This window comes from Amborella trichopoda, chromosome 5 (genome assembly GCF_054954075.1).
Source record: "Amborella trichopoda isolate Santa Cruz 75 chromosome 5, AtrichopodaSantaCruz75HAP2 v2.0, whole genome shotgun sequence".
NCBI classification, from domain to species: Eukaryota; Viridiplantae; Streptophyta; class Magnoliopsida; order Amborellales; family Amborellaceae; genus Amborella; species Amborella trichopoda.
Window position 1 is genome coordinate 40,388,520 of NC_142340.1, and position 72,089 is coordinate 40,460,608.

A 72,089-nucleotide genomic window follows, 5' to 3' on the forward strand; every position below is an offset into this window, starting at 1 on the left:
ACATCCTCTTATAACTTGAACCTTTGTATTTTGAGAGGTATATATATATGGGTGTAGTTGGCATAAGGATGCATCCGTAGTTGTAGAGGTAAGGTGCAGCTTCAAATTTTATCATGATATATAATTTTGATGTAAAATATTTTTAGGATTATCTCAAAATCTATTTTTATATCTAATTATAAAATTTTAAATTTAAAAAATAGTTAAAATCAAGTACATCTATAAAGATATGAAAATCTTGAAAATGGACGGTATAGATAATATGTTGTAAGATGCACTATTTCTGGAACTCAAAATTTTTTATTTTTCATAGTCATATACATCTCTACGTCGAGATGATCAATCAAATGGTTTTTCAACATTAAAACAACATTTTTCGTTAGATTTTTGAAGAAGTGCATATGCAGCTTTACATTATAAGGTTGCAGCCTTATATATGGCAGGGCCATTTTTTTGGAATAATTTTTTTTTGAAGAGATGAGTGAGATGGTGCGAGGGAATCAAAATGTAGAAGACGTTGACTGGGGATTCCATTCCTCCTTACATGTGTTGAGAGGTTACATAGCGCCTTACAAATGTCGAGAGACAACAAACATGTGTATAGAGAGCACGGTAGAGAGAGAGAGAGAGAGGGGGGGAGTGAAAGCAAATGCATGCGCATATGAAATATATGATGGCCGTGATATTCTGGACGTAGAAGGTAGAGAATCGCATGCAGTCATAAATATGGAAGGTTCATCATCATCTTTCTGATCTTTAAATATTTGGTTTACCAAGAAAAGAACATGCAAATCAGCCACCGACCTCACACACAGTTGGCGTGGTGGCCGGAAGCATCTGTCTTAAAATCTCTCTCTAACCAGGCTCACCCCATCCATCCAAATGCTTCCTTTTCTCTCTCTCTCTCTCTCTCTCTAACTTGCTCTTTATACCCCTACGGCTTTCCTCCTCCACACATGACATGATTCTCTCTTCATTTGCCTGAGACCTCTCTCTCTCTCTCTCTCTCTATCTATCTGGTGGCCGCGGTATTTGCCTTGTACACCAGATCTGTCATCGGCCTTTGAAATAGGAACCGATTCGACAGTCCCGCATTTCTTGTGTCTCTCTTTCAGAGCGAACTTGGTGAACAAGTTCATAATTTAGCGTGAGAAACAATAAAAAGAGTGATTTTTTTGGGAGTTTTTGGGTTTTGGAGTCATGGATGGTGGAGACTATATAATCAGGAAAGCACACTTTTTTTTCTCGTGTTTTTGAGGTGATCATATGTTACAGAGAGAGAGAGAGAGAGAGAGAGAGAGAGAGAGAGAGAGAGAAGTTTTTGGTGTTTTTTTTAGTGCTGTGACAGAAGCTGGGAGCTTGAAATAACCATAAGAATCCAATTTTCCATGGATTTTAGCTGAACCCATGTCTGGGAATTCATCGTCCAAGGGCTGCAACTTGAAGAGACAGAAGTTCCGAGTGTTATCAATTAAAAAGATCGGATTTTCTGAATAAATCCCATTGCAAGATTTAGTGAGAGAGACAAGAGGAAATAGAAAATTCTAGTGAATTTGGTTGGTGGTTCTGATGGATAATGCTGATCTTTTCAGAGTAGGGAGCATAAGCTTGTTCTCAAGGTCTTCTAATGGAGAAGACGATGAAGAAGCATTAAGGTGGGCTGCACTCGAAAGATTACCTACGCATGATAGGATTCGAAAAGGGATTCTCACCTCCTCGAAGGGTGAGAGAAGAGAAATCGAGATCGAGAGCCTCGGGTTACAGGAAAAGAAGAAACTGATTGAGAGGCTGATTAGAGTTGCAGAGAAGGACAATGAGAACTTCCTTCGTAAGCTCAAGAACCGTATAGACCAGTAAGACCACCTACATTAACTCTCTCTCTATCTCTCTGTATATATATATTTGCATGCTAATAAATTTTGTGCATCAGTAAGAGCTACTGTTCTGCATAAGAAAATAGTTATGCAAAAATAGTTTTATTTTAAAATAAATAACTGTGGAAAAAACTTATATGCAGCTGAGGCTCAAACGAACAACTGCTCTAAAATTTCACTAAAAGAGGTTGCTTTGATGTCCAAATGTCTTCATCTCAACATCAAGATGTATGAACATGAGAAAAAAATGGATTTCAACATCAAGATGTATGGACATAAGAAAAAAATGGATTTCAAAATCAAGATGTATGGACATGAGAAAAAAATGGATTTCAAGTTTTGGAAATAGTCCATATGTACCGTATTGTTGTATGGACACCAGAAAAAAAATAGATTTCAAGTTTTAGAAATAGTCCATCTTGTAACGTATTTTTGGACCGTCAATTTTTAAGATTATCAAGTTTTCATAAATCTACACTATTTTTGAAGCTTTAAATTATATAAATAAAAACTAAAAATATGTTTTAAAGGTATCACATAGATTTCTAGTATTGAAACCACATTTTTTGACACTATTCAAAGGTGAGCTCTAATTTGATTGTTTAGAGCCTTGGCTCTATACAAACCATATCCACTATGACTATAGCATAATATGTACCTTGTACTAATATTTTCAAAAGTATTTTTTTATTTTTGCCTTATTTTAAGTAGTGGGCATTGTATAATTCAACCGTTTTTGCGAGGAGAGAAAGTGCATGAGTTACTTCTATTTCCCTTGAATACACAAGGGAGTGAGCATGCTTTTTGTGTGCATGACAGGGTGAAAAAGCCCTTGAGGTGCATTTCATATTATTCGAGACACATTTTATATTTTAAAAATGAGCATTTTACATTTCTTCCTTAACAGTTGGGAATTCTTAAGAGGACTCGGTCTCTATGAGTCCATGTAGAAATGAGTCACCTCTTAAAAATCTATTTTTGAGATGGATTTTTGGACTTAAATTTTAAAAATACTATGAGTCTATGTAGAATTGAGTCAACTCTTAAAAGTCTATTTTTGAGATGGATTTTTGGACTTAAATTTTAAAGATACGTCATCCCTCCCTTAGTTTCAATTATTTTTAAGTGGATCACCTATTTGCATCCATCTTTTAAGACGGATGCTTTATTTATACATTGGGGCTGCATATTGTAAAAAATGCGGTCACCCTAATTCTCTCAATCTCATGGTTTCATTTCCTCTCTCTAAACTTCGGTTAGGCATCGTTGCCTGAGCGTGCTTTAAATGTCATTCTTAGGGTTGGAGTTGTGAAATATTAATGGTGAAAAAATCTGATTGTCGACCTATCATATCTCTAAATATTAAAACTCACAATCTTCCTCTCTCTCTCTCGTATCTACATTTTCTCTCTCGATAGCTTACTTGGCCAACTCTTCAAATAAATAAAATTCTAGAAGCCAGCCAGTCTTTGGCTTGTTCCCAAGGTTGGTGTTGGGTGGGTCCAAGTGCAACACCATCCGGGTTAACCCGGACCCGACCTGGTTACCAAGAACCGGCCACTGGCTGTGGTCGGTTTTGGCCAGTTAGGGTGGTCAAGTAAGGATGGTCAAGTAAGGAATTAAAAAAAAAATTTCCAAAAAAGAAATTTATTTGTAATTAGTTTTTTTTAACATTTTTCGTTGTTTTGAAAAAAGATCGAAAAATATTTTGACCATAAATGCTTTTAAGATTTTTTCTGTTTTTTTAAGATTATTTCTAAATACTCTTGGACACAAATTGATTTTTCAAAATCCATTTTATTATTATTTTTTTAATGTCATCTGGATGTAATTTGTTTTATTATACTTCAAACATATTTTTCATATTTTTGGGGATTTTTTGAGATTTTCTTAAAAAAAAAGTAACCCTTTTTAGCCCAGCCTTAGGTCCGGGTACCCGGGTCTATTCCGAGTTACCCAGGCCTGGTCATTCCTGGGCAGTGTTTTCTTACACTGGATCTAAGTGACTTGCCTAGTTCCGAGTTGAGCTCACTGAGTTTTGAAACACTACTTCGTTTGGTGTAATATTGCCTAGAAACCATCTCTAATGTGGGCAGAGATCATCATGATGTTGCACCTGTTCTATGAAATACCCAAAAAAAATGGCATACCTTTTTCTCTACTTTGCAATTTCATCCCTCTCAAATTCTAATAAGAATCCCATATTGGTTTTCTTTTTCTGTCTCTTCCTTTCATGTCGAATTGAGCTTTTCCTGGTGAACTTCTTTTTGCAGAGTGGGAATTGATATACCAACCATTGAAGTTCGGTTCGAGCATTTGAGTATTGATGCCAAAGTTTTTGTAGGCCAAAGAGGCCTTCCTACAATACTCAATTTTACTCTCAATGTGATTGAGGTAAATTATGTAAAAATCTTAAGAGGATTAGACTGGGTAATTCATTACTCTCTGTTGAATAAGAATTCATAGATGAAAAATACACATTTTTCTGATTCTAATTATGAATATAGGGATTTCTGAACTCATTGCATATTCTTCCAACTAAAAGGAAGCCACTATCTATAGTTCATGATGTGAGTGGTATAATAAAACCGGGCAGGTGAGACATTTCGAACTTTCAAAATCTCTCTCTCTCTCGCACTCTCTCTCTCACACACACACACACACACATTTGGATTTAAGAATGAATGTTTCTATGACTTTTTTGCAGGATGACACTACTTTTAGGCCCTCCAAGTTCTGGGAAGACAACTCTACTGTTGGCTTTGGCAGGAAAACTTGAGTCAGATCTTGAGGTTTCCAATTTGATGACAACTTTGTTTTTAATTATAATCTCGTCTATTTCATTGCACTTTTGGAGCCATTATTTGAAATGGTTTTTCTGTGTATTAAAAATCAGGTCTCTGGTAGAATTACTTATAATGGTTATCAGATGAATGAGTTTGTTCCTCAAAGGACCTCAGCTTATATCAGCCAGCATGATCTCCATATAGGGGAGATGACAGTAAGAGAAACTTTAGCTTTCTCAGCAAGATGCCAGGGTATTGGAGCTAACTATGGTGAGTAAAATCCTACTATTTATTTATGGTACAAGAAGGTCACAATCACTTCTAGTTAACGTTTTTGGACTTGACCGAGGTGACTCGGACTCGACCGAGTTACTCGGCCTCGTCTTATGGGTAAAGTCGATTATCATGTCGTGATTTTGTTTATATATTCTTATTCGCAATCTTATGCATCATGCGCTTAAGTGGCTTGTTGGCTACTACATACATTGATGCTACCTCATATCTGCAGTTCAAAACCTCATCTCCTTCTTTTTATTAAAAAAAACGACGTCTTTTATTTAGTTAAAAAAAAACAATGTAATAAAAAAATCGATGTCTTAAAGCAATGGACTCAAGTAGTGCAAGGGGCAGGATTTGAGGCCTCGACCGCTTGTAAAAAGGCGCTGCTGTAATTTACCGGGAAGCTACTTGCATACTATTGTTAAGTCTAGGTATTTTATTATATATAAACCTTATATACATTTATTATTCCCATTTTTTTTTAGTATGATATGAAGTCAGCTGAGTTACTCGGACTCAACCGAGTGACTCGCCTCGGCTAGGGTCTGAGTACCTTGGGCAAGTCAATTTTTTGAACAATTGCTTCTAGTTATTGGATGTTATATTAGGGGATATTTCACAAGTCCAAGAATTAAGGTCCACCCCTAAAATCTTCCAAGAAAGGTTGTTTTGATGTTGGAAAAATATCTAATTGACCATCTCGACATTGAGATGTATAGATATGGACAAAAAGAGATTTCAGGTCCTAAAAATAATATCTTGCAATACATTATCTGGACCGAATTTTCAAGATTTTCATGTGTTTATAGGTTTGCTTGATTTGACCCATTTATGGAGTTCAAAAGTTTATAATTAGAGATAAAAATAGATTCACACACCATCCTAAAAATTTTCAACACCAAAATTGCAACTCATGACAAAGTTTGGAGATGCACCTTAATTTGATTGTTTAATGTTGCAACCTTATGCAAACTACACCCTTAAATTTTTGGAAAAGCTTAATAACAAACTTTCAACCACCCAATTTCACATCTAACGGCTAAAAGTACTTTTAACCTTCTTTTACTAAAGACAATTAGTCTTATTGCATACTTTTCTTACAAATAACAATTTTTCTAAAAATTTAACAAAGAGAAAAAAATAGATATAACAAATTGGAAAGCTTATTTCAAAATTTTGCAGATATGTTGGTAGAGTTGTCCAGAAGAGAGAAGGATGCAAACATAAAACCAGATCCTGATATCGATGTATACATGAAGGTAAACAATCGAGTGCCTCACCTTTAAGGAAAAATATAATATAGGCCGCCCTCCTTGTAGAATACTATTGGCTAGATGGCCTGGATTCAATCTGTCTTGATTTGATGCCATACATGTATTGGTGTTGCTTGATTGTTATATTTTTATAAATTTGATGGACTTGAAATTGACCTAGGTGCCTTGAGAATATAAAAAAGACGACTTACTCAAAATTTACCAAAATAACCCTACCCTTTTTGGTGATATTGACCTTACCCACATTCTTATGGGATAAAAAAACCAAGTACTTTGTGTGTGTGTGTGTGTGAGTGGGAAAAACCTGCAATAAAGTAAATAAATAAATAATTAAAAGACTGGATACAAGATTTACATGATTCGCCTTTTAGGCTATATCTACGGGAGAAAGAGATGGCTAAAAATAATGGAATAGAACCTTCTTCCAAGAGGCAAGCTTTTTATTAGGGTACAAGTCTCTCAAACTTCTTTTAGAAGCTTTTGTTGCCTTGGCTATTTCTCTCTCCAAGAGGCTTAAAGAAGAACTACTTAAAAGAAACCCTAAACCATCATATGGGCCTTTTTAAAGACCTTCAAATGACTTGCCTTGCAAGCAATTGGTAGAATCCTAAAACTGCCCATCCACAATGAGGTAATATCGTGGAGGTCCTTTTGGCATGGGACATGACTCTCCTAACAATTAACCTCCCCTGTCCCATGAGGGAGGTTATTCCTTTACAGATTAGCATGGTGCTGAAATGCACCTTATACCAGCCATGCTTCTGCACAACTTCTGCTTGTCTTGAGCCAAGGTCTTTGTCATCAATATCCTACATATTCTTATTGGTATGGATCTTCTCTAACTGCAACAACTTCTTCTCTAAGACATCTTGAATCCAATGGTAACGCATGTATTTCTCGAAAACTATGTAGGTGAAATTCATATGATCATGACTCCAATATGACAAGAAACAACTAGAGAAATATGCATCTCATAGAATAAATTTCATATAATGGAAATGCAAGAGTTATTTTATATAGGTTGGGTAGGAGCTCTAGGACTTTCAACCCTTGTTACAATTTACTTCAAATTGATATACATGTTCATATGCCTTTTATTCGAAGCCTCAAGGCATATACAAACTTAAAGAAAAAAAAAATACAAAAGAAATAGGAAAGTATCAGGACCAAGGGATGCATATGCCCTTATATCTGTCTATTTGCAGGGATGCCACTTATCCCTCTGCTCCTTCCTGAATCTAGACTTTGAGCGAGAATGGTTGTTAAGTATTTTCTTTCTCTATGTCCACACATTGCAGAGAAAGTCACTTTATTGGGAGTTTCATTCTCTAAACGTGTAGGAAAATGTTATATGTATGGGAAGTCGCTCTCTCTACCTTTTTTTTTTTGTTATATACATGCAAGCCTCTACAGGCTCATTTCCCCTCCATTGCGTGATAGATACTATTTTTATAAAGAGTTTAAATTGATAAGGGTGAATACAATAGAGATTATCCACAAGATCAAGTAGTTGGACCCTCCCCTCACATGTGATTATTACATAGTATCGGCTTGAATCCTATTTTATTTCAAATCTTTCGCAAAGTGCTCTAATATATAAACTTTAATTATTTTGAAGCTAAAGTCAAAATAAACATGTTGTTAACAGGCCTTGCTAGGACAAAATTTAGGGAGTTGGTTATTCCACCCAATTTGTAGGTTAAGACTGTTAGCCTGTTCGAACATGTTCCACTTCAACGGATGTCACTTCTTGGTAGGGAATCCTTTGACCTTGAAAATTGGTAGGTAGATATAGGACTCAAGGAGAAATCCAGTGCTTCAAATTTCATCTCAATATTGAGAGAGATATGCCTCTTCAAAGTTGAGGCTTTTCCATTGCAGGTTTGGGCAGCAAATCAGTCCATTGTGGGTCAAACCGTGTTAATCACAAAAACATGTTGAGAATGGGACTTGAATATGTGGTAGAGAATGTCATGAGAACAATCCCATCAAATTTGGTAGCAAAATTCCATTTATTTTGGGAGATATGAGGGTTTGTCATTTAAGATCTGGAACAATTTTATAACCTCTATTCCATCCCCAACTGCTTTCATATGAGGAGCCCTCAGGAGAAATCTCAATTTTAGTGACAGTAGGTCATCTTATCTGTGAGAGATCATATATGGGTCTTGACTGCCAGAGGGAGTAGAAAAGGGATCAAGTCATCTCCTATAAGGCTGAAATCTTGATAAGAAAATATAATTTTTCCAAATGTTCCAAGTTTCCCACGTATCCAGAGTGCGTCCACAGGGTAAGGCATGTCTTGACCGATGGTGGATCAAGAGATCTTATCAAATGGTGTCCAGACACGTTATGGCTATATTGCCGATGGCTGGCTCCGTCCTGGAATAACATAGGTAGCAAGAAAGCATGCAAAGTACACTTTCTCCTAATTGGGCCTTCCTTGCCCCGTGAGCTTTGCTCTCAGAGCTCGGAATAGCTCCCTATTCTAGGAGGTGAAGCAATAAATTTTGGTAGCACAAACTTGCCTGGCTCTTGTGACGTGCCCTGATTCGCCTCTTCTATACGGAACCAATTGAATCGCATTTCAATCCTTCCTTGGACAAGCTATCTTTGCCAGAGTTTAGTCTCATATTGAGATATTTCGACAGTCTTGGAGTGGGTTTGGTCATTAAGGTATAGGGTAACCAGTTGTCAAGGATTTCAAGGCATATTAGGGCCCTTGATGGTAAATCCTGATTATATTGCACCATGTGTATGATATTTGAAGTGTATATTGTAGATGCATCCTGAAATCATGTCCTTTATTGTCCCTCCACCCGTTAAGCCTATATGCGCTTGACGACCATTTGATCTTTATTTCCTTTCAATCTTAGGATTAATCGTATCCATTGGCTGCACATCCCCTCATATGTTTGCTCCCTGAATTTGTGTGAAAAAAATAACCCAACAACATGTTAATGTATTTTGTCCTTAACTGGAAGCTAGCATTCTTACTCAAGTGAATAGCGTTTTGACTATCACAGTGGACTCTATACTTATCCAGTTTCAAGTCCAGCTCTTGGAAGAACCTCTTCATCCACAACATCTCCTTGCAAGCTTCTGTGACTGCCATATACTCTAGCTTTGATCGATAGAACCATACACTTTCTACAGGTTGGACTGGCATGATACACCTCCCCGTACAAAAGTGAATTGACTTTCTGGAGTCTATATCTCCAGCCATGTTTGCATGTGTGAACGTTGTGTAGGTAGAAGTTTACCTCCCCCAAAAGCATAAAAACACTTCGAATTTTCTTTTGAGATGTCTAAAAATCCACTTTGACTGTTCCCAAATATTTCTTGTCAGATTAGTGAAGGATCTGGTTACTACACTAACTGCATGTGCAATATCTAGCCTCATGCACACCATGAACATCCTACTGCCGATGCTTAATGTACTTTCTACATTTCTTCCTTCTTATTCTAGTTTGAAGGGCTCAAATTGACAATTAACTTGAAGTGACAACAAAGTGAAGAACCCACATGTTTTGCCTTATTCATATTGAACCTTTCGAGCACTTTCTCGATGTACATTTCTGGTGACAACCATAGCTTCCTTGCCTTCCTATAGCTAGAGATCTTCATGACCAAAATCTATTGAGCAGGTCCTAAGTCCTACATGGCAAAGGCATTACTCAATTGTTCCTTCAACTTGTCAATTTGTTGATGTCCTAACCGATAATCAGCATGCCATCAACATAGAGTAAAAGGATGATAAAGTCAACATCAGAAAACTTCTTGACGAACACAATAGTTTAAGGTTGTTCTCTTGTACCCAAGACTCCCCATGAAGTAAGCAAGTTTCTTTCACCATTACCTTGGGCCTTGCTTCAACCCATAGAGGCTAATTTTCTGCTTGCAAATCATGTACTTTTTTCTTTTTACCTTGAACACTTTTGACTATTCCATACAAGAATCCTAAGAATTTGCAGATAATCTTAAGAATTTTTTACACCAAAATTACGTGTTATGATAAAATTTGGAGGTGCGCCTTAATTGGATTGTTTAAGGTTGCAACCATATATGGTGTAGTTTCTATAAGGTTGCAACCTTAAACAATCTAATTATAAAATTTTAAAATCCAAAAATGGTTAAAATCAAGTAGATCTATAAATATATCAAAAACTTGAAAATGAATGGTCTAGAGAATGTGTTGTGAAATGCACTATTTCTGGGGCTCAAACTATTTTTTTTTTTCTCATATTCCTATATCTCGATGCCGAGACAATCAATTAGAGCGTTTTTCAACATTAAAAAGATTTTTTTTCAATGGATTTTGAGGCGCATATGTAATTCTACATTTTAAGGTTGGAACCTTTTTATATATATATATATGGGAAAAGATGAGATTAGCCCACTAGCTCATATGAACATATGAGGCCAATGTCCCAGATTGATTCTGGGCCGATTTGACGATCACGGATGTCCGGTAGTGCTTGAATTTTATTTATTTATCTACTGATCCAAATCACTTGAAATTTTAGGCGTGTGTTTATAAAAGATAGTTGAATCTTCGAAAAATATCAAAAAAATATTTTACATGAAATAAAATGACCAAAATACGGTGAAAAGTTTTGAGGGGCATTTTGGTCATTTGTTTTTACAAATAATTTTTTTTATATTTTTATTAGGTGTGCTTTGATGAGAAGAAAACACACCTAAAATTTCAAGTTATTTGCATATGTACAAAAAAAAAAAATTCAAACACTATCGGATATTTGTGATCGTCAGATCGGCCCAGATTCAATTTGGGTCGTTGGGCTCATATGTTCATATGAGCTAGTGGGCTAATCCTATCTTTTCCATATATATATATATATATATGTATATATATATATATATACATACTCCTCCAAATCACCATAGGGAAAGGCAGTCTTGACATCTAGCTGTCAATCTCTAGATTCAAGCTTGCAGCTAGGCTTAACATAACACAAATTGATGATATTTTCACCATAAGAGAAAATATTTTTATCAAAATTGATGCCTTTCCTCAGGCAGCAACCTTTCACAACCAACCTGGCCTTGTACCTCGGTTGTGAGCACTTATATTGAGTCTTTAGCTTGAATATCTACTTGTTCTGCAGTACCATCTTACCTTTAGGCAACTTTATAAGGTTATAGATGTGATTCTTATATAAAAATTTCATCTCCTTTTGCTTAGCATAAACCTCTCCTCTTTGTATTTTTCAGCCTGAGCTTCCTGGTTGCTTTTGTCCACCCCCTTTAGTAGATAGAGCATACACTGATGCAAGATGTCTTTTAGAGGGTGTATATCCCTTAGAGGACATTCTTAGTTCAATTGTAGGTGGCACTTCTCGAACAAACTGCTCTCACTGCTCCATATCACCTAGACCTGGTATGTTATATTTTTGGGATCCATCCTCTTGTTGCACTTCTCCCCCATCTTCTAGCACCATGATGGGAGTAACTATGATTCTCCCCCGTGTTCATGTCGTTAACGGTCAGATCTGTTTGAAAGACCACAATCGTACTCCTTATCACCTTCTTGTTATTAGGATCCCATAGGTTGTAGTTGATCTCTTTAACTAAGTACCCTAAGAAGATGCATAGGAATGCTTTCTCATCCAATTTTGATTTTTGTTCATTAGGTACATACACAAATGCCTTGCACACGAACACCTGGGCTTGCACACGAACACTTGGGCTTGCACACGAACACCCTCAAGTGTAAATAAGAGATACCTTTTCCAGTCCAAACTCTCTTTGGGATCTCACCATCTTTAGGAAATGACAATAATTTATTTAATAGGTAGCATGTTGTGAGAACTGCGTCACTCCAATGTAGCTTTGGCAACATGGCGGCAGATAGCATGCTCTAAAGTTTATCCATAATGTAGTCATTCATTCTCTCAATTACACTATTATGTTGGGGGTGTACATGGCATTGTCTTTTCGTGCCTTATGACATGGTTGACCGAGTAGCTTTTAAAAACATTCAAGGTGTACTCAACCCCAGTTGTTTGATTAGATGCAATTCAATAGCTTGCTTGTCTCCCTTTTACCCTAATGTGGAAATTCTGAAGGATCTCAAACACCTGATCTTTCGATTTCATCAAGTACAACCACATCTTTCTTAAAGCATCATTGATGAAGGTGATGGAGTATGATGTGTCGTTAAGCGACTTCACATCCATAGGAGAACACATGTCTGAATACACGAGATCTAAGATTTTTGTATCTTTAGAGCTCTTACAAGTAAATAAGACTCTGTGTTGTTTGTCCATCAAACGATGGTCAAATGGGGTCAGAGTTATGTTCTCAACATTAAGGAGGATTTGCTTCTTCTCTAAGATCTGCAATCCCTTTTACTCAGATGGCCCAGATACCTATGCCAGAGTTGTAGTAATCTTCCATGTCGAATGTCCCTTCTCTAACAAGAGACCCCTTTGTCAGCTTCTAATGTCCCTTGTCAAACACTGAGTGGTACCCCTCGTCATCTAAATACCCTCCTAAGATGAGGTTTAGATGAATATCTGATATGTGTCTAATGTCCTTTAGCACCAGGTTCATCCCAATATCTGTTTTGAAGTGTACATGTCCCTTAACCACAATCTTTGACAAACCATTTTTCACTAACTTTTTAAAACCAAAATCTCCTACTCTATAAGAAGCAAAATAGTGTCTATGTGGGCAGTGTTCAAAAAAGCGAACCGTCAGGGCCTAGGCGGCCATCTAGGCGGTCAAGAAGGCTTGGGCACATCTCCTTGGCGTAGGCGGCCGCTTAAGTGGGCCCCCAGGGCCAGTGCCCCGCCTAGGGCTAGAAATTTTTATTTATTTATTTTTGTATTGATTTTTTTTTAAAATATAAAGGGTTTGAATAATGACTTTTAGGTTCATTTTAAACCCAAACCCCCAAGAACCCATTTTAGAGAGAAAGAAACCTCAAGAAAACTAAATTTTGTGACTTTCATTTGATCGAAGTGTTTCTCAAAGTTATGAAAAACAGATCCAAACATCACCAAAGTAGATTTGAATTAGTTTTGAAGTTTTATAATCCCAATAGAGTGTGTTTTTTATTATTTTAGCACCAAAAAAATCTCAAAGGTGGGAGTTTGGAGTTTGAGAAATCAAAGTAAGTGCAAAAATTTATTTTTTAGATTGTTTGTTTTATTTTGAGATTTCTTCTTTAGGATTCAGTCAAAGTGGAGATCCGGGTTGAAAATATGGATATAACCCAAATCCAAATGACAAAAATTGCATTAAATGTAATTTTTGTGAAAAAGATACGAAATGGGGCATAAAGTGGTTTAAGAAATAGCTTGGCGGTGTTAAGAGGGATATTGCCATTTGTAAAAATGTTCCTGAAGCTACTATCAAAGAGGAGATTAAGCAATATGTGAGTTCTGTAAAACAAAAATTAGAACAAAATCCTTGTCATTTGAATATGTCTATTTCTGCTACTTCTAGAAGAAGTGATCCATGTTGGAAGTATGGTTATAACCCAAACCAAACGATAAAAATTGTATAAGGTGTAATTTCTATGAAAAGGATACCAATGGGGGTATTAACCAATTCAAGAAACATCTTGTCGACATTAAAGCGAATGTTGCTTCTTGTAAAAAGGTTCCTGAAGCTATTCAGGATGAGATTAGACAACTTCTAAATTTAAAAGAACCAAAAAATGATGAAAATGAGCATTGTTATGTGGAAATATCTTCTTCAGGTTCTTCTAGATGTGGTGATTCAGGTTGGAAGTATGGTTATAACCCGAGTTCGAATGACAAAAATTGTATTAAATGTAATTATTATGGAAATGATACTAACGGGGGCATTTACCTGTTTAAAAAACACTTTGCTGGTATTAAGGGGGATATTCATGTAAAAATTTTCTTGAGACTACCAGGGAAAAAATTATAAAATATTTGAGTTCAAAGAAGCACAAAAAGATAGAAAAGTGTAGAACAACCAAGATTCCTAGGGCCTCATCTGCATATATTAGTAAGAGGGAGGTGAAGAAGAGGAAGAAGATGTAGATTCAAAAGAAACAGATGAGGACGAGCGTTATATTGAATAGGGAGATGACTCTGATGATGATGGCCTCGATTCTGATGCATATGATGAAGCTTTTATCCTATTTCTTCTTCTTTTTCTTGTTCTGATGATGGCTGAAGAGTGAAGGCTCTTGGTGTTGAGTGTTGACTTTTGACTGATGTGTTGACTATTGAGTGTTGACTATTGTGTCCTAGACTATATATTTTCTGAATTTCTGTATACTTTCTTTTTCTTATTTGGTTTCTAGTTTCTAATTCTACTATCTAACCTTTGTGTGTACAGTCTACAATGTATCAGACTATCAATGTATTCTTGTATGATTTTACTGTTTTAGCATTATATGAAAATATGAATTATAGTCTTCTGGATTATCAAAATTCTCTTTTCGACTTCTATCTTTTTTTTTGAATTGGGATTATGACCATACCCTCAGTCTCACCATGAGTCCCTCTACCCTGGGCCAGAACATGAGCCGCCCAGGTTCTAGGTGCCCGCCTAGGCGGCCGCCTAGCGCTTTTTGAAACACTGTAAGTAGGGTAACACGAAATGATGCTTCCATATCTACAATCCAATCAAAGTTGCATGAAGTTGATGTAATACTAATGTACCTATGACCATAGTTTCTGACCACACCAACATCTATGGTCACTGCAGTGATTCCCTGCCATCATTTTTTGCACTATCCTCATTTTGCTCTTTTTGAGCCTTCTACACTCATTCTTTATATTCACATTCTTGCGACAATGAAAACATGTGACCCATTTTTTCGTCTTCGATCTAGCTTTATCCTTGGGCCAGTTAGATAGATTTTGGTCTCTAATAGATTTTAGTCCCTATTCCTCGACCTTCATTGAATTGTGACAATGTCGGAGGTTTTTCTTCTTGTCTCCCTGTTCAACAAGCAACTAGTGACTTGATTCATTCACTTTCCCCTCAATGCTGAGTCGCTTACAGAGATCACCAAGGTCTCCGAACTGTTCGGCAATGAAATGAGCAACAAAAGAGCATATAACTCATCTTCTCAAGACATCATTATTGCGAGTTGGTTAACAAAACTGTATACCTCATTCAAGTGCTCTGCAACAAAACCCCCATCCCTAAAGTTCAAGTTCACCAACTTCTGGATCAAGAATACCTTATTCCCAGTGGCCTTTCTCTCGTACATGTCATGTTGCTTATTCCACAATGACTTGAATGTCTATCGACACATGGTGAAATACACCTTCATCCAACCATTGCGTGATGGTTCTGAGAACCTTTCGGTCTTCTACTTATCATTGGTCATACTTTCGAGCATGTGTTCTACACCTGCAACATGTGTATACAAGTCCTTGTAATATAAACGATCTTCCATCTTCAGCTTCCAAATGAACCTATTATTACCGTTGAACAGTGTTTCAGAAAGCGCTAGGCGGCACCGAGGTGGCCATGGGTGTCCAGGCTGCCCAGCGCCTAGGCGAGCGCCCAGAACCTAGGCGGCCCAGTTGAAAAAAAAAGAAAAGAAAAAAAAAAAAAGAAAGAAAAGAAGATGACTAATAATGATTAATCCATAAGAAATTTGATAATCCATAAGACCATGATCCCAGTTAAAAAAGAAGAAAATAGAAGTCGGGAAAATAATTTTGAATTTTTGATAATCCATATTTTCATACAATGCTAAAACAATAAAACCATATAAGCATACACTTATAGTTTGATACACTATAGATTATACACACATAAATTAGATAGTAGAAGTAGAACTAGAAACTAGAAAGTAAACATGAAAAATAAGAAAGAGAAAATATACAGAAAGTCAGAAAATATACAGTCTATGAGACTATGACACATTAGTCAACACTCAACACCTAGAGTCTTCAGTCATCATCATCATCGTCATCATCATCATCAGAAGGAATAGGGTAAGCTTCATCATATGCATCAGAATCGATGCCATCATCATCAGAGTCATCTCCCTCTTCAATATAACGCTCGTCTTACTCTGTTTCTTCTGAATCTACATCTTCCTCCTCTTCTTCAGCTTCTTCTTACTAGTATGTGCAGATGAGGCCCTAGGAGTCTGGGCTGCTCTACACTTTTCTATCTTTTTGTGCTTCCTTGAACTCAAATATTGTATAATTTCCTCCCTGGTAGTGTCATCAACGTTTTTACACGGGACAATATCCTCCTTAATATTGACAAGGTAGTTTTTAAACCGGTAAATGCCCCCATTAGTATCTTTTCCACAATAATTATATTTAATACGATTTTTGTCATTCGGATTTGGGCTATAACCATACTTCCAACTCGGATCACCACTTCTAAAAGAACCTGGAAAAAAAATTTCCATAGAACAAGGCTTATTTTCATCATTTTATGTTTCTTTAAAATTCAGAAGTTGTTTAATCTCATCTCGAATAGCTTCAAGAACTTTTTTACAAGAAGCAACATTCCCTTTAATACCAGCAAGGTGTTTCTTGAATTGGTTAATAGCCCCATTGGTATTTTTTTCACAAAAATTACACTTTATACAATTTTTATCATTTGGTTTTAGGTTATAACGATACTTCCAACCCGGATCACTTCTTCTAAAAGTAGCAGAAAAAGATCTATTCAAATGACAAGGATTTTGATCCTGTTTTTGTTTTACAAAATTCATATATTGCTTAATCTCCTCTCTGAAAGCATTAGGAACATTTCTACAAGGGGCAACATTCCCTTTAATACCGGCAAGATGTTTCTTAGACCGGTTTATACCCCTTTTTGTATCTTTTTCACAAAAATTGCATCTAATTTAAATTTTTGTCATTTGTGTTCGGGTTACATCCATATTTCTAACCTAGATCTCCACTTCGACTAGATCCTAAATAAGTCGTATCAAAACAAAACAAGCAATCTAAAAAATAAAGTTTTGCACTACTTTGATTGCTCAAACTCCAAACTCCCACATTTGAGATGTTTTCTGATGCTAAAATAATAAAAAACACCCTCTAATAGAATTATAAAACTCCAAAACTAAATCAAATCTACTTGGGTGATGTTTGGATCCGTTTTCCGTAACTTTAAGAAATACTTCGATCCAATGAAAGTCAGAAAAAGATGCTTTCTTGATGTTTTTTTCTCTCTAAAATGGGTTATTGTGGGTTTAGGTTTCAAATGAACCTAAAACCCATCCTTTGAAACCCTTTATATTTACAAAAAATCAATAAAAATGAAAAAAAAAAAGTTCTGCTCATAGGCAGGCGATGCGTCCAGGCCTTCTGGACTGCCTAGGAGCTGGGCGGTTCGTTTTTTTTAACACTACCGTTGAGTGATATCATCCTTCTCCTAATATTGAATCTATCTTTAATCTACACTCACAATAGTCTTTCACACCCCCTCTTCTACCTTTCTTCCTCTCACTTGCAATTAAGCCTTCATTGCTGGTTAGAGAAGGTCACCACCTATTACGGCATCACCGATAGTTAAGTTGTCACCGTTCGTCAAAGTGTCTCCAGCAGTCAAGGTCCCACCAACTATCAAGGTGTCATTGGCATTCAAGGTCCCACTGGTTATTAAGGTGTCATCAGTGGTCAAGATCCTACTAGCTATTAAGGTGTCACCATCAGTCAAGGTGGGTTGTCAGCTGTCAAAGTGGTTCACCAGTGGTCAAGATGGTGACCGATGGTCAAGACCTTTGTGTAATGGCCACTCACCAACGGTCTTCAATAGACAGTGCATCCTAAACACTCCATTTGATGTCGCTCAAAGGGATTTGGCTTACTTAGAGATTTTTTCATTGCTCATCCTATGACCACTGCGTCTCACTTCATTGACAAATGGTGATTAACGATGACGGGCGATGGATTGGATTCAAGGGAAAAACTTACACTCTGATTTCACTTTGTTATGCTTACATGTTCGAGCCCTCTTGCAAAAATGCCAATGTGTACAGCAGAATCCCTACTTTTATAGGAAAAAACAGTTAATACTCTGTATATGTGTATGAGTGGGAAAAAAATGCAACAAAGCAAATAAATAAATAAATAAATCAAGCATTGTACAGAAGAATTATATGATTCACATTAGGTTACGTCCATAAGAGAAAGAGATGGAAATCCACTAAAAATAATGGAGTACAACTTTCTTCCAAGAGACAAGCTCTCTTTTGGGCTACAAGTCTCTCAGACACCTTCTACATTCTTCTCTCCCTAGGTTTTTCTTCTCTCGGGCTCTTTCTTTCCATGAGGCTCCCTATATGTAATAGGGTATCACTTTCTTAGATACGTGTCTATCTAAGAGGCTTCTTTCATATTTTGGAGGCTTCTTCTCTCTCGTAAAAAGAAAAGGATCTCACCATACAACTCTATCTCTCTCAGTTTCCCTCTCTTCTCTCTCACCAAAGATGAACAACTTAAAAGAAAGCCTAAACCATCATGTGGGCCTTTCATAGGCCTTCCAATGATTTACCTCGCAAGTCATTGGGTAAAATCCCAAAACTACCCCTCCACAATGGAGCAATGTCATGGAGGGCCCTCCCACATGGGAAGGAATTTTCCCAATAAGTAAATGCTGGCTGTCATGATATGTCAATCTAAGCCATCCGGCTAGTACTATTCTATAGGCGGCCTGGGTCATGAATCTTTATCCAAATTTAATTATTTGTTTCTTCTTTACACTCCGGCTTTCCTTTTGCTTCGAGCGGGTGAAATCATGGGAATTCTAAGACAGTATTATTTAAGTTCTTGTTTATATATAAAATAGACACCAACCACCCTGATGGTGTATTGGAGATTAAACTACCTCTACCTCACTCTCTTCAGTTGTAAATACCTCATTCAGAATCAGCAGTAAATCTAAGGGAAAAACAACTCTCAAATTATCGTTATCTTAATAAAAAACTACGTGAATTTCCTAATGGACTGAATGCAGAGGAGCTTAATTTTCCACAGAAATTTGAAACCAGTTGTTTTTCATTTTCCAGGCTGCAGCACTTGAAGGACAGAAGACCAGTGTAGTTACAGATTACATATTGAAGGTACATACTACTACATCCCTTGCAAGCTATTCTTCTTTGAAGCCTACACAAACAGATAACTGATGCTCTCTCTGTCTCTCTCTCTCTAAGTACAGATATTAGGCTTGGATGTATGTGCGGACACCATGGTAGGGAATGCAATGCTGAGAGGAATATCAGGAGGCCAGAAGAAAAGGGTAACAACAGGTGAGAGAAATGACAATGGGAAATGCTAATTTGCTTTCGGAAATTCAGAATTCTCTTTCCAAGAGATGCCCCAATTTTCAAAATGTTGGACTAAATGGAACCATTATTTCAAGTTTTAGCAGAAAAACAATGCATCAAATTCATTTCTAAATTGAAACATCAAACTCAGCATCACTCAGTTAGCAAAAGTTGCCTGAATTTTGATTAATATGACCTCTGCTACTTCCAATTTCCAAAAGGAAAGGCCCTAAAGATATTTTCCTTCACTATTAGTTTTCTTTTCTCTAGTTGTAAAAGAGCTTTTATTCAGATTACCTCTGATAAATTGAAAGAGAAGAAATTTCGACAATTAGTTGTGACTACAGCTTTATCTTAATTTTGACAGGGGAGATGCTTGTTGGGCCTTCTAGGGCTCTCTTCATGGATGAGATATCCACTGGTCTAGACAGTGCCACTACTTACCGAATAGTGAACTCCATAAGGCAAACAGTTCATATACTCCATTCGACGACTGTCATATCCCTGTTGCAACCAGCTCCTGAGACCTACAATCTTTTCGATGATATAATTCTTCTCTCTGATGGTCAGATCGTGTATCAGGGCCCTCGTGAATATGTGTTGGAGTTTTTTGAATCAATGGGATTCAGATGCCCTCAGAGGAAAGGAGTTGCTGACTTCTTGCAAGAGGTGGGTGCGCTCAACTTGTCTCAATTATTTGAAATTGGATCACACTTTTGAACAGTTAAACTTTGAGCATATAGGTTTCCAACCGTTTCACTAATGATGACTTTGGGAAGCATAGGGATATAGAAGTCTTAAAATTTTTAAATTCAGAAAGTACTAATTTGAGCATATTGATTTTCCAGAAAATTTATTCCAAGAAATTATGAGAAGCTTAAGCATGAAAAATTCTTCAAAAGTTGAATAAAATACTTTAGATCACTCCACTTCGAGAAAACAATTCTTCTAATACCTGAACCTTAATCAGAGTCTAAATAACCAAATAGCATTCATTCTTGTAAGAACCTCACTTCATCATATAACAGCACGCCTGAAGTGGATATGCCTATGACTTACCAGGTTACATCAAGGAAAGATCAGGGACAGTATTGGTTTCGCAGTAATGAGCCTTACAGATTTGTTCCTGTCAAGGAATTTGCAGAAGCGACCCAATCATTTCATGTTGGAAGAAGAATAGGAGATGAATTGGCCACCCCATTTGACAAGAGAAAGAGTCACCCTGCTGCCCTTACAACTTCCCAATATGGTGTCAACAAGTTGGAACTTTTGAAAGCATGCTTCTCGAGGGAGCTGTTATTGATGAAGAGGAACTCGTTTGTCTATATCTTCAAATGTATGCAAGTGAGTAACTGGAATGTTTTGTTGGTCATCTCGCCAGGTCTTTTAGGCAAATGTTTTGGTCTGCCACCCAAAAGCGCATAACAAGAAATAAAAATGCCCCACTTTTCAACCACCAAGTTTACAACATCCCAGAATTTCTTTTTTTTTTAAAAAAAAGAAAATATAACTCGCTTCATATTCTGAGGTTTCCCCCCCTTTTCTGAACCTTGCCCTTCAACTCTCGAAAAGCAGGGCAATGATTAAAGGTAAGATTAAGTTTACCATTTATAAAATATGAAGAGAATAACATAATGTCACATAAATGTCACTTAAAAAGATTAAGTAAAAACTAAAGGTTTTCATTCCTTTCATTTTCCAAGGAATTTCTAGTTCGTTGCAAACTTTTATTTTTGTTAGAAATTTTGCCAATAATTTCACCATGAAAACCAAATTTTTGGGGTCTCCTGAGACATTAAAAACTGAAGTTTTCCATTCCTTCCATTTTCCTAGGCATTTGTAGTTCGTTGCAGGTTTTTATTTTCTTTAGAAATTTTTCTGATAATTTCACCATGAAAACAAAATTTTTGGGGTCTCCTGACACATTATCTCCTCTATAGTTGCAGCATAACTAGTAGTTCCAGTTTGAAGTATGATTCCTTTGTTGCTTGTAGCTTACAATAGTCGCATTCATCACGATTACTATGTTCTTCCGCACTGAAATGCACCGAAACACAGTCGGAGATGGAAGCATCTATCTGGGAGCCTTGTTTTTTGGGCTCACTACTGTCATGTTCAATGCATTTGCTGAACTCCCCTTGACCATTTCAAAGCTTCCAGTCTTCTATAAACAACGGGATCTTCTCTTCTTCCCTGCATGGACCTTTGCACTACCAACATGGATTACCAATATCCCAGTATCAGTCTTGGAAGCCAGTGTATGGGTTTTCATAACTTACTATGGTGTGGGCTATGACCCAAATGCTGGCAGGTAAGAAGTCCTCTATACTAACTTTGGAACTTTTTAATTATTCTACTTGAGTAATTTTAAAATGCAAAAAGTAGAGGATAATGCAATTATGTATGGTATGTGGCGGATATCAAACCAGGGTTGACGTCACTCTTGGTTCCATTTCACTGTCAGCCACCAAAAATGAGCAGTGGATATACCTTTGGAGAATTCTATGCCATACTTCAAAGGATAATCATATACTTTCTAATTATCAAATGCAATATAAATAGTGTTATTTATGCACAAATAGGAATATTTCAGTTATTTGATGAAGTAATCAAAAGAAATGTGCTGTAATACGAGGAAAATACAGAGAGATGCATGAATTAATTACCATAAGGAACTGCAGACACATTTCGCAACCAAACCTAGCAAATAATTATAGATATCATCAATTTGGCTAGTTAGCGGCAGAGATTCCATTCTAGTGCGCAAACTAAGGAAAAATCCTGTCATAGGCATCCTAGGAACAATTTACCACAGTACCCACAAACAGCCTAAATAGCAAACTTATACCCATGGGACCCAGAAAGCAGACTTTTGGGTCACAAAATGGTAACTTATTGAAAACCAACCAAATTATATCAAATCTTATACCATTCTCTAGGACATTTCATATCCTTTGCTATTGTCAAGAATCTTGCCAATTCAAGCTATTGCTGAAGATTATTGACCTTTTACTAGGGATGGCAATGAGTAAGGCGGCCTGGGCAGACCCCACTAGCATGGCCCAGCATAAACAAGGCTCAGACTGGCTCGGAGTCTTATTAGGGTAGACTCAGCCAGGGCATTTCATGGCCCGGCCACATGTAATATAATAGCCTGACCCCAGCATACTTTGACTGGATCCTCCCAGCAGTCTAGGCTAGACTGGGCTAGGCCAGGCCTAGCCCTACCCATTTCCAACCTAACTCTTGTTAGTAGTGAAAAGTATTAGTTAGTATTTTGAAATAATATCTCTTTTGTTCCATAGTATTTTGGAAAAGCAATGTATTGAAAAATGTGTTTAGTTTTTTGTATAGAGTGAGAAGTGATAGGTTTCTTTGTCCCACATCAAAGAATGGAGTGAAGAAAGATTGGTATTTATATGGGAACGCTCTCATACCTTATGTTCATGGAACAAAGGGGAGAAAGTGGTACTTGTGCAGAGCATGTGAAGCGCGCGATGCACAAGCACACACACAAGTACAATTCCCATTTCAGAAAACAACTTGGAACTGGTTTGCTAAAACTCTCCACCGTTTCTCTTGTCTTTGTCTCTCTAAAAAGTGTCCACTTTCTCTCTCTACTTGAGGCCACTCTGGTGCTCCGTAGGCTTGCCTGTTGTGTGCAATAACAAGCAAGTACATGCTTGACCTTCTGTTTGAAGATATCCTGAGTACTGTTTTGCTCGGTGAACTTTATGCACACTGTAATTTGACAGTACAAGGGCAAAATACAGTCTTGAGAGAGTGTTTTAAGCATGGCTGAAAACAGGAAGGTCACTTCCTTTTACTTTTGCTTTCAAATTTTTTCCTTATCGGTTACTTCAGCCCCCATTTCACCCACAAATTTTTCAAACTCTTAACTAGAAAATTGCTAGAGTGATACAGACTCGCCATCTGAAGCCCTCCATATAATGTCCAGGAAAAATAGGATAAGGAATACACGTTCCACCTTGAATGAACTTATTGGGAACATTCTAGTTATCAGTCATACAGAGCACCTTCTGCTATACCCAACCATTAAGAGGTGGTTCATTATTCAGAAGATTGGAGTGATGGCTCGAGAGTATTGTACCATGAGCCATTTTCTTTCCTCTTAATTTATTTGGGAATAGAGCCTCCACCCTTGTAGCATAAGTATTACAACATAGTACTGATCTAAGACCTTGTGAAGAAAGGGAGGAATGTAGTCCCAATTACATTAACATTTAATAAAATGCAAAAACTAGAGAGATGGGTATCACAAAACATAAACTTCTTCAGCCTAGATGTGTAACATAAATTACAAATTAGAAAGATAAACATAAAACAGAAATATACAAATTAAAGATGACAATTGAATGCTTGACATGCAGGATGTTTCGGCAATACCTGCTACTTGTTATGGTAAACCAGGCAGCTTCGGGTCTTTTCCGGTTGATAGCGTCACTAGGTCGAGACATGGTTGTAGCAAACACAATAGGGTCCTTCACTCTTCTTCTTTGCATGGTGCTTGGAGGATTTGTTATCTCACGAGGTAAATTGCCAAAATGAAATCAGTTTTGCAACCTTTGCCTCTTTTTACTTCACTCAAGAAATAGGTGATCACTAAAGAAAAAGTGTAATGCAATCAAATGGGCCATGAAACACATGGTCCATTGGTGTATACTAAATTTGATCCATGGGCCTGAGCCTCCTCTTTGTTGTCATCAACAGACCACGTGAAGAAGTGGTGGATATGGGGCTACTGGATGTCCCCCATGATGTATGGACAGAATGCAATGGCAGTGAATGAATTCCTAGGGAGAAGTTGGCAGAAAGTGAGATTCTCCCTCTAAACACTTCTATTTGCATGTGCATACCCTTTGTGAAATTGATATTTCACCTTTGAAAAAAATTTCTAGGTACCTAATGGATCATCATTATCACTGGGAATGCAAGTGTTGAAGAACCGGGGACTGTTTATGGAAGGCTACTGGTATTGGATTGGGATAGGTGCATTGGCTGGTTACACGATCCTCTTCAATGGCCTCTTCACCTTGGCTCTCACATATCTCGAACGTGAGTGAACCGATCAATTCCAAGTATGTTTTTTTTAGCTAAGGACCTCATCTCAGCACTAATTGGCTTAATCATATGCAGCAATCGGTAAATCCCAAGTAAACATAACTGAAGAAGAACTGCAAGAGAAGCATATGAATAGGACCGGTGAAAATGTCACTTTGAAATGCTCATCTGTGCCGCCTTCAAGAAGAAGGGCCTTTACTGAAAGTATGCTTTAGCCATTTTCTAAATTGTTATTGTTGCCCATCGATTCATCTAACTATAACTCATGTTAGTTGCAGGAAGGACAGATGAAATCATGTCATCTGATTCAATGCCGGCTCAGTCAGATTGCATGGCTTCAGGTCCAGAGGGGAAGAGAGGCATGGTTCTTCCATTTACTCCACTCTCACTCTCCTTTGACAATATCAGATACTCAGTGGACATGCCAAAGGTAAAGCCTCTGCTCTCAAATGCGCAGTCCTCTCTCTCTCTCTCTCTCTTCTCATCACAACAAAACAAAATGACCATCTTTATCAAAATGGAATGAATGCCAACCAAGATCTTTCGTAGCACAATCGGTTTCACTTCTTTTCTTCATCAAACTTTTTATCTTCTTTTGTAGGAAATGAAAGCTGAAGGTGTGACACAAGAGAGGCTAGAACTCCTCAAGGGTGTAAGTGGGGCGTTTAGACCAGGAGTTCTAACTGCTTTGATGGGTGTTAGTGGAGCGGGCAAAACAACATTGATGGATGTTTTAGCTGGAAGGAAAACTGGTGGTCATATTGATGGAACTATCTATATATCTGGTTTTCCCAAGAAGCAAGAGACCTTTGCTCGGGTATCTGGGTACTGTGAGCAAAATGATATCCATTCTCCCCTAGTGACTGTTTATGAGTCTCTTCTGTACTCAGCATGGCTTCGGCTTCCTACTGAGGTCAACTCCAAAAGAAGAAAGGTTAAAAACCAAAGTAGTCTACCATTCATTTTCTTTTCACAATGTCAAATGTTAATGCTTTCTCTCTCACTTTTCCACTCTCACTCTGTTTCATGTGTGTGTGTGTGAGCTACTCTCCTTAAAACACGGCAAACACAACACTGAATAAGCTTCAGAAAATGGCACATCATATATATCAGATAGATATATAGCTCATACAACCAAGATAAGCGTTATTGCAGATGTTTATTGGGGAGGTAATGGAGCTCGTAGAGATGAAATCATTAAGAAATGCTCTTGTGGGGTTGCCCGGTGTGAATGGGCTCTCGACTGAACAAAGAAAGAGACTCACCATTGCTGTGGAACTTGTGGCCAATCCCTCCATAATTTTCATGGATGAGCCAACCTCTGGTCTAGATGCTAGGGCTGCTGCCATTGTGATGAGAACAGTTAGGAATACTGTTGATACTGGAAGAACTGTAGTGTGCACTATCCACCAGCCTAGCATTGATATATTTGAGGCCTTTGATGAGGTGAGAATCAAGACTATTTGAGTGGGCTTTTCACTGATAAAAGAAATTTAAATGTCCTTTTTCCTGTTATTTCATAAGATGGATGAGATTGACATTAATACCCTGTATGCGATTGGATTCCAGCTATTCCTCATGAAGAGGGGTGGTGAGGCAATATATGTTGGCCCCCTCGGATCCCATTCTTGCCATCTCATTGAGTACTTTCAGGTTAGTCGAATAAAATAACAATTACTAAAAATAATTCATGTAATACTCACAAACATGCACAGAAACATGCTACACATATATGAATACTGGCAAACACCATTACCTCTCATTTGAGCAATTTGTGGTGAAGGGAATCAATGGAGTCAGCACAATAGAAGAAGGCTACAATCCTGCAACATGGATGTTTGAGGCCACATCCGAGGCACAAGAAGATATTTTAGGAGTTGATTTTGCTGAAATATACATAAGTTCCAATTTGCATAGGTAAATATATAAACCCCATTAATCACTTTCTGCTTTGTTCTTTTGATAGAACTGCACACTTTTTCTTCTTTACAATAAGAGGATTTTCCTTTCCTGGGATTGATTATACATGGGAAACTATAATTTCGCCTCAAAATATGACACTTTAACAGGAGAAGCAAAGAAATGATCAAAGAACTGAGCTCACCACCCCCAGGCTCAAAAGACCTCTTCTTCACTATGCAGTATGCTCAGCCATTCCTCACTCAATGCTTGGCTTGCTTATGGAAACAGCACTGGTCATATTGGCGAAACCCCCCTTATACAGCTGTACGATTATTATTCACCTTTTTCATAGCATTGCTATTTGGGACCATATTTTGGGGTCTTGGTTCAAAAAGGTATGAATTCCTTCTCAAAATGGGAGCTTGATGTCACACACATACACACAGAGATTTCTGGAATTTCCATCTATCGGTTTGTACAATGTATTTCCCAGGGATAACCAGCAGGATCTCTTCAATGCCATGGGTTCCATGTATGCTGCTGTTATGTTCATTGGCGTTAGTAATGCCTCCACAGTTCAGCCAGTTGTAGCAGTCGAGAGAACTGTATTCTATCGAGAAAGGGCAACTGGAATGTATTCGGCTTTACCATATGCTTTTGCACAGGTGAGCAAATTTAAGTCATAAAACAAACAAAAACTTTCTAATGAGTTCAAGGAAACATAGAGAAGTTTCAAAAAATGTATCCCAGTCTTCATTAGGCTGAAACCACTCAACTCAGTTCCATCTTACACTTATAAGTAAATCATATCATAGACAAGCAGCACTTATTTTCTCATAGATAAGGTTTTCATAAACAATAAATGGTGCAATTGAACTTACTTTCTCACAATATTTGCACATTATATGCATCTAGACATCATTTAGTTGTAGATAGAATTTACTTTACAATACAGATTTGTAAATAACGTATGCTGCAATGTATGCACTAAAAAACCTATATAACTTGGAAAATTGTCTATGGTATTCGATATATATCAGAGCATGAAGGACAAGATGCATATGTTTAGACTCAAGAAAGTCAGACAAGCAGTTTATCTGATTGTTCTTGCAATGTCTATACAGAAGTAACTTAATTTCAGTTAAAGTCCTACCTTCGCACCCCCTGTAAATGATGTGCCGTCATATGCCTGTGACTGAAGAGCCAATTTCAGTGTTTCTGACAGTCATATGTGCCTCAGACACTAACAAATGTGTCGCTATCTTTGAAACATTAACTAAAACACTTTATATGCAGGTTGCTATAGAGATTCCCTATGTATTGATTCAGGCACTGCTCTATGGGGTGATAGTGTATGCAATGATTGCATTTGAATGGACAGCTGCAAAGTTCTTCTGGTACCTGTTCTTTATGTTCTTCACACTTTTATACTTCACATACTATGGCATGATGGCTGTTGCCATGACTCCCAACCAGAACATTGCATCCATTATGGCTGGAACCTTCTATGGAGTTTGGAACCTCTTCTCTGGCTTCATGATTCCTAGACCGGTATGTCCTGAGCCATTTCGCTTCATTTTTTATCCGTGTTTAAAAACCATTTCTACTCAGGCTAGTACTTGAAAGCTTTGTTACTAGTAATACTTTGTTCTATTACTAGCATTTTCCAGAATTGCATAGCCTTAACCCAAGAACACAAGCAAAGGAAGTATCAACTTGCTAAATGATTTATTAGGTCAACCTAACACAGTGATAATTTGGCAAGTGAATTGGTTCACTGGGGCGATTGGATTGAGTTGGTGAACATATCTAAAATTGAGTAGTTGGGTTGAAGTGAATTATACGAGTAATTTAGTGAATCTAATATCTATCAGATGTACGTTAGCTGATTACCTAACGCAACCGGCCTCATTCACCGGGGCTCAGGACAAGTTAACGCAACCGGCCTCATTCACCTGGGTTCAGGACAAGTTAAAAGCGAAAGTTTAAGATCCTCACTCTTCCAAGAGCAAACGAGAAAAGACGGACTTTTGGACCTACCCAGAAAAATTGATTATAACTAAATTAACTAGGAAGAAGTACACATTCATCTTGAAAGTGTGAGAGACCGTTTTGACACAAAATCCAAGTAGAAAGCTTGACTTAGCTGACATAGTCTCTGCAATATGAAATGAGTTTAAAATGGAATTTATTTTTTTGTGGGGCAGACCATATAGACTCATATAACCACATGAAGCAATCCAAATCAAACACAAAAAACAATCCATCACAAGTTTTCACCACTCTTAACTTGATAACAGTTGCCTCTCTCTCTCTCTCACAATTCTGATTATCCATTTGATTGCAGAGTATACCTCGATGGTGGAGATGGTATTCATGGGCATGCCCAGTTGCATGGACATTGTATGGCCTGGTTACTTCTCAATTCGGAGACGTTCATACCAATTTAGAGGTTGTAGATTCCACCACTACGACCCAAACAGTGGCCGCATTTGTGAGTGACTATTTCGGATTCGAGCACGATTTCTTGGGAGTGGTTGCAGCTGTGATCGTTGGGTTCCCAGTGCTTTTTGCTTTCATCTTTGCTTTCTCGATCAAGTTTCTGAATTTCCAAAAAAGATGAGATTTTGGCGATAGTCCACAGGAGAAACAAATCATCTAATAGAGGCCAACAACCCAAATGAGAAGAGAATCATTTCATCTCACAAGGGTTTCTGACAAATTGAATTGCTTGAGAGAAGTTGCCCGAATAAGATGACCTACTGTTAGTGTACAAACCTTTGGATGTATTTTGTAATGAAAACTTGGCTTTCTAATGAGTTCATGACGGTTGTTCTTGATGTATAGTTCCATACATATAAATCAATCACTGATCTCTCAAATTTCCAGCGATACATAGAGGAAAATTTTTGAACGAAAAGTTCGCGCTCCTAGAAATTTTAATGTCAATTTAAATTATTTCTTGGTAAATAAATGGGAATATTATAGATACCTCTAAAATGAATTTTATAGACATCCTATTTTCCAATATTTTTAGTATCACACCAAGTTGAAGTGGATCTAAATTGGGAGATTGGTCCTCTAGACCCAACATTGTTTTATCTTGTATTACACCTCTAACAAATTGATCCGGCTATGTTTATTGTTGTTGTTATTATTGTTGTTGTTATTATTGTTATTGTTATAGTTATAATCAGTGTTTTAAAAAACGTCGAGTCGAACCGGACTCGCCCGGTTCGACTCGAAAATCCCAAAAGTGGATCGAATCGGTTGAAAAATCGAAAATCGTCCGGTTCTAGAGAGAACCGGACGATTCTGTACAGTGACTCGTCGATTCACTGTACGGAATCGGCGAGTCGAAACAATGAATCGGCGAGTCCGTACGGTTTTTTTTTTTTTTTTTTGTAATCCATGATCGAATTGTTTTTGTTTTTTGTAATCCATGATCGAATTTTTTGTTTTTTTGTAACCCATGATAGAATTTTTTGTAATCCATGATCGAATTTTTTGTAATCCATGATCGAAATGTTTGTTTTTTTTCTTGTAATCCATGATATAATTTTTTGTTTTTTTTTTTTTTTTGTAACCCATGATAGAATTTTTTGTAATCATGATCGAATGTTTTGTAATACATGATCGAAATGTTTGTTTTTTTTTTGTAATCCATGATCAAAATGTTTTTTTTTTTTTTTGTAATCCATGATTGAATTTTTTGTTTTTTGCTTTTTTTGTAACCCATGATAGAGTTTTTTGTAATCCATGATTGAATTTTTTGTAATCCATGATCGAATTGTTTTTTTCTTTTTTTGTAATCCACGATTAAATTTTTTGTTTTTTATGTTTGTTTTTTTTTGTAATCCATGATCGAATTTTATGTAATCCATGATCGAATTTTATGTAATCCATGATCGAATTTTTTGTAATCCATGATTGAATTTTTTGAAAATTTGTGATTTTTTTTTTTTAATCCATGATCGAATTTGTTTTTGTAATCCATGATAGAATTTTTTGAAAATTTGTGATTTTTTTTTTTAATCCATGATCGATTTTTTTGAAAATTTGTTATTATTTTTTTTTAATCCATAGTATTCAAAGGGAAAATTAGAGAGATGATGATTCTGAGGCCACCCTATCCCAGCCATATTATTCACATATCGAGTCCCAACAGCAACAGTGTAGGGATGAGCACGACAATGCAGGTGAGCATAAAGGATGGACAATCTTCGGGGATTTTAGATTGGGAACACAACAAAACACTAACACTCAGGGATTTGGGAATAGTCAGACGCCTGCTAATATCGATGATTCGTTTTTAGATCGAATCAATGAATTGTTAAACGAATTCAATCAATGGCACCAGCGTGACCAAGAAGAACAATAACGTCGTCTATCATTTTATTTTTAGATCATATGTTACTAATTTTATGCTTTATTGTAGTCCATGTATGTTGATATACTTATTCCATGATAATTATATGTTTATCCTTTTGTGTGATGTAAATTAAATGCTGAATGGCGATTCATGCAGGGAAAGAACATTTCAATATTCGCATATTCATTCAGAAACATGAAAATTCTTAATGGAGTACCCTCATTTCTTATTGAATTCCTAAAAAACAATATTTATAATGAATTTTAATAATTTTTTCGGATTTTTTTGAAGCTTTATTATGACCGATTCACCCGATTCCCCATCCGGATCGCCGATTCGCCGATCCGGATCGGTTTTTTGGAAGCCCGATCCGAGTCACCAATCCGTTTTTTAAACCATTGGTTATAACCAACCAATGGTTTATATCGGCAATATCGTAGTAAAAGAAATTGGTGATGGCAAACTAGATTATTCTTCGCCAGCAAAACCGCGTCAGAAGCGAGTAAAGCGTTTAGGCACAAAGCGGAAACACTTGCAAAACACGAAAAAAGACAGTTTTTTAGAAATATGAAAGGACCGAAAAAGAAAAAAAGACAAATTCGAGCTTTATTCCTATGGTCCTTACGACCCGAAAGACCAAACAGAGCTTAAAGCGCTTAGGCTCAGAGCCTCAAGCCCGCACTGGGGAAACGCATGAAAATACGGAACGATCCACCACAAATAACGTATCTAAACTCAGAGATCAAGGCTGGGCAAGGAATGAAATTTTGTTGGTGTGTTAACGCAGAGCAACTAAAGAACTGGGTTTGAAGAAAGGATGTCATGGAAATGACCAATTAGTGTGACTACAAGCGATTTCTCATTGCCCCATATGCCCATGTGGAAACTCGATACCTCGATGATGGGATGGATAGTAGTGGAAATATTAGTAGCTTTTAGTTGACCTATCTATCTATGAGCTTAAAAAATCTTTGTTTTCGTCCAGACTCCAAAACCAATCGTGGTGTTCGCTCTGCGTTATGTAGAATACTAATACCAAAATCTATATATATTTGAATCATGACTCTAGTTTTTTCACCAACTCTTCCTTCTCCAATTTCCCAGGAAAATCTGCGGCCCGTTTGGTAGGTTTTGCTTAAAGAGCTTTACCATTAAGGGCTCGATAAGAAAGGGCTCAAAGAATAAAACAAGTTTTCTTCTCTCGTGATTCAATAAAAGTATTTGGATCAGCAAAGAAAAAGTCAAAAACAAATGCCTCAACTAGATCAATTTACCTATTTGACGCAATTTGTTTGGTTGTGTCTTTTATATGGCCTTTTATGTATTATTATATAATGATGGATTACCCAGAAGAAGTCGCATTCTCAAATTACGAAAACAGCTGATTTCGCATCAGAATGTAGGCACAGAGCTGAGCGATTACAGTGTTGAACAGGATGTTGTTTTCAAAGAATGCTTTGATACCAGTATATCCTATCTGTACTCGGGTGTATCTGGAGCATCCAAGTGGTGTAACGAAATAGTAAAAAGCTTAAATGCTAATCAATTAAAACGACTGAAGAAATCTTATGTATGTTCCTCAGGAGAATTAGTGTCTCACAAGTGATAAAAAAAAACGGACTTTCAACCCTCTACTTATCATAGAACTTATTTAGCGTCACGTCGAACCACAGCTCTGAAAAAAATCTATGTTTTACGCGGACAAAGGAACACCCTAGTGAATATCAAGAACGGACCGATAAAAAACAAAAATACGAATGCGTGAATTTTTTATATTCGCTATTTGAATTTTTAGTGTCTTAAGTTCAAAACAAATCTGAATTTCTAATGAAGAAATTCTTGTAGCTTTAAGTTTTGGAGGTTTTGTTTTCTCTAGTCAAAAAACCTTTGGTGAAACCTTAAAAGCTACTTCTGATGCGCGAAGCGAAGCTCTTCTTTCAGAGTTACAGCAATTGATGAGTTCTCAAGAAGCTCTGTTGTCCGAGTTGAAGAAACAGCATGAATTACGTAGTATAAGTTTGCGTTCAAGTACGCAAATGATTGGAGAATCTTGTATAAATGATCTGCTGACGCGCTGCGCACCAAAGTGCAAACAGACAGTGCAAGCTGTGTTATGCCAACAAGTGGAGCAAAAGTTGAAAACACTATTAGCTATTCAAGAGCATTCTCGCAGCAGTTTACAAGAGAAGCTAGTCACCTGTTTTCGCGAAACAGTTTGTGACGAATTTCACTTTTCTAAATTGCGAAAACATCAATCGAAACTAGTTCAACAAAGCATGGTATTATTGAAAGATGGAGTTCTGAAATGAACAATTTTGCACAAAGATGGCTGTTTTCCACGAACCACAAAGTTATAGGGACTTTCTATTGCATTTTTGGTGCCATTACCGGAGTCATGGGTACATGCTTTTCGGTACTAATTCGTATGGAATTAGCATAGCCTGGCAATCAAATTCTTGGTGGAAATCATAAACTTTATAATGTGTTAATAACAGCTCACACTTTTTTAATGATCTTCTTTATGGTTATGCCCGCGATGATAGGTGGATTTGGTAATTGGTTCGTTCCGATTCTTATAGGTGCACCTGATATGGCATTCCACGATTAAATAACATTAGTTTTTGGTTGTTACCACCGTCACTGTTACTTCTCTTGAGTTCTGCTTTGGTAGAAGTGGGCGCTGGTATCGGATGGACGGTTTATCCGCCGCTAAATGGTATAACCAGTAATTCTACAGGATCTGTGGATTTAGCCATTTTCAGTCTCCATTTCTCAGGTATTTCCCCTATTTTAGGTTCCATCAATTTCATCACTAGTGCGCTGTGCGAGGCTCGTTTTCAGTGAGGACCAATATCCATATTCCTACATGTATGTCCGACTCTTTCGAGGAAATACATGCAGCAGGCCAATGCGGCATTTTGGGTCAATAATCCATCATGTTTGCGAGCAGTTGGTCAATGGGGAGGCCAAAGGGGACCGCCCTCCTTGGTGGTATCCTCTAAGCAGGGTAGTAAGGGTTAGGTTAACCAACTTGATACGCACTCACTGCCTTGAAAAGGCTACATATCCCAGACAGAATACGTCAGTATATGTGTGGTAGAGTAACCCGGGAACCGATACCAATCTGGGCGAAAGCTTTGACTGATGTAGTGAACGGTCATAGTTGTTGGACAGCCACGGGTGATTCTAACATGGGAACCGGCCTAAGCAATCAAGCAAGTGCGCAAGGACCTTAAACTACTGAAAGCTTTGACGAAGGTCAAGAATAAAACACGAAAATGGGGCAACCACGGGACGCTTCACATCATCCAACAAATGATGCGCGGGCTCAGAGGTCTCATAGTAGCAGGGGGAAGGAGAACCACCCAGCCAGAACACAAAGGTGACTAGTCGGAAAACGATCCATAGTTGTTTTCATCTGTCTTGGGCAAAGAAAGTTACTCTTGCGGGCGAGAAGAAATCGGAAGAGTGGTTAACAAAGCGACGCCCGTACATATGCTAATAAGATAGTCAACAATTGTAAAAATAACCAGGGACGCTATAATGGACTGAGAAGAATTCTATCGGATCCTAAATTTCTGGTTTCCTGCTATGAAAGTATCCAAGGTAAGCCTGGGGACATTATTCGTAAAACCAGCTTTCTTGGCTTTGCGGAAAAAGGTTCAGATGGCCCAACCCCTTATAGATTGCATGGGAACTGGTTTTTCGAACTCGCAGATGCGTATACGTAAAGGCTGAATCATAGATTAATCTGCGCCGAAGGTATCAAAAGATAAGACTATCACATCCAGATACCCATCCCGACCTAATTAATAGGACTGCCCAATTCTAATTATCGTGGTGTGGTTGATGAAAGAGATCTGCAAAAAGTGATATGGTTCTTAGTTCACTCATCCAAAGCCGGCTTTCAAATCGAAGTTCTGAACTGGGTTCAATCAACAAATTGGAGCTAAGCTTCAATGCCTGAATACTTAGAGTAGCCTGACGATTCCAAATAACTATAAGGTTCTACATGATTACGAGGTAAACAGCTACTCCAAATTAGGTTATGCAGGTTTACCGAAAAATTTTACGAGTCTGGGTTAGGTTGGATCTGTGCCATCTGCGGTGATAGGAATATGGAAATAAATAATGTAAGCAATTTTTTAAACGTTTAAGTAGAGATTCGAATAAGAAACTAAGGTTACCCGGTTGCCCAGGGCGTAGAAACGAAAGCAGATTCCATTATATAAAGCTCACCGCGAAGCGTATCATGCAGAGAAGCTAGGAAATGCAGATAATATCATACTATCAGTCCTAGGCCCCTATTAAGCAACACATCCTTCGAGACGCACCTGATACAAGAATCTCAGCAATTGAAGTTTTCCGAGTGAGAGCTGTATGACAAAAAATTGTCATGTATGGTTCGGAGGGCAGCATAGACTGACCCCTATCTATTTTCAACATGCGTGGGCCAGGAATGACCATGCATAGATTACCCCTATTCGTATGGTCCATATTAGTGATAGCATTCCCACCTTTATTATCTCTTCCAGTATTGGCAGGTGTATTTGCGCCTGACAAGGCAGCGATGTCTTGGTCGAATTTGACTATATGATGGGAACTCTGCAACGACGATCGGCAGGGAACGAACCATGATGGTTCGCCCTCAGAGACTATACGCCAAACATCTCTGGTCAAACCTACTTTTGCCATCCAGGCAAACAAAAGCTTGATGCCTATTTCGCCGGCTTGATTTGAAGTGATGGGTGCATGATCCTAGTGTTTGCAAATCCTTTGGCCTCGTGGCCCATGCGGGCCAAAAAAAAGGGTATTGTGTGCATTGAAGCGAGTATGATTAGGAAAAGATGAAGATATAGTCCAAACTGCACCATAACGGCATGAAAAAAATCGATTTTTATTGTGCTCCACTGATCAAAAGTGTGCGAATAGATTGGCAATTACCATGTTATTAACTGATAGGAACTTTAATACAACCTTTTTTGATCCTGCAGGAGGAGATCCAATATTACACCAGCATCTCTTTCGGTTCTTCGGTCATGGGCGCGATTGCCCCAATAGAAAAGGTGGTACGCTAACCAATGGTTTAAAAAACGGATCGGTGACCCGGATCGGGCTTCCAAAAAACCGATCCGGATCGGCGAATCGGCGATCCGGATGGGGAATCGGGTGAATCGGTCAGAATAAAGCTTCAAAAAAATCCGAAAAAATTATTAAAATTCATTATAAATATTGTTTTTTAGGAATTCAATAAGAAATGAGGGTACTCCATTAAGAATTTTCATGTTTTTGAATGAATATGCGAATATTGATATGTTCTTTCCCTGCATGGACCGCCATTCAGCATTTAATTTACATCACACAAAAGGATAAACATATAATTATCATGGAATAAGTATATCAACATACATGGACTACAATAAAGCATAAAATTAGTAACATATGATCTAAAAATAAAATGATAGACGACGTTATTGTTCTTCTTGGTCACGCTGGTGCCATTGATTGAATTCGTTTAACAATTCATTGATTCGATCTAAAAACGAATCATCGATATTAGCCGGCCTCTGACTATTCTCAAATCCCTGAGTGTTAGTGTTTTGTTGTGTTCCCAATCTAAAATCCCTGAAGATTGTCCATCCTTCATGCTCACCTGCACTGTCGTGCTCATCCCTACACTGTTGCTGTTGGGACTCGATATGTGAATAATATGGCTAGGATAGAGTGGCCTCAGAATCATCATCTCTCTCATTTTCTCTTTGAATAATATGGATTAAAAAAAAAAAATAACAAATTCTCAAAAAAATCGATCATGGATTAAAAAAAATATCACAAATTTTCAAAAAATTCTATCATGGATTACAAAAAAAAATTTGATCATGGATTAAAAAAAAAGAATCACAAATTTTCCAAAAATTCTATCATGGATTACAAAAAAAAATTCGATCATGGATTAAAAAAAAAAAATCACAAATTTTCAAAAAATTCAATCATGGATTACAAAAAATTCGATCATGGATTACATAAAATTCGATCATGGATTACAAAAAAAAACAAAAAATTCAATCGTGGATTACAAAAAAAGAAAAAAACAATTCGATCATGGATTACAAAAAATTCAATCATGGATTACAAAAAACTCTATCATGGGTTACAAAAAAAGCAAAAAACAAAAAATTCAATCATGGATTACAAAAAAAAAAACAAACATTTCGATCATGGATTACAAAAAAAAAACAAACATTTCGATCAAGTATTACAAAACATTCGATCATGGATTACAAAAAATTCTATCATGGGTTACAAAAAAAAAAAAAAAAAAACAAAAAAAATTTGATCATGGATTACAAGAAAAAAAAACAAACATTTCGATCATGTATTACAAAAAATTCGATCATGGATTACAAAAAATTCTATCATGGGTTACAAAAAAACAAAAAATTCGATCATGGATTACAAAAAATTCTATCATGGGTTACAAAAAAACAAAAAAATTCGATCATGGATTACAAAAAAACAAAAACAATTCTATCATGGATTACAAAAAAATCGATCAAGTATTACAAAAAAATCTATCATGGATTACAAAAAAACAAAAAAAAAAAAAAAAAAAAAAAATCCGTACGGGACTCGCCGATTCACTGTTCGGACTCGTCGATTCCGTAGAGTGAATCGGCGAGTCACTGTACAGAATCGTCAGGTTCTCTCTAAAACCGGACGATTTTCGATTTTTTAGCCGATACGATCCACTTTTTGCGATTTCCGAGTCGAACCGGGCGAGTCTGGTTCGACTCGACGTTTTTTAAAACACTGGTTATAATTATTGTTATTATTATTTTGAGATGATCCACACAACTAAAAATCATCGTGCCAAAATGACAAGGAAAACCACCTCAAATATCACTAACAACCAACCAACACACAAACTGCCACAAAAAAAAAAAAGCAATTCACTTTTGAAATTTACGCCGAACATTGTTTTATTTACATGAATATTGCATATCCCTAATTAAAAAAAAAAAAAAAACGTGTATGGTATTGTATACAATGAGACCGTTTGCCATATTTACATATGGAATTGTATACAATGAGACCGTTTGCCATATTTACATACGAAATTGTATATAATGAGACTGTTTGCCTTTGATATAGAGGTCACAATTATTAATAACCATATGATGTGAAATCTAATAGCTTGGGTGCGGCAACAAAGTTCAAGAAAACCTCTTTTGAAGTTTGAGCTTGGTCGATAGAATAAATGCAGCCATTCAATTTCACATCTAATAGTTTAAGATTAATTGTGACTACCTTATATCAAAAGTAAATGGTCTCATTGTATACTTTTTCTTTACATATGCACCTTTACTTAATAAGATATCGCAAAAAGTGATTTTAAAAAAATAAAATAAATTAGATAGTAAATCCATCATTTACAACTTATTCTGACATTAACCTTTGTGTTTAGAAATATTGTGAATTGTAGATTTATCCCTTATGACAAACATTCTCCCTAAATTTCAGTTTTTACATTCATACCCCATTTTCCTTTTTTTATTTTTTTTACTAAATTATACCTACTTTGGATCTTGAATATCTGCAGTTTAACTTTGTTCTAAAAAAAAACACTAACCTAATAACAAACTTCAAATCTTGGAAGTCTAAAATTTACCTTCACTGACAAACTTCATTCCATCAAGGACCAAAGTTTAAATATTTAATTACTAACATGTTTACTCCAAAAAATAAGATCATCTTTTTAAGAAATGTTTTTTGGGGAACAAAATCAAACTTTAGAATAACGTTTGTTTTAGAATAACGTTTGTTTTGATAATTTTTTTTAAAAAAAGGTATAAATGTAACAACAAAAATTTAGAGGGAATGTTTTAAATACAAGAATTTGAGGGGTTATACATGTAAATTTCTATTCTTCTCTCTAGAAGGCATAAAAAGAGAGGAAAACGTTTATGTAGAGCCGCGGCTCTAAACAATCCAATTTGAGTATACCTAAAAAATTTACTACAAAAAGTTGTTTTGATGCTCAAATATCTTCAAATTAATCATATAGATATTAAGATGCATGGACATGAGAAAAAAATGGATTGCAAGTTTTGGAAATAGTGTATTTTATAATGTATTTTTGGACAGTCAATTTTCAAGATTTTCAAATTTTCATAGATACGTCGATCTACACTATTTTTGAAGCTTTAAACTTTATAAATAAACATAAAAATATATTTTAAGGCGATCACAAAGATTTCCAATATTGAAACCACATTTCTCGACACTATTTGAAGGTATGCTCTAATTTGATTGTTTAGATCATAGGCTCTATGCAAACCGAACCCAAAAGAGAAAGAGGGCTTTCTTCTCCTCTTCTTTTTCCTTTTTAATATATATTCCTCTTTTTCTTCTCCCTTTAAAAACCCTAGAGAGAAGCTTTTTATGTAGGCCTTTCTCCTTTAGGAACACTAGAGAGTGTCCCATTCATAACAATCATGATGTTACTTGCATTATAGGGCCTTCTCAGATATGTCTAGGGTGGGCATGCGTATATATATTATCTATAATATACCTATATATTCGAAAGAATTAAAGATAACTCCAATAGATGATAAGATAAAAGAAAATAGATTTAATTGAGCTGGTCATATGCAATGTAGACTTGATATAACACCAGTTAAAAGGAGCGATTTAGTTCAAGTAGAAAGCTCTAAATGGGCAAGGAGAATGCCCAAAAGTATGGATGAAAGTAGTGAGAAAATATATAATAACTTATCGTCTAATTGAGGGTATGATGCTTGATAGAGCAAAATGACAAAACAAGATTCATGTAGCCGATCTCAAAAAATTGGAATAAGGATGATAATGATGATGAATTAAGAGGTAGACATATATGGTAAGAATAAAATGGGTACCCTATATTTCGGAGAGAATGTGGACAAGTGTGCCAAAAATCAATGAAGTTCAGGGCAAATCGTATAAAGTATATTTATGTACATCCACTAGGGTTTAGGGTTACATGTTTCTAGAAATCGAGTTTTAAGAATTTGGGAAATTAGCCAATTTGAAATTCGGTGTTTACAATATTTTTCTTTTTGACACAAATGAAATCTCATCCTTTTTAGGATACAGAGTGATGGGGGTTATCTTTTTATGAGATTTTTTTTTTCATGTAATTTTCTTGAACATAGAGTCAATAGAGAGATTTTGGGTATCCAAAAATACTAAAATTCTGAGTTTCCTTTTTCTTTTTGTTGTTATTCTCTTTCGTCCTTGATTTCTTCAAGTATGTTCGGCTGATCATCAACAATATCATGATTTAATCATCTTCATCATCATGTCACCATATTTTTAAAACAAATTGTCAAACTCCTTTCCATGTCTCACTTCAAAGCTTCTTAATATGATAACATTCTTCAGTATCAGTTGCTTCTCTAACATTCAATTCCATCGCTCATAAGAGCATTTTTTTTTTTTTAATTGATATATTTCTGAAACTATAAATCTATAATTGAGAAATGGAAAGCAAAGTATACCATTCTTTTTTTTTTGTAGTTGAACAATAGAATTTGAAGTTAAAACATTGCAATTATCAACACCTTAGCCCACTAAGCCCAAGGTCAAATCCTTACTCATCAATTTTATTTCAATATAGAAATTCATGGGGATTGAGATAAATTCAAACATTTATTGACCCATATTATGAAGCTATTATTAAGGATGAATTATTTTTGGTATCCCTTGTTTTAGATCAGAAATACTAAAATAAACACTAAAAAAATGGTATGTTTACTACATCTTGCAATAATTTAAAAAGGGAAATAATATCTTCTTGATCACCATAAAAGGAGAAAAATATCTTAACCGAAAATATACTCTCCTACTTCCTTGAACTGGAGCTTTTTTTGGTCCCTCACCACCCTTAGAAGTGGTGTTTTAGGTTTGAAAGCATCATGTGTTGGTCTTATATAGGAGATCAGACATTTTTTTCATTTTAATTTTTCATCATTACTTTTAATTTCTATTTTTTTTAACTTTTCCAATTTTTGTTTTTTTTTTTGTACGTTAATAATAGGAATCGAACTTGAGATGTAGCATTGCTAATGCTAACTACTCAAGCCCAAGCTGAATGCCTAAGTTTCGCTTATCAACATCCTAATCATCTAATTCTTATATCAGCTTTTTTAGGGCTATCTAATCCAAAATGTACAAACAAAAAAACTCCCCCCTTATTTCTCTCTCTTCCCCTCTCTTGGCTTGTCGCTATTCCTCTCTGTCCAATGTTGATAAACAATTGCAAGAACATAAGAAACAATGCACTTAAGTTTGGATCTGAGTTGTACTCAAGTTGGGGTTTGCATAGGCTTCTTGAGTTTTTTTTTCTACTTAGTTTAATTAATATGATTGCTTTCAATTGTTTCCCTTACAACTTCATGTTGTTGACTTAATGAGCACAATTAGCTAGGTTGGTGTTTAATATTATTTTTTTTGTTTTTTTGGGAATTTGTCATTTTTCTTGTGAATTTTGGTTCAACTTCTTCTTGTTTTTGTTTTTTTTTAAGTTCTCCACAATCTTTGCCAAACTCACAGAGGAGAATGTCGACCTTGATGAAAATCTTATTGATGTTTTTATCTCCTTGCTAAAAATCTTATTGATGTTTATATAGTTGATGTCTATATACAGTGCTTTAGGTGTATTAGGCCTTTTTAGTCAGATGCTCTCTCTTGGGCTGGGTAAAATTGCATAAGAAGCACGACAGAGCTTATATTTCTGATTTAATCGGAGGATGAAATTGGATTGCATAAAAAAACCACAAGAGTTTATAATTCTGGATTCAATGGGAAGGATGCAATTTGAGTACAAAATTGATGAATAATAAATCATAAAAAAAAATTCAACAATAGTTTATAATTCTGGATTCAATGGGAAGGATGAAATTTGAGGACAAAAATTTATCAATAATAAATTATAAAAACAAATTCTTGAATTATGAATAAACTATGTCGAAAAATAAAATCCGTGAGATTCCTCATTTTATTCTTCGGAGCTAAGGGTTCTTGAAATGGTAATTTGAATTATGCAGCTAATAATTCCCGTTGTTGATTGTTGAATTGAATAATGTGATTGGCGATTGCAATAGCTACTTCTACTATTGTAGGCAATTTTAGAAGATTGCAAAATGAATTTGAATTCCCCTAGGACAATTGCATTAAGAAATATACAGTGAGATGATTTATATTTGGTACAAGGTGGTCACAATTAATCTTGACCATTGGATACGAAATTGGGTGGCACTATTTATTTGATTGACAAAGCCTAAAGTTCAAATGAAATTTTTTCGAACTTTGTGACATACCCAAGCTACCAGATTTCTCATCGAATGCCTTGTACCAAAGATAAACGTGGGGAGAGAGTAAGCAAATAGTCGGCAAGCGTATGTTTTTAAGCATAGTTAGATGCGAGATCGGATTATTAGGAGTGTAATGGGTTCAATTTCCCAAGAAAAAATAACAAAGGGAAATGATCATAGAGTACACACGCACTCCAAAAATTCCCCAAGGATAATTGCATTAAGAAGTAATTAATGCCACCATTTGGAAGTTTTTGTTAGTAAGCTTTGTATGTAAGAGGCAAAGAGAGATGTGGGGTTGCATAGAGTTTTGAGAGGCAGGGTAACCCCAAAAGTCTAGACTTACCAAAACCAAACCCTAGATGGAGTTCAGATACTAAGAATAGGAAAAAGTTTATATAAGGATGCAGCCTTATAATGTATAACTACAGATGCACCTTAAAAATCTATCTGAAAAGGTAGTTTTATTGTTGAAAAACCCCTTGATTGATCATCTCGACATCGATATGTATGACCATGAAAAATAAAAAAATTTTAAGTCTCAAAAATAGTGTATTTTACAACATATTATCTGCACCGTCGATTTTCAAGATTTTTGTATGTTTATAGATCTATTTAATTTTAATCATTTTTTAAATTTAAAATTTTATAATTAGATATAAAAATAGATTCGAGATAATCCTAAGAACATTTCACATCAAAGTTATATACTATGATAAAATTTGAAAGTGCACCTTACCTCTACCACTGCCGATGCCTCCGTATGTCAAATGCACCCTTAAGAATAATCATCCTTAAATTATAAAAGTATAAATTATCTTAGCCAAAAGCAAAATAGAATAATAATTTAAGGAAAATTGTTTCATGCGGGCTGGACCCCGTGACTGTATATGCTGCCCAAAAAGTGTAAAGCATCCATCTTAAAGATGGATGCAACTAGGTGTCCCATCTAAAAACAATGGAAACTAACAATCCAAATGTTTCTTATTAGAATTATTATTTCTAGTTTTTTAAATTTATATATTTTTTCATGTTCATGATCTCCATGTTAGAGATTACATGTCCTTAAAAATTAAGTCAAAAAATCTATCTAAAAAATAGATTTAATAATAGGACCGCATTTCTACATATGGGGGCATGGCCGCATGGAAACCGGGTCCTTATATAAAAAGTAAAATAAAAACTAAATTCATATATCCATCATAATCAAAGACTAGACTATACATTAGAACATAACATTATAAATATGAAGGAAGCCTTTTATGAAGCTAAATCCACACCTTCAACCCATTCAACCTCAAATTATAAACTAGAATAAAAGTAATCCGCTAATTTGATATATTATCTCACCATACTTAAATATCCAAATTATGTATATCTTACCAAAGTAAACAAATTTGTATTATATAATCCCTATCTAAAACCCATACCATATTATATAAGATAAACCTCGAAAAATTATATTCTTGAAAAACACGCATAGAACTAGGAGAAATTTGTATTATATAATCCCTAACTAAAACCTAAACTATATTATATAAGATAAACCTCGAAAAATTATATCCTTGAAAACCACACACATAGAATAGGAGGTAGATGAATGAATTTGACTTCTTATTGGTCTCCCTCAATATCTCAAACATTTTAACTATGTTAACAACATTTCCCATCTAAAGAATTTATCAACAACAAAACTCACACAACATGTGAAGAATCAAAAGCAGCACACAAAAAAAAGTGAAGACTTGTGGGTACCAAAAGCATCAAGAGAATGTTTAGTGCATTGCATAAATTTTAATATCTACATATTTGGGGACCTGTTTGGATGCAGCTCTAAGAAGCCAATAACGCGGACTTAGATGTCTCAATCCTTACATATTGCTTGGAGGAGCACATTTATGTACAATATTATAAAAGCCACAGCTAAGAGGTGGATATGTGTGGCAAAAATAAAATGGCACCCCATCCTAGAAGAGAATGTGGACAACTATTTTGAAAATTGAGGGATTTTAGAGCAAATTTTATGAGGTATATTTGTGTCTTTTAAGCAACAAAATTTTCATCCTTTTAGAATAGAGGGAGATAAGGGGTTATCTTTCTACCTCATTTTTTTCTCACATAATTTTTCAAATGTAGGCAAATAGAGAGGTTTGGGGTGAGTATTCAAGATCCGAAAAAGGAATCAATCGTAGTTGGTTTAAGAAATTGAAATCAAATTAGAGCAAAGCAATCTCTTCTATTTTAAATACATGGTTTTCTTTATTTCTCATTATTTTTCTTTAGGTGAGATTTGCATAGTGTTAACCCTATATTATTAAAGTAAAGTGAACCTCAAAATTGTGCCACAAGATGCAATTTCAGTCTTGAAAAGCCTTACGATGGTATAAAAATCTATTGTCACCTCTTATTATAAAATTTAAAGCTCTAAAAATTATGCAGATATAGTATATATACAAACAATTAACATTTTGAAAATGGACGGTCAAGATGACATGTTACAAGATGTATTATTTTGATAACTTAAAATCTATATTTGATTTTTGTAATATATCTCGGGGTTGAGATGATTACTTTGGGGGCTTTTCAGCATCAGAACAACTTTTTTTCGATTGGTTTTTAACATGGTCCTTAGTTCAATAGTATAAGGTTGAAACCTTACTTAAACTTTTCCTTTCTAATGGGGAAAAGAGATACTTTTTCGGTTAGTATTCAAGATATTTCATTTTTTTTTAAGTTTATTTAATATTTTTTTAGATTTTTCTAAATCCCCACCCCATAAACTACTGTTTTAATTTTTATTTTATTTTATTTATTTTTTTATCTAGATCACTAATTCAGACTGATTCAAACCCGATTTATATCATCGGTCTAACAGTCCAATATAGATCTGAGGGTGAACGATCCACCCCACTACGCTTTGATTTTAAGACATTGATCTAATCAAATTGGGTTTCTACAAGTCTCTTGTTAAAAGGTGTACTTTTCATATTAAGGTTAATAATGTACAAGTGTAATCATATGCGTTCTCTAGAGGAACGAAACTAAGGGGAAAGCAAACTAAGGGGAAAGCAAACAATATTTTTTTCATTCTTTCAAATTGGAGCTCGCAAGCAACGCTTTTTAATGAAAACATGAAAAGGAAAATTAAAATAAAAAAGAAAATATATTGAATGATTATTCATTTTTTATTATTATTAAATTTGAGTATTCCGATTAGATTTCACCCTCTAAAAATTAATCGGTCTCTACTCAACATTGGGACATTATTTTTTTAAAACACATAGAGGGCGCAATTAGATATTTTTTTTTATAGAGGTTAATCTATTGTTGAAAAGGTTATATATCCAAAATTTAGAGTCACGAGATTAATCCTAGGTGGGGTTTTACCTAAAGGAGTAAGCGGAAAATATACTCAAGGGTGGCAAATTTAGAATAAACAAATACAACGTAATGGGACCCATGTGTAAGATATCATAAACATACATCAAATCATAATTCCGGTGAAGTTTTATGGTCCACACGTTTTTTTTTTTTTAAATTAAATTAAATTGCGTAAAGCTTAGTACTCATGTTGTTATTTTTAGCGAGGATTACACCGTTGCTAAATCTTTGATCGTTTCAATGAAGATTTGAGCTGCTTTCCAAACGATTTTATTTTGAGTTTTGATTATGTTATTGTCCTTACGAGTGCTCGTAATTATTTTAATATAATGGAACATGAATTAGCGGGAGTGTGGTCTTTCGTGAATCATACTAAGTAAATAACATTTATTGATACCGAACTGAATTTTACGAACTAGGCCAGTCGGTTGAGAAAAATTTATGTTACCTGGGCATATAAAACTATCTAATGTTAATAAGTCATCTCTTGATGAGGTCGGAGTATGCCTGGATGAGTGAGCCGAGAGACTCTGTGACCCTTATGTGATGGTGGCCTTTAAAGACGGGGGCAATGCCTCATCCGTATGCTATCACACGACATGTATATGTGATAGTCGTTTAGGGAAAACAAACTACCTTTCAGGGTGAAGCTCATGCTTTTGCAAGAGATACCTTTATGCGTCATATGAGCTATGATCGCATCAAGTTTAAATGACTTTGGTTCGTATTTGCCTTGAGGAAGCTTTGAATGGATTTTTGGAAAGCATGAGAAGATTTGTCCATATTTTTTGGAAAGCACAATATTATGTTTGAATTAATTTGTTTAATTTATATTGTTGGGAAAATAGTTTATGAAATAGGGGATAAATATTTTAGCACCTTCCATATGATGTTAATAGCCCATCTATATGGAATGGATGGTTTAAATCTCTCACCCCACAAATCACCTAAGATCAATGGTGCGTATTCAATCTCACCGAAAAATGCAAGTCATGAAAAACCCAAAGAAATCGTAATCATATTTTTGCACTACAAAAAGCGGACCCATGCCCATAAATCTTTATACACCAAAAATATCTCTCTTCTCTTTAATATTTCTATCTCTCTCTAGAATGCCAAATAGGGGGCACGCTTCACTTAAAAAAGAAAGCTCTCTCTTATGGAAAATCAGGGGCCACACCCCACTTAGATAGAACACTCTCTCTCATCTTGTTTTATGATGATCTAGGGGTTGGGATAGAAGTAAATGCTATCTCTCTTAAATTAGGTTTTATGGGCTATACCTAAGTTTGATATTTGTGATCTAGAGGAGTTCAAAGTTCCATTAGAGGGTTTGACCTAAACTTGCTTTCACGGTTGAGATTGAAGGTTGATCGTTGATCCCGCGGCATCGGATGGTGGTGACTCAGTGTGGGTGTAATAAGCCCGGTTGAGGTAATATCCGGCACTCTCTTTTTGTTATTACTATGTTAATTATATTGTCTTTATATTCCCAAGCGTAATAATTGTGGTTATTTTTTTTGTTTAAAAAAAATTGGTTCAGTGGCATCAATGTTTTTAGATATTAGAATTGCTAGTTTTATTTTATTTGAAGCAAGAGTTTAATGTAATAGCACTACCTATAAGTGATCTTTGCTAAAAAAAAAAGAAAAAAAAGAAAAAAAGAAAAAGGGTTAAAAAGAAGAAAAATAAAAAAATATATACCCAGGCAAGATCACATTAGTCTTTCTTTCAGTTTTGTGGTTGATTTTCTTGTTTTCTTCACAACATAACCATTTTGATAACTAGTCAATATTCCAATAAAACCAAAGCAGGTTTATGTAAGTAAACTAGTGTTCGTAAAATCGAACCGGAACGGCTAATCGGACATGGGCCAGAAGCGATTTAACCGGCCGAACCGATAAACCGGCCAATTCAACCGCTCTAAAAGGGCAAGTCTTGGGTGGTTAAAAAATTGTTGAAAAAATAAAATAAAAAAAACACAAAAAAATCTACTAAAATATGAAAATCATATAAAAAATGATTAAAACAAAACACAATCAAATGAAGTTGAAAATTAATGAACAAAATGGATTTTAAAGAAACGATTTGTACCTAGGGGTATTTTTTAAATTTTTTAAAAAAGATGAGAAAACATAAAGGTGAGTATTAATGACCAAACCAATTTTTAAAAAGTTTCGGGCCAGGCCCACCGTGGCCCTGCCCATGCTTGGCCTGTTTGATTGTGATATCAGGTGGCTTGGTTTAACATATCCACAATGGAGCTTATTGAAAAGAATAAAAAAAAAAGTAAAATATGTACAATAGAACTACCAAACACTGCAATACATTTATACTTCATTAAATCCACGCTTTATTATTAGTACATACAGAATCAAGCATCACATAGGCTTTCTCCAATTATCAACTAGTACAAGGTGGAGACCATGACTCAGTATTATGCAGTGGCAAAAGCCAAAAGAGGAAAACACAACTGTTAGGAGAAACCAAGCTTGAAATATTTCATACTTAAACATGAACAAGTGGGAGGACCCTTAAGTTAAGGACCTGGCCCAGAATGCTGAAGACTGTGAGCCCAGCTCGAAGTAGGCCAGTGGGTGGCAGCAAGGTGCAACTGGCTACAGGGAGATTAATATATATATAAAGCAAGCACTCGGGTCGAAAAGAGCGGCATCGAGGACGCTAAAGGCTATGAAGTATGCACCAGTACGGTCGGTGAGCACCAATGCAATAGTGGCCGTTGCGGGACCACACTGTAGAAATACGGGGACTCTCCCCAGCCCGATGGCCCCTGGATCCAGGTTCCCGTCCACGCTGCAGTACAGCACCCCACGGATGTTAACCGTAAGGACATCTGTGTTGCGTGCCATGAGCCCAAAGGTCGATGAGACTGTGGTTGCCAAGAGCAGGGAGACAAGGAGGAAGGAATGAAGAGTGGTAGCCATGAGAGAGAGATGTGAGGTGGTGAGAGACAGAGAGAGATGTGAGTTGGATCCTACTCCACCCTTCTAGCAGTATTTATAGGATTAGTAGAGGTCGATTTGAGGACAATACCTAGCATGGAGTAGAAATTCTAGAGGTCAATTTGAGCATAACAGATTTGAGTGAATCAACAATTTTATATATGAGCATTACAGATTTGAGCGAATCGACAATTTCACACACTTGCATTAAAATCTTGAAAAATTTACATACAGACACAGAAAACTAATAGGAAAGCACCAAGGGACCTTTTTTTTTTTTTTTTTCTTTTTGAAAAAGATTACGCCGAGGTCTGTCCCATGTTTTTTTATTTTTCAAGTTTGCCTTCAGCCCAATATTAACAAAATTGAAAAAAAAAATTTAACGTAGGGGTGTGTTCTCTATTTAAGGGCACTTCAGACCGGTATGATGTCCTAAATTCCTAATTACTGGGCTGGTACAAAACTTAAGTAACGGAATGGTCTGATGTTTGTGAGATTGAACGGTCTAGATATAAAAGGCAGAGGGGTCTGATGCTGGTAGGGCAATCTGGTAATTAGGACCTTATATTGATCCCCAAGTGCCCTAAATGCAGGGCACAACCTTATGTCTAATAAAATTGCAAAAAAAAATAAAACTCAGTCTGATATTGGTACTATCACACTGAGAAGCAAACTTAAAAAAACAAATGATAATAAAAAAACAAAAACAACTTCGGGCGACCGACCCTCTAGGTAATTTTTGCAAAAAAAAAAAATATATCCTCTACGTAATTTTTACAAAAAAAAGGAAAAGATCTTCCGGTATTTTTCATGTTAGTTTTTAGGTCCGCATGACAAATTTTCCTAAAGGAAAAGAAAAAGAAAAAAAATCCTCCGGTATTTTTCATGTTAGTTTCTAAATTCGCAAGCAAATTTTCCTAAAGCCCTTCAAAATTTGGAGTACATAGAGTCTAACTATTTGGAGGTAGGTGCACGTCAGGGAGCATGGTCTCAAGTTTTTCTTTGGAATACGACCTTTTTAAAATTGATTTTTTTTAGTTCCAATGCTTTAATTATTAAAACCGCCTGAGCATTTTAAAGCAATGAATTCCTAAAGTTTATGTCATACTCTAGAAAGTAGGAAAGGCATGCGCAGAATGAGAAAATGGCTTTGGAAAGTAGAGAGAGAGAATATTTGGAGAAAGTTCTCCAATTGAGAGAGAGAGAGAGAGAGGCACACGGTTAGCCAGGCCACGACATTGCATGCCGACATTAAATAGTAGTGAAATAAATTGAAAAAGGAAGTACCAACAATCAAAACCAAAAAAATTAGTTCAAAGAAGCATCAGCTACGGCTTTTGCACTAGTAAATGTAGTTAGGAATATTTACGTACGGACCCGATATTTTTATCTTATAACGGATGGCCTAAAAGTAAGTTTGTTATTATCTAGAAAGGCGGATTTTCAAAATTTTAAATTTTTTTCAAGTATACCCTTAGTTTCTTGGTCAAGTTTGTAAAATATTAGGAAAGGAAGCGTTAGTTACAGAGAGGGAGAGAGGGAGGAAAGCTGAAGCGGCGGATGGGATGGGATCATAAAAATGTTGGCATGATTTTTGTGTTTATTCATCCTCGGTGACCTCTCATCTCGCGTTTTGTGTGGAATCTTTTCTTCCATGCGTCCTAAAATCACCCTTGCTATCACCAACAATCAAGAAATTTTTGCACCAGAAAAAAAGAAGGGGTGGAGAAGATCCCTCGAGACATATTCCATGCTCTGCTCCACTAGCGGACGTCTTGGTATGCAGATGCCCCTGCAATCTTTTGGTGTTCAGTCTCGGCCACGAGAGCTTGGTCTGGAGGGCCCTCAACCATGGAGAACGAATGATGTTATTTGATGAGAGTTAGTATTGCATTTGCCCATATTGAGAAGAGGTACCCTGGGATCGAGGCCTATGACTTCCAATACACTACCAAGGTGGCCCAGAAGGAGGAACTGACGAGGGCTGCAAAGGAGCAGGTGGGTGGAGAATGTAGACCTGTTCAGAACTTGGCCCTCACCCTAAATGACCTCGCCCTTGTTCAAGGTTTGCAAGCTCGGGGTTACCAAGCAGTCTGATGTTTAATATAGAATCGAGGGCAAACTTGAAAAACAAAAAAAAGAAAAATTCAAAACCCATCTTTCTAGTTAATAACGGTCTATTCCATTCTATTATAACGGTAGAAAAACCCGATCCTGCGTACATTTCCTATGTAGTTACAAATCTCACAGATTTTCCTGCATAAAGCAACTCTAATGCATTAAAGGCTCCCTATTTTAGTCGGCTAAATAGGTCAAATATCATAGAGACCTTCCATTTTCAGGTATCTCAAGAACCAATTTGCTTTGTACAACCTTACATACACTAACGAGGCGAATATAGTGTAGAGAGAGGGTTTTAGTGGCCCTAGAATAAGAAGGCCCATCCATGTCATTGTTTTTCAAAGTCGAAAATTTTGACCCCCGTTTCATCCCCACCGTATATGAGTGATACTGCATTCCTCTCACTCTACAGATTAGATTCTCTCTTTCTAGATTTTGTGTTTTCCATTCTCTCAATTCAGATGTGTCTTGTTCCATCTCTCTCTTTATCAAAACACAACAGAATTGTAAACCAAGTAATTTACTAATATAGTAAACTTTGTAATTTAGGATTTCTTGTGTCATCTCTCACGCAACTTGGTGGTGCTGAAAACTTTGTTTTCTCTCACATAAACACAAGTAAATTGATGATTCTGAAAACTTTGTAGCCTCCCACTCTCTCTTCGTCTCTCAAACAAGTTTATTTATAAAAAATGGTGAATCGATTCGGAATTGCTCGAGTGGACTTGAAACCAGAGGGTTACGGCCGAGTCTCTCCCGGACTTAAGTATCCATTATTTTTGTGAAGAAATATGCGACAAACAAAGCATTTGATATTACTTTTAGCTGTTTTTGGATCGATGTTTTATCCTATTCAATAAAACCCATCCTAATCCATCAATTTCAATATTGGTATATCCCCTGCAGATCCAAAAAGAAAGGCCACATCAAAAATTTAAACTTCGGTGAGGTTTTTGCATCGAAACTCTTCTTTTCTTTTTTTAACCCTTAAAATATATCGGTCCGCCTTTCTTTATTTTTGTCCATCAAGTACAAACTAAACAATATCAAACTTGTTTCAAGTTGTCATATTTCGTCCCTCTAGCAAAGCCCTAAATAAATTTTTTGGTTCAAATGAAATACTTGAGGAAATCAATGCTCAAGTTCTTAGGTTTTTTCATCTAGGAAGTTTGGATTTGAGTTGTGGCAATTTTTTAAATTTCAAGTTACATTTTCTTTGGAGATTTTTATACGGAAAAGCTCATTGATCAAAATCAGGTATATGGTTTTTTTTCAAAAATTTATTTGTATTTATTCAAAAAGTTTTTTTGCTCGTTTCTCTTTTCCCTGAAAAATTGGCATGAATTTTTGAAAAATCTCATTTTTGGTGAAAATATTATTTCGTTTTTTTGTTTATTTATTTTTTGTTCTAAGTTGTGTTAGGAAGGCTTTAGATAACTTTTCTGTTGATCATTCTCCTATTTCTAATGAAACAGAGTTCTTTCACCAATTTTTTTAGTTTTCTAAAAAATCACTCGGAAGTTTGGAAAATAACAAAAAAAATTAAGAATAATTTTTGGGGATTTTTTGTTATGGTATGTGCTAGGATGAAATTGAATAATTTTTTTTGCTGACTGTTTTCTCCAATTTCTAGAAATTTATTTATTTTGGTTGGTTCTCCCTTTCTTCACAGGATTGCGCTACACAGGATTGCGCCAGGATTCATTTGGATAATTTTTGCTGATGTTGTCCTTGATTTCTTACGAAATCAAAGTTTTTTCTTGCTAGGGTTTCTTTCTTTTTTTTGTTAATGTGCATTGTATTTTTAGAAAAATTTTATTTTTTGGAAATACTTGTTTATTTTGGTGGGGTTCTTGTAAATCTTATGCTAAATTATTTATATGAAGTTTTGTTGGTTTTTTTTTCTTACTTCAAATAAATTCAATCTATGTTTGCTTAGTTTTGTATTTTTTGAAAACATACCAGCTTTTTCAAGATATTTATCATATACAAGTTCTTGTATTTTTTGTGTGTGTTTGTGTAATTAGTGGTGATTTGGGCCTATGCCTATTTTTCATTAATAATAGCAGAGAAAAGTATAATAATACCTTGTCTATGTTACAAACCTCTCATAAATAGAACCAACCATATCAAATGTAAGGAAAATGTTTATATAAGGATGCAACATTAAAATGTAGAACTATGGATGCACCTCAAAAATCTATTGGAAAAGGTAGTTTTAATGTTTTGATTGATCATCTCGACATCAAGATATATGACCATGAAAAATAAAAAGATTTTAAGTCTAAAAAATAATACCTTTTAGAACATATTATCTACACAGTCTATTTTCAAGATTTTCATATGTTTATAGATCTACTTGATTTTAACCATTTTTTAAATTTAAAATTTTATAATTAGATATAAAAATAGATTTTTAGATAATCTTAAGAATATTTTACATCAAAATTATATACCATGATAAAATTTGAACGTACACCTTACCTCTACAGCTACATATGCATCTGTATGCCGACTGCAGCCCAAAAGTAAAAGGTAGTTCAAGAAAATGTGACAGCTACAATCTTCAAATAGAGGCTTCGAGAGGGTAATTGTCCTTTTGACAAGACAGTCCACCACCATATTTGCTTCACCGTAAATATGTGATATGCACCATAGTCGACCGTCCAAGTAGTAGCAACAGTTAGTCACGAAAGTATGAAGATGCCAAGGTGGCTTGTGACGACCTTATATAGAATAAACTAAAATTTGGGAGTCACTTTCAATGAGAGTAGGGAAGCTTAAAACCTTAAATACAACAACGTTACGTGACACCTTTCCCAAAGGTGACGGAAAAGCAGCCACGAGACAACCTTCGTTAGTCTTAATGCCTCCACCACAGCCTGCTTCTCCATGGATATTGAGGGAAGCTCCATTGACATTAAGTTTGTAGAAGCCATATAAGGGTGCCGACTATGAAATCCGAAAAGGAAAGTGCTTTAACCTAAGCAATAGGCGACTGGGTCCTCATATTTTCAACGATGATCTTCTCTGAGTAGTGGAAAGTCCATCTTTTAGCTTTAGTCAATCCTGCAAGAAAGGAGATGATTTGGTACAATAGTTGTTCTCTTCAAGTATTCATTCCGTAAAAAAGATGCAAGTTTCTTTCAATGCAAATGAGCCAAACGTTGCTCAAGAAAAGAGCCATCCAGACATTCTAAAGGCTTGCAGAACAAAGAATAAAATCAAAACTTGGTCCAAATGTTAAAAATATGTGGAATTGAAGGGCCCATTAGGATTTTTTTCTCCACAGCGACTCATGATGCTATGCCAAATTACATGCAAAAAAAAGGTCAAAACAGTATAATATGGTTAGTAGAATCACCTTGATTGAGGCATAGGGGCTATCTAAGGGCCAAAGAAATCCCTCTGGTCTGAAGCAACTCTGAGGTACAGAGTTGAAGATAAAAGGATAGCTAGGTAAACCATGTAGCACGGGGGTATGAACATGAGGACCATAACACTTTGAAAATAGGTTGAACGGTCAAATGGACTCCCATGTGCTTCAAATAGAAAACTTATTGTCCAAAGAATGGATCCATACCAATAAATTGTTAAAGCATTGTAGTGGAATTGTATAAGTTTCCGCTTTTCTCCAAGCTTGAATAAAAGGTTCGAAGGTTGGATCAAGAAGACAACAATGAGGGGGTTTGCCATATAAATAGTCAACTAACATAATTCTGCATTACTTCCTAAGTTATTTTGGATATTAAGGCCAAAATTTTCACCTTAGATAGCTACGGGTCCACCCAAAAATAAATTGAATTACCATCAACTACGACCCACATAATATTGTAGCGCAAATGGTTATGTACTTTGTAGATACTCCTCCATGCATGAAAGCAATATGTATTCTTGGAATGTCAAATATCTCAGAAGCATTGGTGTTTGAAGAAATGCACAACTAAAGAGGATGGATTGGTCGTTAACCTCCATGCAAGTTTCATGTTTCATCATTTCTGCTATATTGAAATCGTGCATACTCCATATTCCAATACCCCCTCTCTTCAAATTTAAGGCACACAATCTTCCAATTAATAAGACCCTGCGTTCAGATATACCTGCCTAGAGAAAGTAACATCGAAGCCATTTAATCGGATTACACGTGCGATTAAGCAAGGAAAAAGATATTATCAAATAAATTACAGAAGCACTTAATACCGAATTAAGGAGCTATAGTCTACCTGCAAAAGATAGGGTATAGATTGCCATGAACTACTTTTAGAGATCATCTTACCCACTAACCCCTAACAATGGTTGTGTTTAAAGGTACCACATAAAAGAGATAGGCCCCAATATCTTTCAGGTAATTACCCGTCAACAAATTGAATGATATCTTGGATCCTAGCTTTAAGGTTCACACTGGTGCCAAAAAATAAGAGTTCTCTTTTTGCTTCATTTAGCTTTTGCCTCATAATATCACAGAAGGAGTTCAGGATATGTTTGACCGAATTTGCAACCCCAATCGATGCTTTACAGAAGATCAACACATCATCTGCACATAATAGTTTGAAAACACCATAATTTAAACTAAAAGGGAAACTTGTAGGTGTCCATTATTAAAGACATCTTCTAATTATCAGTAGAAGAAATCAATGACAATCATAATGAGATAAGGAGATAGAGGGTCACATTTTCTGAGTCCCTACCTATGAAATATACTCCAAGAGAACCATTGTGTAAAATCAATAATCTGGGCATAGAGATACACTAACAAACCCAAATCATGAATATTTGTGAAGCCCCAATACTTCAAGTCGAGTAGTAAAAACTCCTAGGACACAATCACAAGAATTGTTGAGAATCTAACTAGAGGTACATCTTTGGTTTTGAGGTAGTTTTGTGGCACATCGAAATTAATTCATTTTCCATCAAGACATTATTTGTGATTAGGCAACCTTTTAAGAAAGTCCCTTGACTGGGGTGAATCAAGCCTTTAAGAATTGTTTGTAATCTGTTAACCACTATATTGTTTATTATCATGTAAATGACGTTGCACAAACCAATTGGCCTAAAGTACCAGGAGTTCTGATCTTGGAGATGAGTCACATAAATGTAGAGTTTATCTCCTTCAAAAATTTACCCTTGTGGAAAAAGTATTTGAGTGCCAAAAATAAATCCTGAATTCATAGCTGAATTATAGAATTCAACTCTAAATCCATTAAGCCCAAGGATAGTTTCGCTTTTCATATTCCAAATATATTCCTTAATTTCCTCCCTAGTAATCTCCTTGGATGGATCCCTCCTCTATTCATCGTCTATGATAGTTTTGTGATAAAAAATAGTAAGCCACAACAACATTCACATGAGCAAGATATTTATGAAAGGAAAATATATATTATCTATCAGGTTAATATAGAAGGCGCATATGATAATCTGTATCTTTCTATGATAATCTGTATATTTGGGAAAGGTAGATACAATATCTTATATTTATGGTAAGTCTGAGTACAATATAGGATTTATTTTTATTTTTGTCATCTGTATTTGTCTATATAAGACAAACTTTATATTCATATAAATTAATAAACACAGGGAGTCTCTTCAGAGAAACCTGAGACTTCTTTACATGGTATCAGAGCCAAATTCATCGTCGACTTCTCAATTCCTCATTTAGATCTAAAGCATTCTCAAACAACATGAGTTTGTTCCTTACTTAGACGATGCATCTTCTTTCTAAGTCTCTATCTATTGTTCTCATTCTTTTTGGGTATGTCCCTCACTTCTCTGTTTTATCTTTCTAGTTTTTCTTTCGCGTTTGTGTTGTGTTTGACTTTTCCAAAAGATTCTTGAAATGATAGTATTATGGATATTATTTTCTAATGAAAGGAAAAATCAGTCCAAGATTTTTTCTTTTTGTTATACTTGTAATATCGTGTTTCACATAGTTCTAAAGAAGAGAGAGAGAGAGAGAGAGAGAGAGAGAGAGAGAGAGAGAGAGATAACACTACCTGGTATCGATTTATCTTCTTTATGAGTTGTGTCTTTAGTCCTCGAGCCATGGCAATTATTCTTTGATCCATTCAAGGACACAACACCATTCGAAGTGTGGGGTTGAAGTAGCAAAGGCAATTGCCATAATTCAATATAGTGAGGGATCTTTCTCTAGTCAATGTCATATTTTTCTTGGTAAAAAAATAAATAAAAATGAAATACCCAAAAACTACCCAGATCTGCACCCCCTAAAATCAACCCTCTGATATATCTAAAAATCCACGTTGGTCTAAAACCTCTGAAATTGACATTTTCAAACCCTTCTGAAAAACCAACAAAAAAAAAAAAACAAATAAACTGAAAATACCCAGTTCTGAAGTCAAATCGATCCTCTGAAAACCCTCGTATGCAACCAATCCTCTGTCTCAAAAAAAAAAAAAAAAAATCTCTACCAAATTTGTCAAAAGCACCCATTGAAAACCACATCTGATATGCCCCTATGAAAAACCCGCCCCTCTAAAACTACGCCAGATTTGAAAAACCATCATCCTTTAAGAAATGGCCAATATGTCCTATATGAAAAGGCACCCAAATCCGTCTGAAATCTCATCAGCCACTCTAAGATGATACTGTGATCGCCTCTATAAAACTTGATCCGAAGACACCCCTCTGAAATAATCTTTTTGGGTAATCAAGTTTTCTATTACTCGATCCTGTCTGATGATCGATTTCTTTATTACTCGATCCCGTATGTTCCAAATTGGTATGCTGATGATCGAGTTTTCTGTTATTCGATCCTATATGTTCTCTATATGATCGAGTATGTTATCTATTTTGGTTAGCGAGCTGTCAGCTGATGTTCAAGTTTTCTATTATTCGATCCTATAAGTTCTCTGTATGTTCGAGTCTGTTATCTATTCTGGTTAGTGAGTTGTTTACTGATGATCGAGTTTTCTGTTATTCGATCCTATATGTTCTCTGTATGATCGAGTCTATTACTCGATCTGTCTCGGATCCACCGAGTTCTATTGGTTTTTCTCATTGTCATTATGTTTTCTTGACTGTCTCGACTGTTTTCTGTCTCTGGTGAAGATTTTAATTTTTTCTTCATTGCTGAACTCTGATTTGCCGCTCTGTTCTTGGCTTTTGTTTTTTAGGCTTGTTGATCTACCGCCGCTGATTTCTGAACTTGTTGATCAAGCAATCTGGGTATGCACTTGAGGATCCAACTGTTCGTCTTCACAACTTAATGTTCAAACTAGTTGCTCTCTCTCTCTTAGAATCTTGAGTTTGAGGGGAAGTATGAAAAAGAAGTATATATTGTCTATCTGGTTAATATAGAAGGTGTGTATCTCGTAGAATCATGAGTTTGAGGGAAAGTATGAAAGGAAAGTATATATTGTATATCAGGTTAATATAGAAGGCGTATATGGTAAAACATATATTTGGGAAAGGTAGATACAATATTTTGTATTTATGGTAAGTCTGAGTATAATATAGGATTTATTTCTATTCTTGTCATATGTATTTGTCTATATAAGACAAGCTTGTATGTTTATATAAATTATTGGACACACGGACTCTCTTAAGAGAAACCTGAGACTTCTTCACAAAACTTAAGTAATAGAAGTTCCTAAAAATACGATATCCTATGGTTTTCCAAACCAAGGATATTTGAGATGGCATTGCCCCATGAATAGTGATAAAACTCTGTATTCTTACACCTAACTAAGGTAGATATAGGGAAAAACTCGGTCTTGGAGTCTCCCTTCAGATGACTGAGTAATTGATTTAAGATGATAATACAATATGTCTCTTCCTGAACGAGGATTTCATTAGACGGATACATGTTCAAAAGATCATGCAATTCAAAACGTCTATTGTGAGAATTTTGTAATTCTCGTTTTTGTTAATTGGTCAATGAAGTCTTCAACATTGCTTATTATCAATGTCTCTGGATCTTGAATCCAAACTTGTTTATCAATTTGTGGTGGTGGTTGGGTTAAGGATTGTTGAAATAGATATGAGTCATCATTATTATCATCATCATCATAATCATAGAGATTTTTTTCCAAATTTTTTTTTGCTACACGACTCATGTTTTGTCATTTTGCTTTATCAAGAATTATACCCTCAGTGAGGCCATAAGTCCCCATATATCTTCTCACTACTTCCGAAGTCAAGTCGAAATAGCTATGATTCATCATGTCAAAATAGCTATGATCCAAATTGGAACTGGCCGATTTATATTGAGAATCGGTTAGGCTGATCTAGATCCCATAAACTATTAGACACATTGTTTTCTTAATGTTTTATTTTGTAATGAATGGAATCGGCCAGTTCTATCAAGTTCTTTGACGGACGGTTCCATGAGAAAACCAGCTAGAAGAACCAATCTCACAACTTTTTAAAATTTTAAAATTTTTGAATCATTAGACCAGATTGCCGATCCGTCAAACCAAATAGAAAATCCTGACAGGCGATCTGGATCCGAGTCCAAGCCCATCTTTAAAACCTTGGATGTGACTATGTTACGTGTCTTTTTGTTGTTATGAATAAGGCTCGCATGGATGAGTATGGAGTCAAGTTAGGAGTCTTTTATGAGTTGTTAGTTTGTTTTAGTGGGTTGTTAGTTGTTAGTGGGTTCTTAGTTTGGCTCATATCTTGTATGTGGGTTATTCTATTTGCTTATTTTTTGGCTCATATCTAGTACGTGGGTTATTCTATTTAATGAATGGTAATCCAGCTGGGAGGGACACTTTTGAACCAACAGCACCTATATGTTAGCGAGGTCATGTTTCCTCGATTAAACCTACTCTTTTCTTCTCTGTACAATTTCTTTTGTGGTCAGCACCATAGGTATGTCTAAGAACAAAAAGGTTTCACCTCAGTACGTATCATTGTGGTATCAGAGCAAAGGCATGGATTAGCGAGTGGAGAAGTTGGAAGGTGAGGTGAACTCTCTCAACATTGGCCAACAGCAAATCATGGACAAGCTTAACGAGTTGTTCGAAAAGCTTCGCTCGTATTCTAGTACTATTGAACCTGAGAAAGGAGAGAACTCTAGAGCTCCACTTCCAAACCATGGTGAACAATCTGGGCACACCAACACTGAACGCAGCAGTCCTGTGTTCCAATGTTAAGCTCAACTTTCTCAGCTTTAATGTCAACGAGGACACGACGAGCTTGACTTGCAAGGTAGAACACTTTTTCTGGTTCCATCAAACATCAGAAGAAGAGCGTGTGGCTCTTGCAACCTTTCATCTAGAGGGTGGCGCTCAGTTGTAGTACCAAATCTTCAAACAAGAAGTAGGCGAGATGTCTTGGCAAAAGTTTTGTGATGGGGTAGATACCTGGTATGGACCCACTCAACTCAAAGACTTCTTTAGAGAGTTGAGTAAGTTGCAACAAGCTGGGAACGTTCGAGACTATCAAACCCAATTTGAGAAGGCTTTAACTAAGGTGGGGTATCTCTTGCCCGATCGCTAGGTTAGCTGCTTCATTAGTGGGTTGAAGAACAACATCAAAGCTGACGTTTTGGTAGGGCGTCCCACAACCCTCTTTGATGCTGTTGGTTTAGCTCGCCTTTATGAAGCCCGCAACTTCTCTCAACGGCAAGCTAGCCCATTGACCGATGTGAATAAAACTCTTATAACCAGCAAGGAAACAACTAAAAATGGCCATGTACTTCTGGTTCGACGATTGTCACTTGCAGAGATGCCAGAGAGGCGAGCTAAGGGCTTATTCTTTAATTGTAACGAGAAGTTTGTACCTAGACATTGTTGTAAGAAGTTGTTCTTGATCGAGGGCTACTATGAAAAGGAAGACGACTACGATAAACTAGGCCCGGAGGAAGACGTTCTGGAAAAGTTTCGTGAGCTTCCTGGGATCTCTCTGCATGCAATCTACGTAATATGAGCTCCCGAAACCATGCATGTGAAAGACAACTTAGGCCATATTGCGGTCATGGTTTTGATAGATTCGGGAAGCACTCATAATTTTATAAGTGAAATACTTGCAAAAAAGGTGGGTATGCAACCAACCAGTGGTAGCTATTTTGAGGTGATGGTAGCATCCGAGGAGAAACTTCCTAGCCCCGGTAAGTGCTCCAACATTAAGTTAATTTTGCAAGGTGTCCCAATTATCATAGATTTGTATTTACTTACATTAGAAGGCTATGAAGTTGGCTTGGGTGCTAAGTGGTTATGAACACTTGGCTCCATTATGTGGGATTTTGCAAGGTTATTGATGACCTTCAAGGTGGCTGCAAAAGAAGTAACTCTTAAGGGGGTCACATCATTCAATGATAAGTTAATTGGAGATCACGAGTTCGATTGTGAAGCAAGGAGAAATAAGAAGGGGATATTGGTACACTTATATTCGATTGTGACTCCAAATCAACTTACTCGATTGCAACGTATTTTGGAAGAATTTCAGGACGTATTCGAGGAGCCCAAAGGACTACCACCTACGCGATTCAATTGAAGGTGGGAAGTGAACCAGTGTGTACCAAGGATTCCCGCCACCCACATTACCAGAAGGTGGAGATTAAGAAGTTGGTGGCCGAAATGTTTAATTCGGGGGTAATCCACCCTAGCAACATCCTTATTCCTTACATGTAATACTAGGTTAGAAGCACGATGAGTCGTGGCGTATGTGCTTAGATTATCGTGCCCTTAACAAGGTCACTATCAAGGATCAATTCCCAATTCCAGTAATTGATGAGTTACTGGACAAGTTGAACGGAGCACATGTGTTTTCAAAATTGGATCTAAATTTTAGATATCATCAAATTCGAGTGGTGCCGGAAGACGCGGAGAAAACGACATTTCAAACATATCATGGCCACTATGAATTCCTTGTAATGCCTCTCGGACTTACCAATGTACTATCAACCCTCCAGTCCTTAATGAATCAGGTATTCCAAAACTACTAGAGGAAATTCATTTTAGTATTTTTTAATGATATCTTAATATATAGTGCATCATGGGAAGAACATTTCAAGTATTTAGAAATTGCATTGTCTACCTTACAGTCTAACAAGTTGTTTGTCAAGAAGGAGAAATGTTAGTTTGGCCAAAGTGAGGTTCACTACCTCAGCCATATAATTTCTAATGCAGGAGTGGCGGTTGATCCTCTGACAAGATCTCTGCCATGTTGAGTTGGCCCAAGCTGAAAAGCCCTAAAGCCATGAGAGGTTTTCTTGCTTTAACAAGCTACTACCAGAAGTTCATTCAAAATTATGGCAAAATAGCTAGGCCACTCACTCACATGCTCAAAAAATATTCGTACAAGTGGACCCTAGTAGCTGAGGAAGCATTCGAAAAATTGAAAGAAGTCATGACTAAGGCTCTCGTTCTAGTTCTTTCGGACTTCTCCAAGAAGTCTATTGCTGAATGTGATGCTAGTGGCTTTGGGGTATTGATGCAAGAACGTCCAATAGCCTTTTATAGTCAAGCTTTGCAAGGGAGGAACTTACTATTGTCTACCTATAAGAAGGATATATCGGCATTGGTGTTGGTCGTACAGAAGTGGCATTCATATTTACTGGGAAGGCAGTTTGTGGTGAGGATAGACCAAATAAGTTTACAACATTTGCGGGCTAAAAAAATTACATCCTCAGCACAACATAGATGGCTATACAAGTTGATGAGTTATGACTTCATTGTGCAGTACAAAAAGGGGAAGGAGAACGTTGTAGATGACACGTTGTCCAGGAGGGAAGAAAATGAAGAATGTGACATAGTTGTAGAGGGAAACTCGCTGCTGTCTCTCAACCCGTTGCCAACTGGGTTGCAGCAGTGAAGGAGAAGACTAGTGCAAATCCGGTTCTACAGGTATTAATTCAACATATTAAAGAGGATGAGGCAGTGAGCCCATGGTAATATAAGAAAAGGCTTATCTTTTTTAAAGATAGAGTTTATCTTGCTGGGAACTCCATATTGATCGACGACATCATTGATCAGTTTTATGGCAGCACTCATGAGGGTTATCATAAAACCCTCTAGAGGATAAGAACTAGCATCTATTGGCCCGGTATGAGAGATAAAATAAAACAATTCATTGCTCAATGTGACACATGTCAGCGTCACAAGGCAGAGCAAGCCTCTCCTGTGTGCTACTCCAACCTTTGCCTATTCCACAACGAGTATGGGAAGATATATCGATGGATTTTGTAGAAGGGTTGCCCATTTCAAAAGGCAAGTCGGTTGTACTTATAGTGGTGGACCGACTATCAAAGTATGCGCACTTCATTCCCCTATCTCACTCGTACACAGCCACCGTAGTTGCCCAAATCTTCTTTGATCAAGTGTTCAAATTGCATGGTATGCCTAGAACGATCATATGTGATCGACATTCTACTTTCACCAGTAACTTTTGGTCAAAGTTGTTTCGCCTCAACAGTACAAACTTCAATTATAGTTCTGCTTACCATCCCCAAACTGATGGGCAAAGTGAAGTGGTGAACCAAACAACGAATATGTATTTGAGGTGCTTCACTAGTTCAAATCCTAAGGAGTGGGGAAGGTGGATTTCTTGGGCAGAGTATTGCTACAACCCCAGTTGGCATTCAACAATAAAGACAACTCCGTTTGAGGTGGTTTATGGTTGACTACGACCATCATTGTTGACATATGTTTCGGGCACTGCTAAGGTTGAATCGGTTGAAAGACAGTTGTTAGACCGAGATTAGAAGATTAAGGAGTTAAGAGTCATACTCAAGGAAGAACAGAAACACATGAAGAAGGTGTATGACTGTCATCATCAGGAGAGAGAATTTGAAGAAGGGGACTGGGTCTATCTCAAACTTCAGCCTTACAAGCAAGCAACATTGTCCCTCAGAAAAAACCTCAAGTTATCTCCATGGTATTATGGGTCATACCAAATTGTGAAAAGGATAGGAGCCGTTGTATTCAAATTAGACTTGCTAGAAGAATCACTCATCCATCCGGTGTTCCATGTGTCCCTGTTGAAGAAGAAGGTGGCAGATGACACCTTGGTCCAAACTGAGCTACCATCAGTGCGTGAAGACGATCAAACACTCCATCCAAAGCCTTAAGCAGTCCTTGACCAAAGAATTCACAAAAGGAAGAACAAATTCTTATACATTGGCAATGAATGTAACCTGCAAAAGCCACCTGGGAGGACCTCGAAGCCATGATGAAGCAATTTTCAGAATATGATATTGAGGATAAGATCGAATCTTAAGGGGGGAGGAAATGTTACGTGTCTTTTTGTTGTTATCTTTTTGTTGTTATGAATAAGGCTCGCATGAATGAGTATGGAGTCAAGTTAGGAGTCTTTTATGGGTTGTTAGTTTGTTTTAGTTGGTTGTTAGTTGTTAGTGGGAGCTAATTTTTTAGCTCATATCTTGTACGTGGGTTATTCTATTTAATGAATGGTAATCCAGCTGGGAGGAACAATTTTGAACTAACAACACTTATGTGCTAACGAGGCTAGGTTTTCTCAATTAAACCTGCTCTTTTCTTCTCTATACAACTTCTTTTATGGTCAGCACCATGGCTACATCCAAGAACAAGAAGGTTTCACCTCAGTACGTAACAAACTATTGAAATATAGTTCATTTTTTTTATTGTGGAATGAGTGTGACATCCTAGACATCAACTAAAGGGAAATGTTTCTATACTTCCCTTACAACATAGAAGATCTATGCTTCCCCTACCATCCAGCCGTTCAATTTTGATAAAAAGAACGACTCACAGTTTGATCTTAAATCCGACGTCTCAAAGTATTTTATTTTTAAATTTTTTTATACAAATTGTATGAATATGAAATTTGATACGTTCAATCTGCTCATTGGGACGTACCTATAAAAAATATTAAAAATAAACTAAATATGACTTTCAAAAAAGTTCAAAGATTTTTTTTGAAGTTTTCTTGTAAGCTCGAGAAAGCCGACCCATCCGGTCCAACTCATCTAGTTCCTGGCTGGGCAAGGACAGCATCACACGAATCCCTCTCTCTCTCACTCATATAACATACCAAATTCCCTAACCTTGATGCATGGCAACCCCATTCATCTTCCCCAACCGACCAATCAATTCCCCTCCATTCAAACCTAAACAACCCCTCCACTTCAATTTCACACCCCAAAAAACCAAACCCTACACCCAAAAGCTCCTTCTCTCACACCTCTCCCTCTCATCCCCCACTAAAACACTTCACCAAACCATATCATTCCTATCCGAAAACCAACCGAAATTTCGGCCCGAAATCTACGGCGAAATCCTCCAAGAATGCGTGTATCAGAGAGCACTGGAATTGGGTAGGCAAATCCATGGTCATATCCAAAAACTCGGTGATTTGATATCAAAGAACGAATTTTTTAGCACAAAACTCCTCATTCTTTATGCTAAATGCGACAGCAAGGAAGAGACATTCAAACTGTTTGAAAAATTAGCCGTGAAAAACGTGTTTTCATGGTCTGCAATCATCGGTTTTCACTGTAGAAATGGTTTCTATGATGAAGCTTTGTTGAGCTTCTCAGAGATGCAGAAAGATGGGATATTTCCTGATAATTTCATCATCCCGAATGCCTTGAAGGCCTGTGCATCTCTCAGAGATGAAGTTTCAGGGAAATTGATTCATGGCTACTCTTTGAAGTTGGGGTTTTTCTCTTGTGTATTTGTCGGCAGCAGCCTGGTGGACATGTATGGAAAGCTCGGTCTTTTAGAAGAAGCAGAGCAAGTGTTCGATACAATGCCTGAGAGAAATGTGATCTCTTGGAACTCAATCATGGTGGGTTTTTCTCACAATGGGGAGAATCACAGGGTGTTGATGGCTTTTTATGAGATGATTTCACAAGATTTTGAACCCACTAGAGTGACCATAGTGAGCCTCCTTTCTGCCTGTGCTAGTTTGGAAGCATTTAAAGAAGGAAAACAAGCTCATGCCATGGCTGTTAAAATTGGGTTGCAGTTGGATAACATATTGTGTGGTGGGTTGATCCATTTCTACGGAGAAAGTGGGTTCATGGATGATGCACAGCTGGTTTTTGAGAGGTTGGTTTCAAGGGATATGGTCGCTTGGAACTTGATCATCTCTGGTTATGTTAAACTTGGGCATTACCATTTGGCCCTCCATTGTTGCATTGATTTGCAAAAGCTGGAGGGAAAGAAGCCGGATTCAGTGACTATGGTTTCAGTTATCTCAGCTTGCAGTGGTTTGGGCCAGTTATGGCTTGGAAGAGCCACCCATGGCTATGCTATTCGCAATGCTCTGGAATCCGATGCCTTTGTGGCTAGTGGGTTAATAGCCTTGTATGCTAAATTTGGGAAAATATCAGAAGCGAAAACTGTGTTCGATTCTAGTTTGCACAGAGATGTGGTTTTATGGAACACAATAATAGCTGAATTTGCAGAGTTGGGGTTTAGTGGAGAGGCTCTCAAACTCTTCTATGAGATGCAATTATCTGGTTTGGTTCCTAATGTGGTTTCATGGAACTCCATGATCTTGGGTTTCTTCAAAAACAGACAGGTTTCAGAGGCCATGGACATGTTCTCTCAGATGGAGTCGGCAAATCTAGTGCCCAACTTCATCACTTGGACCACCATGGTCTCTGGTTTAGCTCAGAATGGTTATGGCCATGATGCCATTGAGTTCTTTAGGCAAATGCAACTTAAAGGGATTAAACCCAATAGTGTAAGCATAGTGAGTGTGCTTTCAGCTTGCATCCTTATGGCATTGTTATGTCATGGGAAAGAGATTCATGGATACGTAATTCGACATGATTGGAGGTCATCTATTATAGTTCAAACCTCTCTAATAGATATGTATGCAAAATGCGGGAGCATAAGCATGGCCAGAAAGGTATTTGACTGTGGTGCAGCTATGGAGTTGCCTCTGTACAATGCTATGATCAATGGTTATGCATTGCATGGTGATGGGGTAAGTGCTTTGTCTCTCTTTAATGTAATGGAAGTTAGAGATATAAGACCCGATAGCATCACTTTAACTTCTATATTATCTGCTTGTAACCATGCTGGCCTTTATGAAGAGGGCAGAGATATTTTCAAAAACATCTTAGCACTATATGATTTGATGCCTACAATGGAACATTATGGCTGTATAGTTAGCCTTTTAGCTCGAAGTGGACTCATCGAAGAAGCTCTAGAGGTTCTTTCTAAGATGCCATTTGAACCAGATGCTCAGCTCTATGGGTCCTTGCTTCTTGCTTGCAAAGAGCATAACCAGATTGAATTAGTTGAAATGGTGTCAAAGAAACTGTTTGAATTAGAACCAGATAACCTAGGGAATTATGTTTCTCTCTCCAATATTTATGCCAGTGTTGGTAAATGGGATGAAGTAGTGAGATTAAGGAAATTGATGAGAGAAAATAATTGGAAAAAGAACCCGGGATGCAGTTGGATACATATAGGAACTGAGCTCCATCCATTCATGGCCGGGGATCGATCGCACCCACAAACAAATGAGATTGTTCGGGTTTTGTTGAGCTTGGAGACTGTGACGAAGTTCATGGGCTTCGCATCTGAAATTAATAGCATTAACCAAAATTGTTTATGGCAAGGAATTCCGTGTTCATAATTTTCAAATAAATTTCTGTTTTATTTATAAATATGTTTAAATTTTAAATTTGTGATTAAGCTATGATTGCTAATAACATAAGTTGTACATATGACGAAAGATTTGGCTGCAATAGGGTAGTATTACATAAGAATTGGGGATCACCAGTCATAAGAATTGGGGATCATTTGTTTTAAAAACATATTTTGTAGATATCAATAATACTAGTTTTTCAAAATTCCTCTTAGATACGGAAACAAGAACTCCTTATATCAGGATCTCTTCAAGATTGTGTACTTAATCTGCTAGAAACAACAGCTAGAATGCTTGTAAATCAAAGGTTGACAATGAATTCGTGGCAATCCTGGCAATCCTAAAAGGCTACAACCATGGAGTGTTAATAATTGGAGGGCCTGTCGTTGCTTGCTAAGAGGTCATTTCCTAGTCCTTGTTAAGCACAATGAATAGCTAATCCTACACAAGAGAGATGTGTCGTCAATTATAAAAAGAAAAATATACAAATAGACCATTTACTTTTAGTACAATGAGGTCACGATCATTCTTGTTCATCAGATTTTAAATTTAGTGGTTTTGTGTCATTTGATTAAACTCAAAAATCAAATAAAATTTTTAAAATTTCATAGCACACTTCAAGCCATCAAAGTTAAACATGTAATGACTAAGAGTGTGTGATCTCCTTATAATGATGGTAAATACTCTCATAATATACAATCCAATTACATAATCTTAACGTGATGGAAAAGAAACATTGTCTACTTCCACAAAGAGATAACATAATTTAATAATATGTAAGGTTATAATCTTCCTTCTAAAAGCAAGGTTACTGCAATTGCAATCTATACCATTTATTTTATTTGGACAGTATAGTTTGCACTATCTTAAAAAATGTGTTATTTTTTTACATTACCTTAAACGACATGTCTAATTTATATTATCCAACTAAAATAAAATCACAACCTTTCATCTACAAATAAAGTTGTCACCCTATACAAACTGCAACCCCAAAACTACTATTAGAAAACCTCCGAGCTCAAAATAATAGTATTTTGAATACAATATTTCAAAAAAAAACTCAAACGTGTAAAATATTGACATTTGAAAATACCATTATTCAATGCGCTTTTTTTTTTTAAATTACCACTCTGCTATGGTCGTTTAAAGTGCACTCTTTCACAAGCTTAAAATAATCGTCGTTTAGAAGTAGGATATTAGTGTTTTAACACCAGTATCTAACGTATATTAGCGGTTTGGAACACCAATATCTGATAGAAAACAACTTTTTATACGATGAAAGCGTAAAAGTAGAAATTGAACCTCCAACAACTTGTTACCACATGTGACATCTTCTTTGAGGGGCATTCATAATTAAGGCCAAAGAAATCATTTCTGTTTTTTTTTTTAACATTTAACGGTAACGTTTCATTGATGAGATGAAAAATTTCTAAGAAAAGAAACAGAAAAAGAACAAGGAAAATAAAAGAAAAAAAAAAAAACACACTTAAAGCCCTACTCCTTTGACTATTGCGTTAAAACTCCCGTTCCTTTCCCTGTGAACATGAATAAAGGAGACCTTCCCACTTTCATTTCCCTGTGAACATGAATAAAGGAGACCTCCTTCCCACGTAGGCTTCTGCCAATGTGATCCCAAAGATGGGTCCATTGCCAAGGGGTAGAAGCAGGGTTCCTGCACCAGTTGATGACATTGAGGGAGTCTCTTTCTATGAGAGGCAAAATATGTTTCTCTTGGTGTTGGTTTAATCATCATCATCCGAATTTTGTCCTAATTATTTGGCATTTGAATTTTATCCTAATTATTTGGTTTTAGCTACACGAGTCTTGTTCCATCATTTTTCTCTATCAAAGATAATACCTCAGTAAGACTATAAGATACCATATCTCTTTGCACTATCTCCGTCCATGTCTTACCCTTGCCCAGCCTTCCACTTGGATTAAATCGCCCCACCTAAACATCGTTCGATGTTTGTTCAATAAAACTTTAAAAACCCATTAACACATGATTTCTTTTCAAATCATTTTCTTATTGGAACAGGAGCGGTCTCTAGGCAGAGGTGGTCAAGGTAGCAGGTGCCACTTGTCGTTTGGAATTTATTTTCAGTAGGACCCAAGTATGTACGTATATGTATATGTATATATGTATGTATGTATATCTAAATGTAATTGTGTGTGTGTATATATATATATATATATATATATATATATATATATATATATATATATATATATATATATATATATATATATATAATAAAATACTATTTTGACATTGAAAAATTGTCTAATTGATCATATTGACATCAACATATATGAATATGAAAAAATTATAATAATTTCAAGTCCCAAAAATAGTAGATCTTGCAACATGTTATCTGGACTGTCCATTATCAAGATTTTCATGTATTTATAGATCTGCTTGATTTGAACCATTTTGAGTTAAAAATTTATAATTAGAGATGAAAATAGAATTTGAGCCATCCTAAAAAATTTTGACACCAAATTGCATCTTATGACAAAGTTTAGAGTTGCGCCTTAGTTTGACTATTTAAAGTTGCAACCTTATGCAAACCTCGTATCAACATTTGTATTTTGAAGGGTTGTGAATTGTAAGTAGGAAAAAGCATCCAATAGGTTGCACCTATGATAAATAGTAATATAAGTTTACTTCCAGCCGCCAGATCTTGATCGGATAGTTAAAAATGTATGTTATCATTTGAATTTCAATCTTTTTCTACAAATCGAATCAAGATTAAATTTTGGGCATGTGTACTAAAAAATAGGGCGGACAATAAAAACCTACAAAACAAGTATTTTCAATCATTTAAAATGACCAAAAAATCTCTATAAAAAATGAGGGTAGTTTGGTCATTTTAATATTTTTATAATAGTGCACGATCGTGTCAAGGGCCCAAAATTTTATATTTGATCGGATTTGTAGAAAAATACTAAACTTCAAACTATGATATGCATTTTCAATTGACTGATGAAGATTTGATGGGTGAGTGTCAGCCCATAGTCCTATCCATTATAGGTCTAACCGATTCTTTGTTTGTGCGTGTGTACACACAGTCAGAGGACGCATTTCTACATTGGCGTCCCCAAGGTATCAAACATCCATTTTAAGATGGGTGCAGTTTGTATGTATAGAGCCTAGGCTCTAAACAATCAAATTAGAGCCTACCTTCAAATAGTGCCAAAAAATGTGGTTTCAATACTTGAAATCTTTGTGATAGCCTTAAAATATATTTTCATCTTTATTTATAAAGCTTAAAGCTTCAAATATAGTGTAGATCGGCATATCTATGAGATCTTGAAAATTGACGGTCCAAAAATGTGTTACAAGATGAGCTATTTTCAAAACTTGAAATCCATTTTTATCTCATGTCCATGCATCTTGATGTCGAGATGATCAATTTAAGAATATTTCGCCATCAAAATAACCTCTTCTAGTGAATGTTTTGAAGAAGGCTTTAATTTGATTGTTTAGAGCCTCGGCTCTATATAAACTTTTCCCTTTTAAGATGGTGGTAAAGTTGTGGTATCTCCTAAATGAATAAAATCTAATGGTTAAATAAAATTTTCCAAAAAATTGTCTTTTCAGATTTTAATTTTAATTTTAATTTATTTTATTTTATTTTATTTTTTACATTTTAATGATCTCCGTATTGACGATATGTGAAAAAATAGGTCCAAATTCCATTTAAAGAAATAGATAAAAAAGAGAGACCGTATATCTTCATGTGAGTCCTAGGACTCATAGAGATATTTTATATATATATATATATATATATATATGAAAAGATTGATTTAACATGTATAAGATAAGGACCGATGCATGTTAAATTTTTCATCATTGCTCATAGTGAAGTGATGTTCATTCTCTCCATATTAGTCCAAATATTTTGAAAGTTCAAATGTATTTTATATGTTTCTGATCGGTCCATCCAGACAATGAAATAAGGGTGCCAGTTGAAGTGGTATTGGAAATTAAATTCCCATCTCCATAAGGAAATGAAGTCCAGATTGTGATTTTTATATTGAAAGGATTAGGATAATATAGGAAAAGAGCCCAGGCTTAATAGTTAGCGCTTGACGTGTTTTCTTCCTAGTAAATAAAAGTCATAAAAAAATTTAAATATAAAAATAAAAAAACTACAAAGAATATAATTGGGCCATGATGATTATTTCAGTTTAATTAACTTATATCAATGTTTCCCATACATGCAAAATTTCAATATAACTTGAACTTCATTAGTAAATAAACTGAATGCAAGATATAACCATAAGAATTGCAGGGATACTATAATCCACGGTAAAGTAACGTTATGGAAAAAATGATATTAATAAATAACAAAAAAAAATGCAAGGGATATAAACGAAGTGAAGGAGCACACAATTGTATAAGGAAGAAGTTTATATAGAGCCGAGGCTCTAAATAATCAAATTAGAGCCCACCTCAAAAATTTCACTAGAATTGATCATCTTACATCAGGATGCATGAACATGAGAAAAAAATGGATTTCAAGTTTTGGAAATAGTGTATCTTGTATTGCAATAGCGCCCACCTCAAATTGATCATCTCACATTGATCATGGAAATAGTGTATCTTGTATCGCATTAGAGCCCACCTCAAATTGATCATCTCACATCAAGATGCATGAACATTAGAGCCCACCTCACATTGATCATGGAAATAGTGTATCTTGTATCGCATTAGAGCCCACCTCAAATTGATCATCTCACATCAAGATGCATGAACATTAGAGCCCACCTCACATTGATCATGGAAATAGTGTATCTTGTATCGCATTAGAGCCCACCTCAAATTGATCATCTCACATTGATCATGGAAATAGTGTATCTTGTATTGCATTAGAGCCCACCTCAAATTG

At 36.1% G+C, this 72,089-nt stretch overlaps 2 protein-coding genes and 2 long non-coding RNA genes across 5 annotated transcripts; 2 read left to right on the forward strand and 2 right to left on the reverse strand.

The window, feature by feature from the left end:
* Positions 1–872: 872 nt before the first annotated feature.
* Positions 873–29,337, forward strand: LOC18425021 (pleiotropic drug resistance protein TUR2). Of its 2 annotated transcripts, none has more exons than XM_088867893.1 (24): positions 873–1,853; positions 4,148–4,268; positions 4,382–4,470; positions 4,582–4,666; positions 4,771–4,930; positions 6,122–6,198; positions 19,214–19,267; positions 19,363–19,453; positions 19,839–20,140; positions 20,534–20,815; positions 21,466–21,782; positions 23,863–24,023; positions 24,203–24,306; positions 24,391–24,547; positions 24,629–24,757; positions 24,832–24,983; positions 25,155–25,487; positions 25,709–25,999; positions 26,123–26,206; positions 26,337–26,470; positions 26,623–26,850; positions 26,949–27,120; positions 27,752–28,006; positions 28,803–29,337. In XM_088867893.1, exons 1-24 carry the CDS (start codon positions 1,570–1,572, stop codon positions 29,076–29,078), a joined length of 4,338 nt encoding a protein of 1,445 aa, XP_088724019.1. In that variant the 5' UTR covers positions 873–1,569; the 3' UTR covers positions 29,079–29,337. The 2 variants fall into 2 exon arrangements, with proteins under 2 accessions (XP_088724019.1, XP_020517505.1); XM_020661846.2 differs by having other exon boundaries at positions 953–1,853; positions 24,826–24,983.
* LOC148782095 (uncharacterized) lies at positions 23,677–26,377 on the reverse strand. Its single transcript, XR_016056293.1, has 3 exons — positions 26,310–26,377; positions 25,819–26,062; positions 23,677–25,461 (listed from the first exon to the last, which is right to left on the reverse strand). It is a non-coding gene; the product is annotated as an uncharacterized LOC148782095 (long non-coding RNA).
* Positions 26,422–29,269, reverse strand: LOC148782096 (uncharacterized). Its single transcript, XR_016056292.1, has 2 exons — positions 28,810–29,269; positions 26,422–27,109 (listed from the first exon to the last, which is right to left on the reverse strand). It is a non-coding gene; the product is annotated as an uncharacterized LOC148782096 (long non-coding RNA).
* A 35,144-nt stretch (positions 29,338–64,481) lies between the features above and the next one.
* On the forward strand, positions 64,482–67,213 carry CRR21 (Tetratricopeptide repeat (TPR)-like superfamily protein). The gene has a single exon (XM_006829589.3). The coding sequence runs from the start codon at positions 64,642–64,644 to the stop codon at positions 67,180–67,182; it is 2,541 nt and encodes an 846-aa protein (XP_006829652.1). The 5' UTR covers positions 64,482–64,641; the 3' UTR covers positions 67,183–67,213.
* The last annotated feature ends 4,876 nt before the right edge of the window (positions 67,214–72,089 follow it).

Coding starts and splice junctions, on each gene's coding strand:
- LOC18425021 (XM_020661846.2), top strand. CDS start 1,570: ATGGATAATGCTGATCTTTTCAGAGTAGGGAGCATAAGCTTGTTCTCA. Junction 27,121..27,751: donor TACCATATGCTTTTGCACAG/GTGAGCAAATTT, acceptor CTTTATATGCAG/GTTGCTATAGAGATTCCCTA. Junction 28,007..28,802: donor GCTTCATGATTCCTAGACCG/GTATGTCCTGAG, acceptor ATTTGATTGCAG/AGTATACCTCGATGGTGGAG.
- CRR21 (XM_006829589.3), top strand. CDS start 64,642: ATGGCAACCCCATTCATCTTCCCCAACCGACCAATCAATTCCCCTCCA.